A 68,577-nucleotide genomic window follows, 5' to 3' on the forward strand; every position below is an offset into this window, starting at 1 on the left:
AACATGTACAGATCTAATGACAGGAGAACCAGGGTTCAATAGTTCATTTAAGTGCTAAATGGTTTGTGGGATTATTATCTTTTTTTTCTATATATTAAATATACATTTAACCTGACTGATTCATATATAAATCAACCGGACTGTACACTACACACAAAAATTGGGTCAAACAGGTAGAAATTGCACTTTTTAGCAATTAATAATAGCAATTTCAAATTATTTTACCACAAGATTTTTTAAATATTTTCCTGTGACCTAATTCAAACTAAAAAGGTATTTGTGCGGTTTCAATCATCTTAAATTCACATTTAAAGACACATTTAATATATTAAAAACATTATGATAATGTCAGTTAACATGATATCATGTTTAATAGTTCTTTAATGTACATCCAGAAATACTGTAAAAATGGACATGCAGGACTTTTTTAGGGTATGCTAATGTAGTTGTGAGTATTCTGTCATATAAATAATTCAGTGAGTAATATTGGTTATACACTTTATTTTAACGTGCCCTTATTACAGTGTAATTACACATTTAAGTACTGAGTATTATTAATTAACTAATAGAGTTACGGTTAGGGTTAGGGTTTGGTTCAGGGTTAGTTGCATGTAATTATGTAGTTATTACTACAGTAACTACATGAAAAACAATGACAATGACACAGTAAAATAAAGTGTTCCCACAATATTTTTTTTTTGTTTTGAATAAACCCAGTATTTATTTATCTGTAAAGCATGCAACATGTTTAATGAGGTAACATATTTAACATTTTGTATTAGCCTACTCTCTATGTTTGACTGTGAAAATATGATGATCCTCGAGTCTTTTTTTCATCTCTGAGACAAAGTTTTTAAGACGTGGAGCGGCAGTCGCTGTTGCTATAGCTGCAGTCTGAAAGCATGTTGAAGCCGACACATGTCCGGAGCTTTAGTGAGGATTAGACATGGAAGACACTGTCCAGGTGAACGACGCAACACGTGAAACTGACACTGTCTCCGTCTCTGCACAGACCCATTTACCCAGCAGAACTGGGACGTGGCAGCAAATGCAACACGAAGGCAACTGATCAAAACCAGCATAAAGACGATCACTTCGATATAGACAGAAAACTGTTCGAACGGGAAGCTCAGCAAACACACAATGTAAAAGGTGTAATTGTGCAGATGTCATCCAAAGAAGCTATTTCCACTTGATTTCACCCTTAAAAACGTTGTTTGTCAGTGTCTAACATCTAGACGACGTACAGTCGTATTAAATGATATTTTGACTTCGAATAAAATAGTTTTAAACAATAAAATAATTGATTTATACCACGGTCTGTCTAAATGCTCTGATTGGCTGGAATTTGTGCACTAAAACTGAAGAAAAGTTGCTGCCTTCAATTTTTAAATACAACAACTTGGATTTTTGAGTCATTTCAACTTAAATTACATCAAACTGACTTAAGAAAAATAAGTTGAATCTTGAATAACATAAAAAAAAGTTGAAAATTGCTCAACTTATTTTGATGAGTTGTAATAACATATGTTGCAATCATAACTTATTGATCATATTATTTTTTACACTGATGTCACAGTCTATCTATCTATCTATCTATCTATCTATCTATCTATCTATCTATCTATCTATCTATCTATCTATCTATCTATCTATCCATCCATCCATCCATCCATCCATCCATCCATCCATCCATCCATCCATCCATCCATCCATCCATCCATCCATCCATCTATATGGGAACCAATGGGAATATATCGATGCTTAATGTTGATGTGTTTATATACTGTATATGTGGATATTTTCATGAATGTGTGTTTATTATCAGATATTTTCTGCCATTCTTAGCTTAGAAATTGCCATCTAGTTTGATTTTCACATATAAAGGGAGATTATAGACTAATCAAATCAAATCATCTAATCAAATTGTTAAGATACAGTTATTCATAAATGAAGACATGTTGCTACATAAATGAGGGCACCTGAAACCAAATGCAAGATGTTTTCCGTGATTGCCTGATTAGCAGTTCTGGAGCGGGGCAGTGCGTGGCCGTTCATCCTGGTGTCACGTTGATTTGTGGAGGACCCTCCCTCCCTGCAGATCCAGATAAGAGGCACACAACAACATTTGGGATTAGTGTGAGTCTAAAAAGCAAACGAGGAACTCTGACTAAAGCAAACTTTGGGTGAAAGGAGGACTTTTCTTTCCATTTTTTACCCTCATTATATGAAGGATTCTCAACAGCATTGATCAGAACACTGTGAGCTGGTTTTGGATTTGGGACAGGCGCTGGATGAAGATGAGGATGTTGTTTTTCTGCAGTCTGCTTTTCCTGATGGGAGGAGATGTTCTCCTGGCCTGCTCTCTGAAGAACTACACGCTGTATGTGGAGAGACACGAGTGCGGTCACTGCATGGCCATCAACACCACCATGTGCAGCGGAATGTGTTTCACGCAGGTAACAACACACACATCCACGGACATCTCGGATGATGTGAGAGAGAAAACCCACCGATTCCACCTGGTTTCCACCAGTTTTTAACTAGAAAGAGTGAAGTCTCAAAATATTCAGAAATCATTGTTATTTTAGAGCATATTGAATTTAATATTGAATATATTTAAAGCATTGAATCAAACAAACTAATATCTTATTCATGTCATTTCATATGAAAATAGTTCTGTTTAATGTATGCTTTTTGTGTTTACAGTGTGCGTGTAAAAGAGATAAAAATAAAAATAGATACATAGATTAGATTAGGGTCCAATTCTCACTATTAACAACGACTTTTGCCTCAATAAACTCCTAATTACTGCTTATTAATTGTAAGGTAGTTGTTAAGTTTAGGTATTGGGTGGATTAAGGGATGTAGAATATGATCATGCAGAATAAGGCATTAATATGTGCTTTATAAGTACTCATAAACAGCCTAGTAATATGCATGCTAATAAGGCAACTAGTTAATAGTGAGAATTGGACCATTTTCTCTAAAATGTTACTGAGAATATTATTCATAAATGACTTATTTTGGGGTCATAACACACACTGCATATAGCCTACATTACGTGAAATTCCATTAATAAGAAGTCTGTTATATTTTTAAATGTTGCTTGTGAAATAAACCAGGTCCTGAATCAATTTGGCCCTGAGAAATTCTCAGAAACACTACAATAATAATGTCTCGTGTATTGTGTATTGTGTATGTGACAGGACACGAACGTGAGAGGATTTGTGGGCAAGCGTTTCCTGATTCAGAGAGGATGCATGCATCGTTCTTTGGTCTATCATTCTGCCAGGATGCCCGGCTGTCCCGTCCACATCGACCCCCTCTTCTTTTATCCGGTGGCAAACCGGTGCCGCTGCATAAAGTGCAACACTGCCAACAACGAGTGCATCTACAAGCCGAGTCACATTCCCAGCAAATGCTCCGAGCACCTGCGAGCAGTCTGAGGATGAAGAACGAGGACCTTTTCTTCTCATAACCTTCTTTCTGTTATAAGTGTTTTTGAATTCAAGTATTTATATATAAATATATAAATGAATGAGTGAATATTGCAGGTGACAGAAGGTCTTTGTTCTGGTTCTCCTGCTCGCATCTTTTTCACTGTAAATCTCTGCATTAACCACTCAAGTCTCATTTACTGTAACTCCTAATATCATTCACTACTTTTTTTTTAACTCTACTATTTTTTAAACAATTAAAGGCTTCATTTTTGCTAGCCATAGAAAAACACCATCAAAGCACCAAATACATGCTTAACAAAAAATTATTAAAAATGTCCACAATGACAATAAAACATTGATCTTTTAAGTATGAGAACATTTTGAAAATTGCTAATTACTTTTTTTTTTTTTTTGGTTACATCAGAAGGGTTTGCAGAATATATTACTATGTTTGCATGTGTGTCAGGAAAAAAACAATTAAGTTTTATTATGGAATCAGCAAAGTGTTTAAATAATGTTGTGGAAACTGAAAAATAAACAAATGATAAGATTTGGTCTGATATTGCCATTTTATGAAAATTGCAAGCAAATTTGGGATTTGTGTGATTTTTGGTTATAGAATCGATGTAACTATCCCTACAGGCTATAACTATAAAGCAGAACAGATACTACTAATAAAAAAATCGAATTAAATGTATGGTCATAGTATGAAACTTACACATATAAGTGAAGTTTATTTTCAGTTAAGTGAAAACAAAGAGAAAATTAAAGCTGCAAGCAGCGATGAAAGGGCCCTCGCACCCGTGCCATCAACACTCGGTGGCTTTAGGAAGGCAGAGCATGGTTGGGAAATGTACATTTAAGGAGGGATATATAGTAAGAGTATGTCAAAGTCAGTTACAAAATGTTTTGTATAATGGTGATAATAGCATGCTTCATGACTCAGCTAAGTGTTGCTAGCATGTTTAGTCTGTTTCTAGCATGCTCAGTACACAATAATTATGTGGTTAGTACTGCATTACTGTGTTAACCATGTCAGTTTCTGTTGCCAGTAGGTGGCGTTATGACTATAACTGAATATGAGCATGGATGTGTGTTCAGGACAGAACTCTTATCAAACGTGTGAAGTTTGGTGCAAATTGGACATTGCCTTCTTGAGTAACAACAAAGTCATGTTTCATTGAATTAGCATTCTTTAGAACTTAGCTAAGCATTTAAGCATGTTTTAACATGTTTCTAGCATGTTTAGAACTCAATGGCATTTTTAACATGTTGCTAGAACGGCATCAACGTGTTAAACATGTCACTTCCTGTTGCCAGTTGGTGGCGCTATTACTATAACTGAACATTCTCATGTAGATGTGTTCAGGCCATGACTCTTATCAAAAGTGTGAAGTTTGGGGCAGATTGGACATTCCATGCCTGAGTTACAGCAAATTCCTATTTAATTGCAATAATAGCATGCTTTAGCACTTGGCTAAGAGTTTGCTAGCATGTTTTAGCATGTTTCTAGTATGTTGTTAGCATGTTTAACACTTGCTGGCACTTTTTTATATGTTATTAGGAGTCCATAACAGTGTTAAACATGTCACTTCCTGTTGCCAGCAGGTGGCGCTATGACTGTAACTGAATATAAGCATGGTCATGTGTTCAGGACAGAACGCTTATCAAAAGTGTGAAGTTTGGGGCAGATTGGACATTCCATGCCTGAGTTACAGCAAATTCATATTTAATTGCAGTAATATCATTCTTTAGCACTTAGCTAAGTGTTTGCTAGTATGTTTTAGCATGTCTCTAGTATGTTGGTAGGATGTTTAGCACCTACTGGCATTTTTTTATATGTTATTAGGAGTCAAGAACAGTGTTAAACGTCACTTCCTGTTGCCAGCAGGTGGCGCTATGACTATAACTAAATATGAGCATGGACATGTGTTCAAGAGATAACTCTTATCAAACGTGTGACGTTTGGGGTAGATTGTACATTGCCTTCTTGAGTAACAACAAAGTCCTGTTTCATTGAATTAGCATGCTTTAGCACTTAGCTAAGTATTGCTAGCATGTTTTAATATGTTTCTAGCATGTTTAGAACTCAATGGCATTTTTAACATGTTGCTAGAACGGCATCAACGTGTTAAACATGTCACTTCCTGTTGCCAGTAGGTGGCGCTATTACTATAACTGAATTTGAGCATAGACATGTGTTCAGGCCATGATTCTTATCAAACATGTGAAGTTTGGGGCAGATTGGACATTCCATGCCTGAGTTACAGCAAATTCCTATTTAATTGCAGTAATAGCATGCTTTAGCACTTAGCTAAGTGTTTGCTAGCATGTTTCTAGTATGTTGCTAACCTGTTTAGCACTTGCTGGCTCTTTTATATATGTTATTAGGAGACCACAACAGTGTTAAACATGTCACTTCCTGTTGACAGCAGGTGGCGCTATTACTATAACTGAATATTCTCATGTAGATGTGTTCAGGCCATGACTCTTATCAAACGTGTGAAGTTTGGGGCAGATTGGACATTCCATGCCTGTGTTACAGCAAATTCCTATTTAATTGCAGCAATAGCATGCTTTAACACTTAGCTAAGTGTTTGCTAGCATGTTTTAGCATGTTTCTAGTATGTTGTTAGCATGTTTAGCACTTTCTGGCACTTTTTTTATATGTTTTTATATGTCCACAACAGTGTTTAACATGTCATTTCCTGTTGCCAGCAGGTGGCACTATGACTGTAACTGAATATGAGCATGGTCATGTGTTCAGGACAGAACGTTTATTAAAAGTGTGAAGTTTGGCGCAGATTGGACATTGCCTTCTTGAGTAACAACAACATCCTGTTTCATTGAATTAGCATGCTTTAGCACTTAGCTAAGTATTGCTAGCATGTTTTAACATGTTTCTAGCATGTTTAGAAGTCAATGGCATTTTTAACATGTTGCTAGAATGGCATCAACGTGTTAAACATGACACTTCCTGTTACCAGTAGGTGGCGCTATTACTATAACTGAATATTCTCATGTAGATATGTTCAGGACAGAACGCTTATCAAAAGTGTGAAGTTTGGGGCAGATTGGACATTCCATGCCTGAGTTACAGCAAATTCCTATTTAATTGCAATAATAGCATGCTTTAGCACTTAGCTAAGAGTTTGCTAGCATGTTTTAGCATGCTTCTAGTATGTTGTTAGCATGTTTAGCACTTGCTGGCACTTTTTTATATGTTATTAGGAGTCCATAACAGTGTTAAACATGTCACTTCCTGTTGCCAGCAGGTGGCGCTATGACTATAACTGAATATGAGCATGGTCATGTGTTCAGGACAGAACTCTTATCAAATGTGTGAAGTTTGGGGCAGATTGGACATTCCATGCCTGAGTTACAGCAACTTCCTGTTTCATGGCGAAACATCAAAATTTGTCAGGCCGCCGAGGACCCGCCCTTCGACGAAAACTCAAGATCTTCGCAATTTAACGTCGCAAAGGCCTTAAGATTACACTCACCAAATTTGAAGATGATCAGATTAAAACTGTAGGAGGAGTTCGTTAAAGTACGAGGCCTGAAAATGTCAAAAACTGCACAAAAATCTGGGAGGAAGTTCAAAATGGCTGACTTCCTGTTGTGTTTAGGGCTATGCTCCAAGAGACTTTTTTGTAGGTATTAGGTCATTACATGTATGTACCGAATTTCGTGCACGTACGTGGAACGTTGCGGGAGGCGCACTCCGTTGAACTTTTATAGGTGGCGCTATCGAGCCATTTTGCCCCGTCCAATTCTGAAACCTATATCAGATGTCAATTTTCGCCAGTTTTGACGCGTGTGCAAAGTTTCGTGAGTTTTCGAGCATGTTTAGGCCCTCAAAAATGCAATTAAATGCGGAGAAGAATAATAATAATAATAATAAACAGAGCAATTCCAAGAGGGTCCTCACACCATCGGTGCTCGGGCCCTAATTAAAGCTGCAAGCAGCGATGAAAGGGCCCTCGCACCCGTGCCATCAACACTCGGTGGCTTTAGGAAGACAGAGCATGGTTGGGCAATGTACATTTAAGGAGGTATATATAGTAAGAGTATGTCAAAGTCAGTTACAAAATGTTTTGTATAATGGTGATAATAGCATGCTTCATGACTCAGCTAAGTGTTGCTAGCATGTTTAGTATGTTTCTAGCATGCTTAGTACACAATAATTATGTTGTTAGTACTGCATAACTGTGTTAACCATGTCAGTTTCTGTTGCCAGTAGTTGGGGCTATGTCTATATCTGAATATTGCTATGTAGATGTGTTCAGTGCAGGACTTTTATCAAACATGTGAAGTTTGGGGCAGATTGGACATTGTATGCTTGAGTTACAACAACTTCCTTTAGCATTTCTAGCATGTTTTATGATGTTTCTAGCATTTTACATATTAATTTTGGGGTAGATTGGACATTGCATTCCTGAGTTACAGCAAATTCATATTTAATTGCAGTAATATCATGCTTTAGCACTTAGCTAAGTGTTTGCTAGTATGTTTTAGCATGTCTCTAGTATGTTGGTAGGATATTTAGCACCTACTGGCATTTTTTTATATGTTATTAGGAGTCCAGAACAGTGTTAAACGTCACTTCCTTTTGCCAGCAGGCGGCGCTATGACTATAACTGAATATGAGCATGGACATGTGTTCAAAAGATAACTCTTATCAAATGTGTGAAGTTTGGGGTAGATTGGACATTTTATGCTTAAGTTACAACAACTTCCTTGAGCTTTTATAGCATGCTTTAGAACTTAGCTAAGTGTTGCTAGCATGTTTCTTGCATGTTACATATTAAGTTTGGGGTAGATTGAACATCCCATGCCTGTGTTACAACAAATTCCCATTTAATTGCAGTAATATCATGATTTAGCACTTATCTAAGTGATTGATAGCATGTTTTAGCATGTTTCTAGTATGTTGTTAGCATGTTTAGCACATGCTGGCACTTTTTTATATGTTATTAGGAGTCCACAACAGTGTTTAACATGTCACTTCCTGTTGCCAGCAGGTGGCGCTATGACTGTAACTGAATATGAGCATGGTCATGTGTTCAGGACAGAGCGCTTATCAAAAGTGTGAAGTTTGGGGCAGATTGGACATTGCCTTCTTGAGTAACAACAACATCCTGTTTCATTGAATTAGCATGCTTTAGCACTCAGCTAAGTTTTGCTAGCATGTTTTAACATGTTTCTAGCATGTTTAGAAGTCAATGGCATTTTTAACATCTTGCTAGAACGGCATCAACGTGTTAAACATGACACTTCCTGTTACCAGTAGGTGGCGCTATTACTATAACTGAATATTCTCATGTAGATGTGTTCAGGCCATGACTCTTATTAAACGTGTGACGTTTGGGGCAGATTGGACATTCCATGCCTGTGTTACAGCAAATTCCTATTTAATTGCAGCAATAGCATGCTTTAGCACTTAGCTAAGTGTTTGCTAGCATGTTTTAGCATGTTTCTAGTATGTTGTTAGCATGTTTAGCACTTGATGGCACTTTTTTTATATGTTTTTATATGTCCACAACAGTGTTTAACATGTCACTTCCTGTTGCCAGCAGGTGGCACTATGACTGTAACTGAATATGAGCATGGTCATGTGTTCAGGACAGAACGTTTATTAAAAGTGTGAAGTTTGGTGCAGAATGGACATTGCCTTCTTGCGTAACAACAACATCCTGTTTCATTGAATTAGCATGCTTTAGCACTTAGCTAAGTATTGCTAGCATGTTTTAACATGTTTCTAGCATGTTTAGAAGTCAATGGCATTTTTAACATGTTGCTAGAATGGCATCAACGTGTTAAACATGACACTTCCTGTTACCAGTAGGTGGCGCTATTACTATAACTGAATATTCTCATGTAGATGTGTTCAGGACAGAACGCTTATCAAAAGTGTGAAGTTTGGGGCAGATTGGACATTCCATGCCTGAGTTACAGCAAATTCCTATTTAATTGCAATAATAGCATGCTTTAGCACTTAGCTAAGAGTTTGCTAGCATGTTTTAGCATGCTTCTAGTATGTTGTTAGCATGTTTATCACTTGCTGGCACTTTTTTATATGTTATTAGGAGTCCATAACAGTGTTAAACATGTCACTTCCTGTTGCCAGCAGGTGGCGCTATGACTGTAACTGAATATGAGCATGGTCATGTGTTCAGGACAGAACGCTTATCAAAAGTGTGAAGTTTGGGGCAGATTGGACATTCCATGCCTGAGTTACAGCAACTTCCTGTTTCATGGCGAAACATCGAAATTTGTCAGGCCGCCGAGGACCCGCCCTTCGACGAAAACTCAAGATCTTCGCAATTTAACGTCGCAAAGGCCTTAAGATTACACTCACCAAATTTGAAGATGATCAGATTAAAACTGTAGGAGGAGTTCGTTAAAGTACGAGGCCTGAAAATGGCAAAAACTGCACAAAAATCTGAGAGGAAGTTCAAAATGGCTGACTTCCTGTTGTGTTTAGGGCTATGCTCCAAGAGACTTTTTTGTAGGTATTAGGTCATTACATGTATGTTCCGAATTTCGTGCACGTACGTGGAACGTTGCGGGAGGCGCACTCCGTTGAACTTTTATAGGTGGCGCTATCGAGCCATTTTGCCCCGTCCAATTCTGAAACCTATATCAGATGTAAATTTTCGCCAGTTCTGACGCGTGTGCAAAGTTTTGTGAGTTTTCGAGCATGTTTAGGCCCTCAAAAATGCAATTAAATGCGGAGAAGAATAATAATAATAATTAAAGCTGCAAGCAGCGATGAAAGGGCCCTCGCACCCGTGCCATCAACACTCGGTGGCTTTAGGAAGGCAGAGCATGGTTGGGAAATGTACATTTAAGGAGGTATATATAGTAAGAGTATGTCAAAGTCAGTTACAAAATGTTTTGTATAATGGTGATAATAGCATGCTTCATGACTCAGCTAAGTGTTGCTAGCATGTTCAGTCTGTTTCTAGCATGCTTAGTACACAATAATTATGTGGTTAGTACTGCATTACTGTGTTAACCATGTCAGTTTCTGTTGCCAGTAGGTGGCGTTATGACTATAACTGAATATGAGCATGGATGTGTGTTCAGGACAGAACTCTTATCAAACATGTGAAGTTTGGTGCAAATTGGACATTGCCTTCTTGAGTAACAACAAAGTCATGTTTCATTGAATTAGCATTCTTTAGAACTTAGCTAAGCATTGTTAGCATGTTTTAACATGTTGCTAGAACGGCATCAACGTGTTAAACATGTCACTTCCTGTTGCCAGTTGGTGGCGCTATTACTATAACTGAACATTCTCATGTAGATGTGTTCAGGCCATGACTCTTATCAAAAGTGTGAAGTTTGGGGCAGATTGGACATTCCATGCCTGAGTTACAGCAAATTCCTATTTAATTGCAATAATAGCATGCTTTAGCACTTGGCTAAGAGTTTGCTAGCATGTTTTAGCATGTTTCTAGTATGTTGTTAGCATGTTTAACACTTGCTGGCACTTTTTTATATGTTATTAGGAGTCCACAACAGTGTTAAACATGTCACTTCCTGTTGCCAGCAGGTGGCGCTATGACTGTAACTGAATATAAGCATGGTCATGTGTTCAGGACAGAACGCTTATCAAAAGTGTGAAGTTTGGGGCAGATTGGACATTCCATGCCTGAGTTACAGCAAATTCATATTTAATTGCAGTAATATCATTCTTTAGCACTTAGCTAAGTGTTTGCTATTATGTTTTAGCATGTCTCTAGTATGTTGGTAGGATGTTTAGCACCTACTGGCATTTTTTTATATGTTATTAGGAGTCAAGAACAGTGTTAAACGTCACTTCCTGTTGCCAGCAGGTGGCGCTATGACTATAACTAAATATGAGCATGGACATGTGTTCAAGAGATAACTCTTATCAAACGTGTGACGTTTGGGGTAGATTGTACATTGCCTTCTTGAGTAACAACAAAGTCCTGTTTCATTGAATTAGCATGCTTTAGCACTTAGCTAAGTATTGCTAGCATGTTTTAATATGTTTCTAGCATGTTTAGAACTCAATGGCATTTTTAACATGTTGCTAGAACGGCATCAACGTGTTAAACATGTCACTTCCTGTTGCCAGTAGGTGGCGCTATTACTATAACTGAATTTGAGCATAGGCATGCGTTCAGGCCATGATTCTTATCAAACATGTGAAGTTTGGGGCAGATTGGACGTTCCATGCCTGAGTTACAGCAAATTCCTATTTAATTGCAGTAATAGCATGCTTTATCACTTAGCTAAGTGTTTGCTAGCATGTTTCTAGTATGTTGCTAACCTGTTTAGCACTTGCTGGCTCTTTTATATATGTTATTAGGAGACCACAACAGTGTTAAACATGTCACTTCCTGTTGACAGCAGGTGGCGCTATTACTATAACTGAATATTCTCATGTAGATGTGTTCAGGCCATGACTCTTATCAAACGTGTGAAGTTTGGGGCAGATTGGACATTCCATGCCTGTGTTACAGCAAATTCCTATTTAATTGCAGCAATAGCATGCTTTAGCACTTAGCTAAGTGTTTGCTAGCATGTTTTAGCATGTTTCTAGTATGTTGTTAGCATGTTTAGCACTTGCTGGCACTTTTTTTATATGTTTTTATATGTCCACAACAGTGTTTAACATGTCACTTCCTGTTGCCAGCAGGTGGCACTATGACTGTAACTGAATATGAGCATGGTCATGTGTTCAGGACAGAACGTTTATTAAAAGTGTGAAGTTTGGCGCATATTGGACATTGCCTTCTTGAGTAACAACAACATCCTGTTTCATTGAATTAGCATGCTTTAGCACTTAGCTAAGTATTGCTAGCATGTTTTAACATGTTTCTAGCATGTTTAGACCTCAATGGCATTTTTAACATGTTGCTAGAATGGCATCAACGTGTTAAACATGACACTTCCTGTTGCCAGTAGGTGGCGCTATTACTATAACTGAATATTATCATGTAGATGTGTTCAGGACAGAACGCTTATCAAAAGTGTGAAGTTTGGGGCAGATTGGACATTCCATGCCTGAGTTACAGCAAATTCCTATTTAATTGCAATAATAGCATGCTTTAGCACTTAGCTAAGAGTTTGCTAGCATGTTTTAGCATGCTTCTAGTATGTTGTTAGCATGTTTCGCACTTGCTGGCACTTTTTTATATGTTATTAGGAGTCCATAACAGTGTTAAACATGTCACTTCCTGTTGCCAGCAGGTGGCGCTATGACTATAACTGAATATGAGCATGGCCATGTGTTCAGGACAGAACTCTTATCAAACGTGTGAAGTTTGGGGGAGATTGGACATTCCATGCCTGAGTTACAGCAACTTCCTGTTTCATGGCGAAACATCGAAATTTGTAAGGCCGCCGAGGACCCGCCCTTCGACGAAAACTCAAGATCTTCGCAATTTAACGTCGCAAAGGCCTTAAGATTACACTCACCAAATTTGAAGATGATCAGATTAAAACTGTAGGAGGAGTTCGTTAAAGTACGAGGCCTGAAAATGGCAAAAACTGCACAAAAATCTGAGAGGAAGTTCAAAATGGCTGACTTCCTGTTGTGTTTAGGGCTATGCTCCAAGAGACTTTTTTGTAGGTATTAGGTCATTACACGTATGTACCGAATTTCGTGCACGTACGTGGAACGTTGCAGGAGGCGCACTCCGTTGAACTTTTATAGGTGGCGCTATCGAGCCATTTTGCCCCGTCCAATTCTGAAACCTATATCAGATGTAAATTTTCGCCAGTTCTGACGCGTGTGCAAAGTTTCGTGAGTTTTCGCGCATGTTTAGGCCCTCAAAAATGCAATTCAATGCGGAGAAGAATAATAATAATAATAATAAACAGAGCAATTCCAAGAGGGTCCTCACACCATCGGTGCTCGGGCCCTAATAATAAACAATTCCAAGAGGGTCCTCACACCATCGGTGCTCGGGCCCTAATAAACAGAGCAATTCCAAGAGGGTCCTCACACCATCGGTGCTCGGGCCCTAATAATAAACAGAGCAATTCCAAGAGGGTCCTCACACCATCGGTGCTCGGGCCCTAATTATGAACACATTATACTGCCCTTGTTTTTGTCATACCTTTATTTTTTATATATATACTTATTTTTTTTAATTTTTTTTTTATCTAGAGTGTTTAATGTGGCACAACAAAAGAGAAAGAGGATGTTTAAAGATTCTTTGGTGAATTCATAGAAAAATCCTCACCTGAGTGTGAAGTGACAAAGGCTAATGATAACCAAAGAGGAGCAAGCTGAACTTCCCATTGTCATTTTTTTTAAATAGTCGTCTAACAAACAGCCATTTTGTGCGAAATCATTTTTGTTTGCATGTTGCAGAAAACCAGTCGGTGCATCGATTAATGGTTTGACATTTAAGTCAAGAATTCGCACATTCAAGGCAGATATATTTCTGTTAAGGAGTTTTATTTACAGTTTTGTATGTCAGTGATTGCACTTAATTTGTCAAACTTGCCATATTGATTTTAATCATCGTGATTTATAAATTGACTTAATCAACAAAATATATAATTAAACTAATATTATAATTTGGTTAAAGTATATGTTACTTCAGTCAACATTTATAAAAGTAAAAAATCTAGTTTATGCCATTATAAATTAATTCATTTATAAAGTTGCCTGTTGCTGGTTCAAGTATTTTATATTCACTGTTCCTTTAAAAGTAGTGAACTTAACTGAAACGAAAATGTTTCCCTTGTGAAAAATAAGTACTTTTATAAAGTGTACTTATTATGCAGATAATGTACTTCCGAAATCAAATGCATATCAGGCCTATTTGTAATTGAATTCACATGTATTATAGTTTAAATTAATATTAAATGCAATTAGTTGAACTTAAGAGTAATTTTTTTAACTAACTTAAGTGGGACTTTTATATGTAATTTCATAATTACTTCCATTGTCTTTGGTTAAAGTTTGGTTAAATATGGTTAAAGTGTACTTCCGAATATACTGACAAGCAATTCATGTGAACTAAAATATACTTTAATGTTGGTTCATTTACACTATTATTTAATTAAAGCTATTTGTAATATATATATATATATATAAAAATTCTAATAGTGAATTTGCAATTTAGTATATTTAAAATATATTTCAAAAATCTATTAAAGGGTATTTTAATTAAACACACTATGTATTTTTAATACACTTCTACAGCATTTATTAATCTTAGTTAATGTTTATTTCAACATTTACTAATACATTATTAAAATCAAAAGTTGTATTTGTTAACAATAGTTAATGCACTGTGAACTAACATCACTGTCAACTAAAGTTAACAAAGATTAATAAATACTGTAACAAATGTATTGTTCATTGTTAGTTCACGTTGGTTAACACATTATCAAATGTTAACAAACGAGACCTTATTGTAAAGTGTTACTAAAATGCATGACTTATAAGCTCTCAAACATTACCCAGCACAAATATTACACAGGACAGAAAGGTTTCTTGGTCACAAATCTTACTCCAGCATTACATTGAATGTAAGTTCGACAAACAAAACACTGAGCACAAACACTCCTGAGATAAGTGCATGTTTAACTAGAGAACTCCAAAGAAACAAAATTGCTTGTAACAAACTTTTTCAGCAATAAATAAGAAATTGCATGTTGTTTTTATTTAGTACTGCCCTGATAAAGCAGTTTCACATAACTGATGTTTAAATATACTCCATAAGACAAAATGATAGCTGAATTTAAAAAGTGAACCAATTCAAAATTGGACATTTACGCTTGATCGTTACCCAGAAGAGCTTTTGTTTTGTGGGCTCAATTACAACTATTACAAAGAGTGAAAGCATTCACTGTTCAGGATGACAACGGAAAGCATCAGGAGTCCATCAGTTTAATTCAGTGTGAAAAGATGGATCTCAAAATCACACAGTTTCTCTGAGAAGTATGCAGAAGATGCCGGAAAAGCTAAGAATGTGCAGGACCTGGAGGATTTTTCGGAACATTTAAAGCTTAGGATGAACAAATGACTCGTCACAAAACAAACAAACAAACAAAAAAATGATCCAGTTAACTGGCACAGCAATGCTTTGGTCTGTTACCTGGAAATATAGGATGTTTAGAGGGGGATCTGTAAATATAATTTATTTCTTGCAAATGGAAAAGGTCATCCAAAACATTTAAAAATACTTGATCACAGTGCTTTATCTTATAGTGTGTGATGGCTGGGCAAGGAATCGTCACTGCTACACTCCCTCAATCACACTCTGGACTACATTTCCCAGCATCCCTCCTGGTTCTCACCTCAGCCGCACCTGCCACTGATCATCACTTCATTAACACACACATATAAACACACACCTCGTCGTCTGGTCTAGTTTAAAGAAAAGACTATTTACCTGCTTTCCTAGCGCCAGAGTATCGCATATGCGAGTGTTTCTACTTCCTCGTGTCTCAAGCGTCTTCATTCGTGATTACCTGTTAACTTACCGCTAAGCTTACCTGCTTTTATCATCTGCTCATCTGCTGTTATTTCTGCTAACCATCTGTCTGAGACTGATAGTCCATAACAATCACCTCATCAATATGGGGTTGTGATTCCACACAGCTTGCACCGTATCTCCAATAAGTCATCTGTACTGATCTTGCAAAATGAATAAATCCAGACAAGTTCAAAATCACATATTACAAACACAGAGTCACTGAACATCACACTCTTCAAATGCAAAAAGGGGGAAAATACTTATTATTATAAACTTTATTTCTTAAAGTGGGTGATATACTGATTATTACTTATAATTATATTATTTATTATGTGGATTACATGTATAGAAATGTCTAAGAATGTCAGATTTTATAGGGTCTACTTTGCTAACCAGAGATCTGAGAAATGTGTTCTGGAACCTGGTGTCGATCAAATCCAATGAACGGCGGTTTTTCTTGGTGTCTCTGTTCATATGTTTCCGTCCCATTGCCACTACTAAGTTAAACTTAACTACAACTTTTGGTAACACTTTACAATAAGGTTCATTAGTTAACATTGGTTAACAACATTAGTGAGCATGAACTAATGATGAACTGCACTTATACAGGATTTATTCATCTTTGTTAATGTTAATTTCAACATTTACTAATACTTTATTAAAATATTGTTACCATTAGTGAATGCACTGTTAACTAACATGAACAATGAACAGCTGTATTTTTATTAACGAACATTAACAAAGATAAACATATACAGTAACAAATGTATTGCATGGTTAGTTCATGTTAGTTAATACATTAACTAGTGAACCTTATTGTAAAGTGTTACCCACGATTTGTTTTTTTAAAGTGCACTTAAGTGTGTTAAGAAATATAGTAATGAAAATGGACTTACATTTTAATATTATATTATCTGCAAGTACACTTCTTTTTAAAAAGTATACTTTTAAGATTTGAAGTATCTTTCATTAAGCACACTTCTTTTGCACACTTCAGTGCTTCCAGATAAGGCAACAACACTGAAAAGAAAATTGGAACAATTTTCACTCAGAAATTGCTAGTAGTTTCACAAAAAGTAAACCTGCCAAAGAAAAACTTACTCTTGTAAAATGTACTCTAATAATCTTTATTTACAACATTTTTTTTTTTTACAGTGAATAGTACAAATCCACAATCATGTGAACTATTAAATTTGATGTAAATCAATTTTGGATAAATTGAAGTGTAAATATAAAAATAAATCCTGCTATATATTAACACTTTTAGATTTCAGCACAATACAATTTGAAGTATATAAAATACTGTATGAACATGATTGTTCTTCATGTTACTTACACTTCTCACAAATTTCTCCAAAAAAAAAAAGTATTATGAAAGGAAATATTTTAAAAATATTTTATTAGAGTCAATCAGGTATAAAATTGTATGAGCACGTTTTGGAAGAAATCCAACGTTCTTATTTTTTTTTTCCCAGAAAGATTTTTTCTAAAACTTAAGAACACACTCAAATGTACTCACCTACAATCTTTAAATGTGTATGCAAGTGTGAGTGTCTGTTTGCATGCTTCTACTGTAAGAAGATCCTGCTCCTCTGATTGGCCGTGCAGTCAGTCCTAGCAGAGACACACAGCGAGGGAGTGGACGACGTGTTGCCTGAGGCTCCTGGGAGGGGTTTCTGTATATAACCCTTCTCTGCTGCTTTGCACACTGACTGCTCCTCTGTCTACCTCAGTCCTCAGACCAAACCACAAACCTCTCACCATGGCTCAACAACCAATCAGGTATGAAACACAACCACTGTATTCAGTAAAAACCCTTTTGGTGCTACGGTATTATTGTAAATAGTCTGAACGTGTTGTTTTGAACTCGTGTCAGTCTGACATTGCCTTGCTTCTTTGTCATTTATCTTTACCTTCAAAGCAGTGCCTTGATTTTGTATAAAATGGAAGAGTGGGAATACAATGACTATGATTTTTTTGGGGGGTATTGATTGATTTATTCACTCTCTTCTGTTGTTCGCAAGCCTCCCTGCCAAGCTCATCAATGGTGGAGTTGCTGGACTGGTGGGTGTTACCTGTGTTTTCCCCATAGATCTTGCCAAGACAAGACTCCAGAACCAAAGAGGAAGCCAACAGGTCTACAAAAACATGTACGTTTTGCACACCAGATTTGTGACATTTAGTTTATTATAATTTAGGAATTTTAGTTTTGTCTTTTCCAATCCACTTTAAACTCTACACTGAACCCTTATTGCAAGTTCACTCAACCTTAAACAAGAAAGCATTTTCTTTGAAAGAGAGTTCCTGGGAGAACGTAAGATAATTATCTGTTATGGAGGTCTGCAAACTCGTTTTTCTTTCTCAGAACTCAATGTGAGTGTAAGGTGCGAAGCTTATTCAGGCTTCACTATTGTTTCAGAATGGTGATATAGCTCAGTAGACAATAACAGATCATTATTATTGTGATTAGGATGGACTGTCTGATAAAGACTGTTCGATCTGAGGGATACTTTGGAATGTACAGAGGTAAGCAGTTTTAAGTTGATCGAATTTTTAAAAGAAAAAAAAAATCACTTGACCTTCATATTTTCCTAAAATCTAAAGCCCTATAAGGACATCTTCATAAAGCAACATTATTTGCATGTCAGCACTTTATACCTTTTACATAAACTTGCCCGAGGCACTGACTCAAAATGAATTGACTGAACTGGGTGTTGGTCTTGGCAGCATGTGTTTAAATACATGTAACTGTGACTTACTTTTAGATGTTTGATATACCGTAGTCAACAATTGAAGTGGATCAAAACTTTTCATCAAAGTTATACATGCATTTTGAACAATACCCATTCTTGTCTTGATTAACTTTTTTGATCCACTTCAAATGTTGACTACTATAGTTTGCAATGTTTTGCATTTGCAAACAACTCTTACAATATTATTTATAAGAGGATCCGAAAGCAGGAATTATATCCTTAGAACAACGAAATTAAAACATCTTTGTAGTGGTAAATATTTTTCATAGATCGACTTATACGTTTTCTTCCTACAGGTGCAGCAGTCAACCTGACACTGGTGACTCCTGAAAAGGCCATCAAACTGGCTGCCAATGATTTCTTTCGCCAGCGACTCAGTAGGGGAGAGTACGTTCCCTCCGCTTCTATCAAGAGATTGCACTGTACTTAAGAATAGTTACATGAAAAGAGGGTGAATGATTCACATCTGTGTTTCAGACTCAAGCTGAGCGTGTTTCAGGAAATGCTGGCTGGTTGCGGGGCAGGGATGTGTCAGGTCATTGTAACAACCCCCATGGAAATGCTCAAGATCCAGCTTCAGGATGCAGGACGACTTGGTGAGGCATAAATACTGACCCAGGTTCACCTTCTATCATGATGAATCTACAATTTTCAATGCCCTTAGCGTTTATGATGTAATCAGTCGTCAAATCAGAGAATATTTCATCACGTAATTATATTTAATCCCCAACACACTATATGATTTAGTAGGCTTGCAAGGTTTTCATTGGGAAGGACGATATCTGACCGGCTGTGCCGTTTTTCCCACATTCAGTGGCTCAGCAGAGGAAGTTACCCATGCTCCACACTGTGAAACTCGGAACGACCAGTCCAGTCCTGAACTGCTCCTACAGCGTGGGTCCTGTGTCTTCAACCAGGAGAGTGTCGGCCATTCAAATTACCCAGGAACTGCTTCGTACAAAGGGCATCCAGGGACTTTACAAAGGACTAGGTGCAACCCTCATGAGGTAAGACTCCATCCTGTAATGTAAATGGGCAATCCATTCCAGTTAAAACTGTGGTTGGGGCAAACAGAATTTAAACAAATCTAAGTACCACACTCTTAAATAGGAGGTACTACAGTACCACTAGCCTAAAAACCACAATCAAATATTGGTGTAACACAGGGGTGTCCAATCTTACTCCCGGAGGGCCACTTTCCTACAGAGTTTAGTAGTGATGGGGACGAGACCGCCTATGCCGAGTCCGAGTCAAGACCGAGTCTTTGAAGGGTCGAGTCCGAGTCGAGACCGAGTCCGTTGGTTTTCAAATTCAGTCGAGTCCGAGTCAAGACCGAGTCTTTGAAGGGTCGAGTCCGAGTCGAGACCGAGTCCGTTGGTTAACATGGGAGGATTTGAACTTGAAACACGGAGTGTACTGACGCCTTTCCGTGGTTAAAACAACATTGCTTCTTATGTTTGTTCATGTTTATTTGAGGCTATAAATTAACTAGAAGGAAGAGATGATCGGTTCACGAGCAGCTTTAACTGATGCTCTACAGCGATCTGTCACTACACATTTAAGAGCCACAAAACGGTATTTATTGTTTAAATTTCTTTTAAAAAATGACCAAATTTGAAAGGCGAGACTTTGTTTAATATGTTTAATATCAAAAGTAACCGAAAAGTAACCTGGTCTGTCCTGTCTGTCAGCGTGTTGTCAGTCTCCTCTCTGCTCCGCGATGTATTTTTCACTGCGTGAGAACATGGTGTGGCGTGAGAACGGTGTAGCTTGTCGGACATAGCGACAGTAACTAAGGGGGGCGGGTCTTTGCGAACAGTCAATTAAAATTTTCGAGTGGTATGTATTCTAGTGGACTAGTGATGGGACGAGACCGCCTATGCCGAGTCCGAGTCAAGACCGAGTCTTTGAAGGGTCGAGTCCGAGTCAAGACCGAGTCTTTGTAAGAACAAGTCCGAGTCGAGTCCGAGAAAGCAGAAATCGGTCTCGAGACCGGACTCGAGTACTACATCACTAGAGTTTAGCTCTAAAGCCCGGGACACACCAAGCTGATGGTTGGTCGTTGGCCAATGTCGGGCTGTTTTTGAGAGTCAGTCGGCTTCGTCTTTTTCACTGTTCCACACCATTTGCAGTCAGGGTTTTTTGGGCCGATTCAGTGTGTAGAATCGGCATCGGTCCGTTGGTGAGAGAGAGGACTCTGATTGGCTGTTCAGCTTAGCGAACGATTCAGTGCACTAGAACAGAAGCAAAAGTGATGAAAGGAACAAAGAAGTAAAGACAGTACAGGCTGTTTTAATTTGACATAATCTTACCCGAGCATTCAAATGCGCAAATATTTTCATAACAACATGAGCCAAGTGGAATGAACAAAGTGATCAGAGTGATTGATATTAAAAATGGTAAGCTAGGACTGCTTTGTTTACGAGTTGTATATCTGCAGTCCTAGTGTCAGTTTCTCTTTTTGAATGACGAATATAGACTATTGGTCCCTGCTGATGTAGAAAGATACAGTATTTACTTACACGCAGGGGCAGAACGCACATGCTAGTTGACAGTCGCCTTTAGTCCTTTCGGTGTGTTCAAGGGCAGCTTTTGGGCTGAGACAACAGCAGACGAGAATCGACAACACAGTCAGCTTCCATCGCCACTAGTTCTTTGGTGTGTCCCGGGCTTCACACATCTGTCTGGAAGTTTCTAGTGATCCTGAAGACATTGGTTATCTGGTTCAGGTGTGTTTACTTAGGGCTGGAGCTAAACTCTGAAAGGTGGCCCTCCAAAAGCAGGATTGGACATCCCTGGTCAAGTTGAACTTGTCCCTAGATCAACATACATGTTTGTCCTCGAACAACATTGCCATCAAACAATTATGGTAGAGTTAAAGCCTTCAACAACTTTCTTAGTAGCCTATCATTCCTCTCAGATTTCCGGGGTAGGTTGGGGTTAGGGCTGTAATTGTTTTGTAGGTATGTTAGGCAAATGACACTGATCAAGGAACTTCCAACAAGGTATCTCTCTAAAACAGACCTTGGGTCTTCTTCTTGCAGGGATATCCCCTTCTCTGTGATTTACTTTCCACTGTTTGCCCACATCAACCAGCTGGGCAATACATCTGAGGGTGACAATGTGCCTTTTTACTGGTCTTTTATTTCGGGCTGTGTGGCTGGATGTACAGCGGCTGTGGCAGTCAGTCCTTGTGATGGTGAGTGTTCAAGATTGTCTGAACAACGTGTTTGAGCAGAAGTTAGTGTATGTGCAAAGACTAAGGTTGATCCATCTCTATCCAGTGGTGAAAACCCGGCTCCAGTCACTCAATAAAAGTGCCAATGAAGACACCTACAATGGCGTGTTAGACTGCATCAGGTATAGTATCCAGTAACTTGGATAACGAATATTCTGGGGAAGAGAATTAGTAACCAATTTGATTCCTCTTCTGTTGTAGTAATGATGATTTCGCTCTTTCTTCCCACAGAAAGATAATGCGTAAAGAAGGACCAACTGCTTTTATGAAGGGTTCCGGCTGCAGGGCGCTAGTCATCGCTCCACTCTTTGGAATTGCTCAAGTGGTTTATTTCATCGGTGTTGGAGAGTTCCTCTTAGGACAAACCCCATTCAACCTTTACTCTGTCTAAACATCTTCACACTGTGAAACCAACTGAATTAAACTTTAAAGACCAATGCAGCTATGATGCAACTAAATGTTTGAGAACAAACCAACCTGGTCACAATTTGTAATATTTTATATGAGATGGTAATATCGTTCAAATCTGGGTCAAACAAAAACATAAACCTACCTTAGTAATCTGGAAGGTTACATGATCCAAGTTATAAGACATCTTGTGCAAATATGTTGCCATGAATGTGTGTTGAAACAAATGTTTTTTGGAGAAGACTGATAATGGCTTAAATGAGTTAAATTTCATGTCCATACAGGCTACCTTTAGCATAGTCAATATGCTTATTCAGGAAGCTATATCATTGCACATGATTAGGTTTCTTTTTCTATTGGAAATGTATGGTCAGAGACAGTCAGATTTATCCTCAGTGAGGGTTGATTTGAAAGCGTACAGTCATGATTCATGCACTCAAAGAGCCAGAAAATCGTGTAATATCTTTTTTCTATACATGTGTCCTCCTTTAACAGCTCTGCCCTACCTTTCTTGTGATGTTATAAATATGCACAATATTATGGAGGCGCTGCTGATTAATGTGGACATTAGCATGAAGACATTTCTATGAGGACATTGTTATACAATATACATGACTCTAAAGAGACACAGATATGGGAAGTTTGATTCCTGCTGAAGTGAGGTTAGAGACTTACACCAACAGAATTAAAAGACATTCTGTCCAACCTAAACTTGTTAAATTGTCATACTTAGAGCTTTAAACAGGTCTGTACACACCTTGAACCATTCCAAGCAGCTCACATGTTCAAAAAAAGGGATTTGTTTGGGATTCACACATTGAAATAGAAGAAATATGAAACTGAACAATGACACAAGGACCATAACAAACTAACATCAATGTGTGTTTTATTGTTAATTCCACAATGTTCCTAATTTTGTGGTTAGTATGTGCAAATGCATTTTTTAAAAAGTTTCTTGAACATTTTTAGCTGTTTTTAAATGTGAAATGCCACAAAATTATGAAGTTTGTTTGACTAATCGATTTGCTACTAACACTGCTGAATAATTTGGAAACTGTGTATAACGATACATTAAGCAAACCCCTTTTTAAGATGTAGTGAAGTATGTGATTCTTTTCAATTTTAAAATAATTGTAATTTTTCAATCAGTATTTTTCCAAATATTCAATCTGCTTTGTAAGTAAGTGTTATACAATATGCATGACTCTAAAGAGTCACAGATATGGGAAGTTTGATTCCTGCTGAAGTGAGGTTAGAGTTTTACATTAACAGAATTAAAAGACATTTTGTTCAACCTAAACTTGTTAAATTGTCATACTTAGAGCTTTAAACAGGTCTGTACACATCTTGAACCATTCCAAGCAGTTCACATGTTCAGAAATTGGGATTTGTTTGGGATTCACACATTGAAATAGAAGAAATATGGAATTGAACAATGACACAAGGACCATAACAAACTAAAATCAATGTGTGTTGCTTTTAAATGTGACACTAACAACTAAATCTAACAAAACTAATGATAATTTGTTAAAAAATGACATGGAAGTCCTCAATTAGTAGTGCAGTGGTTGTACTCAAGCCTGTAAACAAACTGTATCCTTAAGTCTTAGCATTACTGAAATATAACACTTGCATTTATTTTTAGCCCAAAAAAGAATAATAAATGTCTTATACTGTATGTATTATTTACATACTGTATGTATTATATGTATTATATATGTGTATTTTATATATATGTGTGTGTGCTTCAGTGAAAATTACAAGTTAAAGATTCGAATAACACATGTGTTGCAGTAGTGTAAAGGAAACTCACACATACAGACATCTAAAGTGCTTGGTGAGTGTTAACTAAAGACACATCTGAGTTGGTGAAAAGTGCACACTGTGCAGAGTAGCTGAAACTTTAGCCTGTGTGATTCTGCCCAAGAGCTTCCTGCAAAGCATTCCCTTGCAGCTGACGTGCAATTCATGTCAGAAAGACTAGACAAAGTCTTGACTTCATGTACGTGATCAATTGTAGCTAGTTTTTTTTTTTTTACATTTTTTTTCTAACTTCTGTATTTAAAGGCACATTTTTTAACACTTATAATAACTCTATAAGATAATAATGAAGAATAAACATTTCTGTTTGACCCTGGTGATCATGTGGCAAGAAATATAAATAGTGACACCACATTGTTAAATTTTTTTGTATACATTTCTGAGCTTTTCTAGGAGGTTTAGGCATTTTTAAATAATTTTATTTCCATTTATATATCAATATAATATCAAAAGCATTTACATTTGTTTAATGCCAATATTTGGTCAGAAATTAAGATTTGATGAGACATTGTAAAACTACTTGGTGGGCCTAAATAATGAGGAGAAAAAAAACGTTTTGATTTATATGTAGAATGAATGGGTAGTAAAAGCATACTTTTCACTTTATGACTGCAAGCTGGTGCCAACCTCTCTCTCTCTCTCTCTCTCTCTCTCACACACACACTCTCTCTCTCTCTCTCTCTCTCTCTCACACACACACACAAATATAAGACTCAAGCCTGTCATGTGATACAACATGGATTCAAGACTGTGCTACTAATATTTCACATCCAGTGCCTTCCATTGCAGTCAGTTAATAAGACAACCAGTGATGATGTTCTGTGATGAGTGGCCCCACTAAGGTCCTACTCGGTTTGCTTGAGAAAGCGCACCCACCCATGCTCCCATAAAAATCTGAATTTAACGGACGGCCCTGTTTACATGGGACGTCTTATCTGCGATGTCGCTGGCGATATGAAAATCTGAAAAACACAAGACTCAGAAACTTCAAACAAGTTTATTTGTTCTCGTGCTGCAATGTTCCTGAGAAACTCGAATGCTATTTTTGAACTTGTTCTCCAGAAAATAAATTAAACACACAAATTATAAACACTAACATCAAAAAAACTGCAGTGTTATGTTTACAGTACAAACAATCTCTACATCGTTTACACAAATTGTAAGAATGACACACTAAAAATTTTTTACAACACAGTCTCTACTCAAAAGCTACACGCTCCATACTATTTATTTTACAGTCTGAACAACCACAAATGGGTTGCTGTTGGGTATGAGGACAGAACTACTTCAACATTGAATGTGAACGAAACACTTGTTTCATGTGTTACTCTCTGTTAGCATCGACTATGACGTATCCTAATCGCTACTCTAATGCTACTTCAACTTGAGGAACTTCAGCAGTGATGCACCAGCAGAAATATATCTGACCAACCAAAGGCTGTCCCATTATAAATAATAAAAAAGAGAGATTTTGTCCCTTTTCTAATCCTTTCATGAAAAAAAGAATCATTCAACAAAATATTAAAGGATCAGTTCACTTCAGAATTAAAATGTTCTGATAATTTACTCACCCCCACGCCATCCAAGATGTTCACGTCTTTATTTCTTCAGTCGAAAAGAAATTAAGGTTTTTGAGGAAAAAATTCCAGGATTTTTCTTCATATTGTGGACTTCAATGGGGTCCAATGGTTTGAAGGTCCAAATTGCAGTTTCAGTGCAGCTTCAACGGGCTCTACACGATCCCAGCCGAGGAATAAAGGTCTTATCTAGCCAAACCATCTGTCATTTTCTAAAAAAAATAAACATTTATATACTTTTTAATCACAAATGCTCATCTTGCATTAGCTGTGATGCGGCACGCATTTACGTAATCACGTTGAAAGGTCAAGCGTGACGTAGGCGGAAGTACAGGCCTAGTGTTTACAAAGCGAACGTGCAAAGACTAAGTCAAACGGCATTTACCAAAAAATAAATAATAGGTAAAACAATGTTGTCGGACGATTTTGAAGTTGAAAAAATTCACGTGACCCTTATTCCTCGGCTGGGATCGTGTAGAGCCCTTTGAAGCTGCATTGAAACTGCACAATTTCGACTGAAGAACGAAAGACACGAACATCTTGGATGACGTGGGGTTGAGAAAATTATCAGTACAATTTTAATTCTGAAGTGAACTAACCCTTTAAGTTGTCTTTTCGGATAAATTAAAGAAGGCACCTTAATATTCAAATGCAAAAATCAAAAAAACACTGGCCAAAGTTGCCTCTATACACATCAACCGCACGATACAGATCTTCATGATCACAACAACTATAGTAAGAACTTATGAAACTCTCACACAGATATGTACACAGAAATGTAAGTGTTTAAAAAAAGTACAGTTCAGTTATGTGGAAAATTTGGTTCATTACAATTTGGAGATACTTCAGTGTTTATTCCAAAATGTTTAATTTGATCAGTTGAAGTTGAAGGGTAGTTGATGAAAAAAAAAAAAAAAAAAAAACTGTCCAACAACATGTTTGGGTTCAAAAGTGTGAGACGTTGAAAATCCGGAAAACAAAATCTAATTAAAACCTCAAAATACGCCATATGGTGCAGATGTACCTTGAGTGACCTGAGTTCGTGCCCTGGCTCGAGGTCCTTTCCCGATCCTATTTCCCTCTCTCATTACTTCCTGTCTTAACTCCACGGTCCTATCCAATAACTGGCAAAATCACAAAAAAAAAATCTCAATTTTATAAAAGAATGTGCGATAATGTAGAAAGGAATTCACATGGCCAATCTAATATGAGGCCACCAAATGCATGTGCATTTCATATAAATGCATGTTTAAAATAGTTTTAGATGTATCGTGTCAACCTTAAGGACGCTGCTTGGACTGCTATCAACTGGTGAATGAATCAAACAAATGATTCAAATGCTATTCATGTCTGATCCGTTTCGTCTTCACAGCACAGATGGTTGGATGCAACCACAGACAGAGAGTATGGCACCAGATAGTGTCAGCCTTGAGTCTTTACTTTATAGCTACATGCATAAAATAACCAGGCAACTCCACACCACAAGATCCACAGTGAGAATGAGTCGATTTGGCTCCATCGAGACCCAGAACACCAGGCAGTAACGTTATCAGCTGTTGCATAACAGAAACCTCGCCAGAGTTCAATCGCAAGAAAGCGGAGCTGGAAATATGTGTTGGTGTGTTTTTCCTGAAGTGGAAAGGACATGGAGAAATTCCGAAGCAATACTTAAGGAGGCTTACTGACCAATATGGACTTCAATGATGCTAAAGATCTCCAGCATGCGAGTTTAGGGTTTTCTGTGCATGTGCGTGTCGTTTTGATCATTCATAAATGTTTATCAATCTCTTGGTGACAAAGAAGACTACTTTCTTTGTGCATAAACATTAAGCGAAAGGCATCTGTGGGTCTTCTCACCGTTCCCACCAGCCGTGGGTTTGCCACAGAATCCCTGGCATCAAATTACACAATATTTTTATCTGACATCTGAAGCCACACAGCAACAGCCAAGAATAGCATGAAAACGCAGATCAGCGTGCACTAAAACTGAAGTCACAATCGAAATTACATTATTAACACAATTTTTTTTGTCGCACTTGGAAAATCCAGCTCTGGCACCTAACCAGTAGGCATTGAATAATGACAACCCAGCAATTTGAAAGGGTTAAAACAGGATTATGTGTACAGGATTATGGACATGGAGTTTGTTTTCAGCTCCTGAGTTTATAGGATGGCAGAAGAACCCCTTGAACTTGGTTGGAATGTTATTGTTGTAAATGCGTGTCAGGGCGAGGAAGACTGTGTTAGATCACCTCCCTGCTGTTTCGGATTGCACAGCATAGGACCATACTGAAGATCATGCCAATAATCTGTAAAGAGAGAAGATGTTACACATACACAAAGTTGTACATGGCACTGTTTGCTTCCTTAATAATTACCTCTAATCTTACTGTATACAGTAGGTGCACATTATTCTGAACTGATCGCAACTCAAATTTTGGCTGAGAATTTACCCTCAAAAGATAAAGTCATTATTGATTTAAATGAGAAAAGCATCAAATGGACATTACAAAAAAATTGCTTTTGAAAGAAACATTTTATGTGATTAAACAGAGAATTTATTACACATATATGTCGTTTAGGCTACAACGGCCATGATTTATTATTATTCTTTTTAAATGAAGTGATACTCTACATAAGAAAATAAAACTGCCTGTAGATGGCAGTAAATGTCTAAATTAATAAGTCATTGAATCATTCATTCATTCGATTCGTTCAACCGGCTAATTCATTCAGTAATGTAAATTATTTTCTTCATGAATTGGCAATTGAATCATTGGTCCACCCGACTGATTCGCTCAAAACGCAGATTTATTCTGAAACGAAACACAGCTGTGTGTTGCTCAGAGACACACAACAGTTCAGCTGTGGCTTTTTTGTTGTCAAAATTACGACAATAATAAAATAGACAATACTTTGTCTAAAATTTAACACAAAATTAACTTATATATTGAACCGTTGAATAACCCATTTGCACCTTTGCTATTCGGGACAAAAACACCACTCGTTTGATATTGCTTAACTATGTCATATGATAGAAATATAAAACTCATACAGGGGCATTTTTGCCCTGATATCTTGAATTTTAGGGGCATTATAACCGCATTCAATAGGCTCCATCACACAGTGAGTTGTTTCCCTGGATCATGTTCGTCACCAATCAACTGTATGAAATGACCTTCGTAGGTCTGGGTGTAACGTTTTGGTCATGTTTCATGTCTGTCATGTGATTCCCTGTCATAGTCATGTGATCCTGCCATGTGTTCCCTTGTCTGACGTGTCATGTTGTCATTGATTCATTGTTTCACAGGTGTCCCTTGTCTTGTCAATAGTCCATGTGTATTTAAGCCCTCATGTTTGCCATGTGTCTTTGTCAAGTTTTGTTGATGTAGCCATTGAGATGGTGAGCTCCATGTCCATGTCCCTGTCCCTGTTTCACTGGCTGAGGAACTTAACCATTTCTTTGCCCGCTTTGAGGTTAAGAAACTCATCACATTTCCAGCATTTCCGCCAACCTCTGACACCTGCCATCTCACCCTACAGGAAAGTGCTCAAAACAGTGAACACAAGGAAGGCTGCTGGCCCAGATGGAGTATCTGGCAAAGTACTCCAGGCATGTGCCAATCAGCTTGGTGGGATCTTTACAAAGATCTTTAACCTTTCACTGACATTAGCCATCATCCCACCCTGTTTAAAATCTGCTGCCATCATCCCTGTTCCTAAGAAAGTAACCACAAAAAACTTAAATGATTACAGACTGGTTGCAATAACAGCAATTATCATGAAGTGTTTTGAGAGAGTGATCTCACGGCACATCAAATCCAGCCTTTCCTCCACCCTGGACCCACACCAGTTTGCATATAGACAAAACCGGTCTACAGAGAAGATCAACATAGCCCTTCACACTGCACTTAACCATCTTGAGCAGCAGGGGATCTATGTAAGAATGCTCTTCGTAGACTACAGTTCAGCGTTCAATACAATTATTCCAGTCATTGCAGTACACAAATTGACTGAACTGGGTCTCTCTCCTTCCATCTGCACTTGGATTAAGGACTTCCTCACAAACTGCCCACAAACTGTTAAGATTGGCCCTCACCTCTCATCCACCATCACGCTCAGCATCGGCTCCCCACAAGGCTGTGTACTGAGCCCTCTACTCTACTCCTTGTACACACATGACTGTACTTCCATCCATTCTACCAACAAAATCATCAAATTTGCAGACAATACTACAGTGATTGGACTCATCTCAGGAGGTGATGAATCAGCCTACAGAGATGAAGTCCAGAAACTAGTGGTGTGGTGTTCTGATAATAACTCGTCTCTAAACACTTCAAAGACAAAAGAGCTCATTTTTGACTTCAGGAGGCGCAGTGTGAAACCAGCCCCACTCTACATCAATGGAGACTGTGTGGAGAGGGTCCACACTTTTCAGTTCCTGGGAGTCCAAATATCCAACGACCTATCTTGGTCTGCTAACACCTCAGAAATAATCAAGGCGGCACAGCAAAGGCTGAATTTCCTTAGAGTGCTCAGGAAACATAATAGTGCTCCCACTATCTCTCAAAAGCCAAAAACATCACCAAGGACATATCACATCCAGGGAACCACTTGTTTAAGCTTTTGCCCTCAGGCAGACGGTACAGATCCTTAAGAACAAGGACCACAAGACTAAAGGACAGATTCTTTCCAGTGGCAATTCAGACTCTAAACTCAAAAATGCACTAATGCTCTAAAGCAGGGATGGGCAACTTCGGTCCTGGAGGGCCACTGTCCTACAGAGTTTAGCTTCAACCCTAATCAAACACACCTGAACAAGCTAATCAAGGTCCTCAGGATTACTAGAAAATTACAGGCAGGTGATTTTTTCAGGGTTGGAGCTAAACTCTGTAGGACAGTGGCCCTCCAGGACCGAAGTTGCCCATCCCTACTCTAAAGGCAAAGGTCAGGGTTAAAATACTATTCCAGTCACGTTATTTAACTACATTTATTATTTTTTTATTCCAATCTCTCTTCTGTCTATACTGCTGTCTTGTGTAATGTGCAGTATGTCAATGTGCAACATCACCACTTGAACACTTTAATTATTAGGACTTAAAACAAATGCACTAAATAAGAGGTTAATGAGAATATTAAGTCTGTAACTGTAACTGTATAGTCTAGAGTTTATTTCTTGTTGTGGTTATATGGTTGTCTGGTTATAAGGTTATATGTATGTCTTTCAAACATCACTCAGGAGCAGCGCTCCTACTTTCGTTGTATGCAAATATAATGACAATAAATGCTTTCAATTCAATTCAATTCAATAGAGATGGAAATAAAAATGTATTAAATTGACTACATTGAAATATTGGAATTTACCATGGCTCCTGCGATTCCGATTCCCACATAACCGACGATGAAGAGCTTACTGTTGAAAAAATCTTCAATGGCCACGTCACATTTCTGCAGACAGCGAAACACACTGATAGTATGTTTCTTTTAGTATCTACAACATCCTTCTACACCAGTGGTTCCCAAACTTTTTCTGCCTGGCCCCCCTTTTGTAGAAAAAATATTTTCAAGTGTCAGAGCTTTGGAGTACGAAATAAAACGGGGCATCAGTTTACTGTCTGGGATTTTGTCGTGACACGCCGCATCCATGGCTTCTATTTGCTTTTGTCGAGTCGTGCTGCTCGCGTCTGGTGTAGTTGTTTAAGTAGTTTGAAGTAGATTTATAGTCTGCTTTACGTTTACCTGACACTGGCAGTTTTTTCACAAACTTGTCCATTATTATTGCAGAACCATGCATCAATCATTTATTTTTTACACGGCTCAATTCTGATTCTTAAATCGTGCTATCTAGCGGTCTATAATTGCACGACAGCAACCGCTACTACTGATAACACACTGCTCAAGTGGGTACTGTGAGACATTTTGAAATATTTTGTGTTCAATTATGTTCAATTATGTGGCAAGTAGCCGGATAATAAGCAGGATCATTTTTCAGTGGGGTCTTGTATCATCCTGAACAGGTTTCTTTTGCATAACAATTTGCCAGGGATGAACTAACGCCCAGGGCACTAGACCAGAGTGGCGGCCCGGACAAGCTGGCGGGGGGTGATGATGGGGGATGGGGCGACCTGTCAACACCACCACCCATACGCAATGAGAAATCGGAGTGCTACGCTACATCGTTAAACCCATACGCAATGGGAAATCGGAGCACTAGCGCACGACCGTTTCGTAATCCGTCCCTGCTGACTGTACACTATCCCGCGCCCCCCTTTTTATAACTCTGCACCAGCCAGTTTAGGAACCACTGTTCTACATAATTCAGTTTCCAGTAACTGAAGGTGTTTACAATTTTCAAACTATAAACATACTGGTATTTACCAAACAAACTTTCTCCTTATTGCATCAGAAATCCTCACCTTGTTTGACTCGATGCCTTGACACAAAGTGGGCTCCGTTGCAGATGAGCCACAGCAGTTCAGCTGCAGATGTGAAGCATTACAGATTTGGGCAAATATACAACCATTATATTATATTTAGTATATTAATGTTGTTAGTGTGAACTGAAACTAAAACTACTTAAAACTGATAATTGAAATAAAGCTGAACAATACAGTAAAATAAATATTAGATGAAATACTATAATTCAAAATAAATTGATATTTATAAATTATATTTATATTAATAAATACTGTATAAAAGCGTATAAAATGACATAAGCGTATGACATTTAAAAAATAACCATTGTATTCAGTAAATATTGGTTCCATTTAGAGTGTCTCAAGCACATGTAAAACTTTTATATTTATTATTCCTGATTAAATCAACAAAGAGACACACAAAATATTTAATAAAAGTGTAAACTCACAATGATGTGGTAGGACTGGACAGTTGCATTGTTGTTGTTGTTGTCTTTGGCTGAGTCGTTATAGAATTGTTTTATTTCCTCAATGATCTACATGACACATTAATAACAATGCGTTGGAAACGTCAGACTAATATCATTCCAAATGAACTCTGAATCAACACATTTCCAGTTTAGTAGTACCTTATCTTTGTTGAGAAACCCAAACACTCCTGCTGCAACTTCTGCTCCAAAGATGACCAGAAGACAGGCGAAAAACTGCCAGGCAAGAGAGACACAGCACCTGGGTTACTTCTACTTTATTTTCCATATTTTCTATTAAATAAAATATATATATATATTTTTTTACTCCTTTCTCAAATTAAAATGTTTAAAACAGCATAAGCATCAGTAAGATAATGTATTTGATAAATTATGTGATGTTTTGTGGTATTAGTTGATTTGTCTCAATCTAAAACATTCCATTCTGTTTGGAAAAATACACATTTAGTACGTGTAATTTTGATATATATTTGATACTATGATATTATCAAGATTTTAAAAATGGATAAAACATTTTTACAAAATTAATTTGAAGTTGACATCCGTGCTAAACCAGAAGAATGAGCACTATCTCACTCACCAATCCCAGCAGGCACTGAGACTCCCTCACAGCACCACAGCAGCCGAAGAAGCCCACCAGCATCACCAGACCCCCGGCCGCAATGAGGATATAAACCCCTGCGCAGGACGCAAGAATAAAGCAACGGTCAACAAATCACATGACAGGTAATATAACGACCAGAACCACATGTAACACACCAAGTCATTTTATGCTTTTTCAGCACCAACTGATGGTAATATCTGTGAAATTTTGAGAAATAAAAAGGCCTATTGTAAAACGTGTAATACTGTTAATGGTAACTAAAAACAATATTTATTTTAAAAATATTAAAAATATTTATTAAAGGGATAGTTCGGCCAAAAATGATATTAAACCCATGATTTACTCACCCTCAAGCCGTTCGAGATGCATATGTCAATCATTTTTCAGACGAACACATTTTCAGTTATTTTAGAAAATGTCTTAGATCTTTCAGTGGTTATAATGTCAAGTTATGGGGTCCACTCCTTCAAGTCCCAAAAATGTGCATGCATCCTTCACAAAAGTAATCCATCCGGCTCCAGGGGGATAAACGAAGGCCTTCTGAGGGTAATCCGTGCGGTTTTGTCGTAAAAATATACATATTTAAAACTTTATAAACGAAAATAACTGGCTTCCGGCAAGGGTCGACGCGTGTTCACGGGAGATGGATGCCGGCATATGACGTAGGACGTAGCGTTTGATTTAGCTATACTTCGTTCTACGTCACGACGCTTCCTACGCTACATCCTACGTCATACGCCGGCATCCATCTCCCGTGAACACGCGTCGACCGTTGCCGGAAGCAAGATATTTTCGTTTATAAAGTTTTAAATATGTATATTTAAATATGTATATATTGTATATGTATATATAAGGAGTGGACCCCATAACTTGACATTATAACCACTGAAAGACATTTTCTAAAATAACTAACTAACTAAATCATGGGTTAAATATCATTTTTGGCCGAACTATCCCTTTAAGCTCAAAGAGATGATGGATGTTTTGAAAGCATTTTTTAAATCTGTTGTCATTGCAATTTCCCACCAATATTAAAGCTTGAGGGTTTAAGGGATGAAATTAAGATTTAAGTATTGTAATCTTACTACTGTAGAGTAAAATAATTAATATACAGTACTTATTATTACAGTGCAGTTTTATATGATAACATAGTACTGATAGTTGTATATAATATACAGTATCCTATAAACATTAGCTAACAATTAGAAATAACAGTAAAACATACTAAACACTGACAATTTTACCTTTTAATTTGTTCACAATTGAAATATTAGCAATATTAGCATTAATGCAGATTTCAAATGATGAACACAGTCCTGTTCCATCTGAGAAACTGCCACTAATGTGAATGTGAACGCTAAAGAATAACTTTCTCCAGGTATTGGACCTGTTAGGTGGCTGTAGTGAAGCGTACAACTCAGGAGATACTCAAACAGATCTTTACTCCAATAATCAACACAAAATTAACAGGAGAATCACAATGAGATTACACAGCCACGTACACATCGACGTTAAACAATACTGTTATCATACTGAAACTGATGGCTTAAATACACAGGGCAAACAAAGGAGCTAATGCATTAATTAACAAGGTAACAGGTGAATGGGATGAGTTAATGAAAGAGGAAAACTTGGTCAAAGGAAAACAGCAACTGAACACAATGAAAACTAAGGGGCTGTTTACACGACACCGTTTTCAACTAAAAACGTAAGACTTTTTATGTGTTTTGGCTGTTCATGTAAATGACAATGGCGTTTTGGGCGCCTGAAAATGCAAACTTTTGAAAACGGGTTTCAAAGTGCACGTTTTTGAAAACGGTCTCTGTGTAAACAACGAAAACGCGAATCTGTGAAAACGATGACGTCATGCACATGTGCATTATGTGTTCAATCTATAGTGTTTCATCGCCATCTAATGGCCTGGCAGCAGAATACAGCGCTTTTAGTCATTTTCACGAATCTGAGTGAATGGGGATCGTTTTGACAATGGTGTCGTATGTACGCGGAAAACTTCTCAGTTTTAAAGACATCGTTGTCGTGTAAATGTACCCCATGGCTGGCCACACACTTGAAGATTTTAATATTTTGCACCTAATTTGCACCCCCTAGCGATCGGGGAGTGTGGCCTGATTCAAGGCTTGTCGCAAACGACTTTTTGTCCACAAAATCCTTAATTGTATGTTGCATTTACGATTATTTTACTGCTCCCGACCGCGTCGGAGCCGCAAGATCCCAAATCGTAAATATCAAACATGAGATCTCAGTGAGATCTTTTCTCACTGTGGAAATGCTACTACAATCGACAGAAGGTCTGGACGAATCTTCTAGTGTGCATTCGGAGATTATAATGCTAAAAATCGGTTGAAACGGTCTGTGATCTCCCACAGTTTTAAATCCTCTAGTGTTTCCCAGGCCTTAGAAAAAACAGAACAACCCTGACAAGACCTCTTTGTCTTGACATTGATTGTTAGTTTCAGCAAACAGCTTCATCATGCCAAAGAGGATGCTTACAGAGTTGTGGATACAATCTTATATAACCAGGCCAGAAACAGACTAACAAAGACGATCAGAGTGGCTAAAAGAAGCTACTCTGAAAAGCTGAAAAAACAGTTCTCAGCCAATGACCCGGCAACAATCAACAAATGGCTGAGGATCTGAATGTGTCTTACTGTCGATTTGAAAAGCCCAGTCTCACACCCCACACCCACTCTGACCTGCACTTCACACATTCACCAACACCTCCTGCAACCCCCCCTCCTGCTATTCAACTTAAGGTCTGTGTGGAGGACGTGAGCCGAGTTTAAAAAAAACAGAAGATCAGGAAAGTTTCAGGCCAAGACAGTGTTTCACCTGCCTGTTTATTAAAAGTCAGTGCTGACCAACTGGTCTCAATCTTGTGAAGAAGGAGCAGTGTGAAGTTCCCTTCAAACAAAATCATTACAGCTCGATACATCATTGGACTTAATGACTACAGACCTGATGCTCTCACATCAGTGGTCATAAAGTCATTTGTTGGCCAACCTGAAGGACATCACCAGACACTTGCTGGATCCTTTTCAGTTTGGCTCGAGCAAACAAGTCTGTAGATGCTGCAGTCAACATGGGACTGCATTATATCCTGCAACATCTCAACAGACCTGGGACTTACGCAAGGATCTTATTTGTGGATATCAGTTCGGCTTTCAACACCATCAAACCAGATCGTCTATCATACAAACTGTTCCAGCTTTTCGTGCCCACCTCAATCTGTCAGTGGATCACCAGCTTTCTGACAGATAGGCAGCAGCTAGTGTGTGAACGGGGAAACTCACATCCAGGACCCACACTATCAGCACTGGTGCTCCTCAGGGGTGCGTCCTCCCCACTGCTCTTCTCACTGTACACACATAACTGCACCTCTAAAGTGGAGTCATTCAGTGGAGATGATCGTGGACATCAGGAGAAACACCCCAGCACTCCCCCACTCACCATCAAGAGCAGCTCTGTGGCTGAAGTGGAGTCATTCAGGTTCATGAGCAACACTATCTCTCAGGACCTGAAGTGGAACAATCACAGAGACTCCATTGTGAAAAAGCCCAGCAGAGGTTGAACTTCCTTCGCCAGCTGAGCCACAGGAGCTGCTGACACAGTGCTACTCAGACTATATTGAGTCTGTCTTCTGCACTTCAATAACTGTCTGGTTTGGAGGCTGAACCTGTACTGGAGACATCAGAGGACGGTTCGGACTGCTGAGAGGATTATTGCTGCCCCCCAGTCCGACCTCCAGGACATGTACTCTTCCAGAGCGAGGAAAAGGGCAGGTCAAATCATCACAGACTCCACTCACCCCGGCCACAACCTATTTGAACTGTTGTCGTCCGGACAGTGCCTCAGATCACTATAGGCACAGGAACAGTTTCTTCCCGCAGGCTATTTCCCTCTTGAACAGTTAAATGCCGTCCAAGTACAATATCCTTGTAAATTCATTAAGTCCTATTTATTCATATTATTATTCACAATACTGTAAATGTTCAGTATCTGTACATTTTTATAATGACTAATCCTATCTGTGTCTAAAAATGTATTCTTAAATGTTATCATGTGTCTTGTTATATTTATATACTGGAAGCTTCAATAACAAGGTAAATACCAATACCAAGGCTCACTTGGTAATAAAGCTCTTTCTGATTTCTGATTGTTCAGCAGGAAGTAATGTAACCGGATCACCAGCAGAGGGAAGCACAAGCGTTATATGAGTCCTATTGTGAGATGACAGCATGTTTTTGAGAACAGCGAGACCGCACACAACACTTAAAGATGATGTCATTAACTTTCACTCCAGCCTCTTCCATCATCTTATTATCCTCATTAGAGAGAACAGAAAGAGGGCAAGGGGTGTATGAATTCCCATCTGCCCCAACAACAGGTTCAGCATCCTCAGACTCTAGCCTCAAAATGTAATCGAGAGACATAAGCTCTTTAGTTCATGAGGAGTTCTTCCTGAGCCATTGTAATTATGCCACAGGAGACCTGGGACAGGTGGGAAGTCTGGAAATGAGATATAAACTCTCTTGAGAGAGCGATAGAGAGGAGGATATTACCTTCCTTTTTTATTATGCAGGATAAAAAATTACAGATGTTGATGTTAAGTAATTACAGTGCTTTCAAAGTCATGCTGTAGTGTGTGTGATATTCCTCAAACATTCTGGTCAGGGACAGGGTATTAACAGTTTCAAAAGCTGAGGGTCTTTTGGACTTTTTTTGGACTCTTTTGGATATTTTTAGAGAAGTCTCGTGCTCACTAATGCTTCATTTATTAAATCAAACATCCAGAAAAACAGTAATTTTGTGATAGATTGTACATAATAACTTACATTAGCATAAACTTTGGTTTATATATAACTCCAGGCTTATGTGTACTATCAGTTTTTGGTTGTTTATGGGTCAAAGAACTGCTTTATTTTATTGAGCAGACTGTTGGATATTTAGCCAATTTCACAAGCAAGTAGGCCACAAGTACAAAGCTATAGGTAATCAGATATTTTGAAAAGTGTGATATTGATTTTAACAGAGAAGAGTCCCAGCTCTTCAATCAAACATTAGAAGCCCTTATAAAAGTAATAGCACAGCTCTCCTCAACAAGTGACATGTTTTAAGGTTTCATTCATTTCTTTAACACAAATAATCCTTAGGTTTAATGAATACCTGGTATGAGAAATGGTGATACTTGTCTTTGCGAACATCACTAAACAGAAGCATACAAAACATGTTTTTTCCCGGAAGAAATACTTCTTCTGGGCTGAGAGTGTTACTTACTCAAGCTCAAAAGCCTCTCACCAGAATCTCCAGAAAAAAAAGGAAGGCAAATTAGAGCAGAAACTAAAATAAAGTGTGACAGAAAGAGTGGAAACAACTTTTATCTTCCCTCGACTAAAAACAATCTTGTCACACGCTGATAATATTTACACCGTTGCCACAGCTGTGGAGAAGACCATACTTTGTCATTGCTAACTCTATAATCTAAAAGTCATGTAAAATGTGTGTGTGTACAGACAGAGAGGACTATGAAGCCTGAACTGTTCACTGTCAGCATTGTCAGATGGTTTATTCCAAGCGATTAAGGTTTGGCAGGTTAGGTCCCATTAACCCCTGTTGCTAGATACTGTAAAAACATCTTTCTTTATCTATGGCCATTACAAATTATTTAAGTATTCAGACAAAATATAATTAAAGCAACAGTATAATGCAAAAGTTGTAGTAAAAAATATGGTAAGTCTATAAATATAATCGTATGTGGGTTGTATTTGTATTTAAATGTGACAAACAGGTTGTAATAAGTGTGTGTGATGCCTTAAAATTATCATGTGGTTTTATGACTGTGGGTTGCAACTGATGATGAACTAAACCGATTGTTGGTTTAACTTAAAAGTAAGTTACCTGGTTGCCTTAAAATTTTGAGCTCATTGAAATTAAAATTTTGAGTTAATGCAATGAAGGAGATTGGTTTAATCAACTGAAAATCAAAATATTATGTTATCTGAACCACATTAATTATGGTTGATTTGACAAAGAAAAAAGTTGTGATAACAAATTATGAATATATATATATTTTTACAGTGTATGTGACTTTGTGACTGGGATTTAACAGAGACGTTGGGTCATGATCTTTCACATGGCTTCTCTTCACAGCTTTTAGTACTAAAAGCCATAAATGAGGGTGATGTCACTGACTAAACCAAGCTGGAGGAGGGTGTTGGAGGATAAGTATATTTTCTGACATCATGGAAGTAAATGCCCTCCTCTGCATCTAGATATAGCATTGCATGACCTCTCTCTTTCTCACTGTCCCACAAGGTTGAACAGTTGCTACAGAAAACCTGAAGTCTTGCGGTTTCCTCCACGTATGCACAATTTGAAATGTCACTTCCTGTTTTCAGAAACACCCAACCTTTGAAATGTACAAGAACTCACTCAGTCTCACGAGGGCTGGGCAGAAGGCGGTGGAAACTTTACCACCCTGAGTGGCCTCGGATGTTTCCATCCACTACCAATAAACACTAGCTCTGTCTGTCATACATTTATTTCTGTTTTACATTATGAGCTACAATGGCATCTAAAAACTCTGAAACCACTAAATAAAAATCTTTTTAATTTAATTTAATACATATTTGGCAGAAGAGTTTATATATATATATATATATATATATATATATATATATATATATATATATAATTATTATGATTTAAATTAATTAAAGGTGCTCTAAGCGATGTTGGGTGACGTCACTTCTTGTTGACGTTCGAAGTATTGTCAAACAAAACGAAGGCTAGCTCGACCCTCCCTTCTCCTCATCCCGTCCCCTCCCCCTTCATCCGTGCTTCCTGAAACAGGCTTTTCCAATGTAAATTCGGGACTTTGCGCGTTCCTTCTCCTTTTCCCTCTTCTTTGCTATTTGTTCATCGGAACGTCGTCTCTTTGGTCGTGTGTCGGCCATATCAAAATTCAAGAGAATATAATTCTAACGTTAGTCATTGTCGTTGTCTAGGACATCTCTCCTCTAGCTAACTTCCCTCTTCATGCTTCTCTCTCCTCCACTCCACACACCTCCCTTCATGTGCACGCGCACTAACCCCCACCCCCACCCCCAAATCATTCTTGTCGGTTATTGGCTGAAACACTTTTTGCTATGTTTCATGGTCCAGGCTGGGCCAGTTTGTTTTTGTTGTCGTTTGTGGAGCCTGGGGTGTCTACAGAGACCGCATTTTTTTTACAGTGTGTTCAGGGGACTGGCAGCTAGCGGACAGTGAGGAGATGTTTGCTGTATGTGACAAAAAAAAATTCAGCCTAAAAAATGCGTGACATCACTTAGATCGCCTTAAATTATAGTTATTATAATTAATATTTATATGTCATAATGATTTTTTTTTTTAACTTTTTTCAAGTGTAAGTTTTGAATCACATAATTTCAATGATCTCAGCTCCACTGCATATTTAAATAAGTCAAGGGACAGATCTCAATCAGTATTTTCACAGGTATTTGTTTGGAGAACTGGACATTGCCCTTTGTAACAATGCAAAAAAGGAGGCATCTTGATTTTTGTATGTTCATGGAGAAGTAGTCATGAAATATTATCAAGTGACTGCTTACCGATAAAGAAGGTATCAGGCCCGCCTTCTCCTAAAAGTGACACGGTATTTGGATCAAGTCTCAGCCAGAGTCCCACAGCCAGAACCAGCGAGCCCATCAGCTGCAAGACCAAGACCAACAAAAATCTTTAGAAGACATCCTTTCAAATCCAAATCTGCTTTTTTGTTCTTGGAACACACAAAAAAAAAGAGAGACATTTTTGAAGAATCATTATCAGACAAAATGAATGAGCAACATATTATGTCGATATGTGCTAAATGACGTCAGGCCAACTAAATTAAATTCCTCAGAATGAATTAATTTGACAATAAATAAATAAATAAATAAAACATTTCAGATCTTTATCTAAGGCCTTGAAAGTCTGTACTCTCTGACTTATGTTTTCTCTTAGTTACGGAGAAGTGGCACAGATATTTTTCCACTCTGGCAGGATCCTTCAGGTCTTAAATCTAGTAAGACAGACCGCAGAATTCAGCCACCATCACTCTTAAAAGGACTCTTATTACTGCTGATAAAGAAAGCAGACACTCATCAGTCAAAGCACATTCAAAAGACCATCCGTTGGTTTGAATAGAGTTTGATTCAATTTACAGTGTCCCTCCCAGTTTTACGCTCTTGGTCTCCTGCCACCACTGGGCTTCATAAATGGGTAACACATGTTAAAATGGGCTTTTGTGTAAAACCAATACCTCTGAGATGTTTCAGGTCTGAAGGGCAAAGGCTATCTAAAGCTGTGAAAATCATACTAAATATCTGATTAAATAGAAATCCATGAGAATGATGCAAGACTTTCCTCACTCTGTCCTGAGTCCTCCAGCTGTCATACAGCACACCCCCCTTCGGGAGATGCAAGCCTTCAAACACTCAGTAACCCCACTGCAGTGTAATATCATCCGGCTGACTTCAGTGCACTGCCCCACCCTGGGTCGCCCCACACCCCCCTCCCTCCAGAGATCAGGGTTTATCTGTAGGACAAAAGACCAACTGTCTGTCTGTTACACACTACGCTATACAAGACAATGAGCGAGTGTGTCTGCGCGTGTGCTTCAATAATATTCCCTAAAATCTATTCATTACACACACAAAAATGTGTATGTGTGTGTGTGTGTGTGTGTGTGTGTACATACAAACATATATACAGTATATATAATATATATATATATGTGATGCGATCTGGGAAAACCCACCACATGGTGAAATTTTACCTATTACAGGTTTTGATATCATATGGAAGCTGGTATCAAGCCCTTTCCAAATCTGTTTTTATTTTTATCATAGCTTGTTGGTAGCAACAGTTATGTTTATCTGAAGTCGGCCGATCGCTATGATTTTCTGGAACGGAATTTTGAGAAAAACAGGTTTAATTAACTGTCACCGTCGAGACGCTTCTTGTCCATCTCGCGACTGTTATAAAACTGCGTGACGTTATAGTTTAAACAGGATTGCCTGTTTAAGAGACGGACAGGTGTATGGGATATACGGCGATTGTTGTTTTTTTTCACCTCTGCCGGGCGTTAGAGAAAATGGTCGCATAGAATGCATTAGAGAAAGAGAGTATTTTCAGCTTGACTCTATAAATCGCTGTTTTTCTGCACTAAACAAGGGAATTTTGCCAAGATATTTTCAGAGATAAGAGAAAAGATGTTATAGAATAATAATTTAATGGAAAAAAAATTTGACAAAAAAAAATTACATTCAAACTATTTTGGAATTTACTGAAAACGGCCCAGCGCGACATCCGACGGGTTTTCCCAGATCGCATCACATATATATATATATATATATATATATATATATATATATATGTTTTTCACACAAACACACAAACACACTGAATGCAGAATACAAAATAATAAATATTGCAACAGAATTATACTGTATGTCTGGAAACATATTTGCATCTTATTAATTAGTGACTGTGACAATGTGGACATGCTCTGTAAACAATTATATTCTTACTCGTTATCTTTGTCTTGTTCTTTTGGCAATTTTTTTCAATACTTTTAAGTCTAAACCTCTCTAAATGTATGTTACTATTTTATTTATACAGCATTTATATTAGTTATATAAACTAGTCTAATGTTTAAAAGTTGGGGTTTGGTACTGTAAGACTTTGATATTTTTGAAAGAATACAGTAAACATTTTTAATATTGTTAACTATTATTACAATTTGAAAAGTTTAAAATGTTAAACTTAAAAATATTATTTTCTTCTAATATATATATATATATATATATATATATATATATATATATATATATATATATATATATATATATTACTGACCCCACACTTTTGAACAGTAAATAATAATGTTATACAAATAACATAATAAAATGCAAGTAATATCCAATGACTTTGCTTTAAATGTAAATACTATAATAATGCAAGAATAACAAACAAAATAATCATAAAGTCTCTCATACTGAGTCTAACAGCTTTAGGCCATGCAGTTTCCACTCTTAAAATTGTTTGTTGGGTCACTTTTTATTTTCAAGGGGGATTTTACATGTATGGAAACAAGATTTGGCTTTTTCAAGTTTATTGGGAGTTTTATGGTGTCTTTAAACAGACAATTTCTGAGCACATTTTTATGTAATTTCCATAATTTCTGCAACAAACAGAGCTTTCATTTGTAGCAAAGAAAGAAAAAAAAAAAGGCCACGGTTAAACTACCAGACATTTCTTTGATGTTTCATGTTCCAAGTGACCAGATGAACATAATATAAACTAAATATCATGAGATCATGTGTCTATATTCTCTAATGAAGAACTTGCAGCAAACACAAAAACACCAATTATATGTTGGAAAAGAAGGTGGAACATTTCAAACTGAGACATTACGAAACAAGAAAAAAAGAAAGACGGGGGAAAAAAAAAGAACGAAAGAATTGGTCAACCCAAACCCAGGAAAAGCTGATTAGATCTCCTGGTGGAAAACAGAATCCAGTCAGCTCAGAGAAGTTTCCGCATAAAAGAGTAGGCAAAAAGTCCCTGGATGACCTTCCGCTTCTGGCGAGATTCTGAAGTGTGGATACGATGGACACTATATTATCCCATGAGGCCGTGGGAGAGGATTTGTGAATGGCAGTGAAGCGACGCAACTGACACTGGTAGATCACATGATAATGACAACATGGCGAATGTAGTACGTCCAGATTTGATATATCTTTAGGTTCTGTGTTAAAAATGCCATTGTGAACACTTAGTGAATCAGGACTAGATGTAGTATTTTCTTTTTTTGATTTGGACCAAAAAAAACAATAAAATTGAACTACAAGTGTGAACACACCCAAAATAAACCTGACTACTACAACTTGACGTTACATCAACTAAAGTGCATTTTAAAGGTCTGTTTAGGTAGAAATATAACTGCACAATTTCCAATTTGGGAAATGAGGTTCTTGCAAAGTAATTATGGCAAATTAGGCAGTAATGACATGAGGGTTGTAGTATTGAGGCGTGTCAGTGGAAAGGGAGAGTGCTCTATTGTCCCACTCTGAGGGGTGTGGTCAGAGAACATCAGGGGACGCTCTCCACACACACACTACACTGTACCCGACCACCTGCTGTTGCTTCTTTGTGTAATTCAGTTTTCAGTAATCCAGTTTTCCAGTTCACAACAGACTGCGCCATCTGACCAATCAGAACAGAGCAGACCAATCACAACAGACTGGGCCATCTGACCAATCAGAACAGAGCAGACCAATCACAACAGACTGGGCCATCTGACCAATCAGAACAGAGCAGACCAATCACAACAGACTGAGCCATCTGGCCAATCAGAGCAGAGTAGACCAATCACAACAGACTGGGCCATCTGACCAATCAGAGCAGAGTAGACCAATCACAACAGACTGGACCATCTGACCAATCAGAGCAGAGTAGACCAATCACAACAGACTGGGCCATCTGACCAATCAGAGCAGAGTAGACCAATCACAACAGACTGGGCCATCTGACCAATCAGAGCAGAGTAGGTCAATCACAACAGACTGAGCCATCTGGCCAATCAGAGCAGAGTAGACCAATCACAACAGACTGGGCCATCTGACCAATCAGAGCAGAGTAGACCAATCACAACAGACTGGACCATCTGACCAATCAGAGCAGAGTAGACCAATCACAACAGACTGGACCATCTGACCAATCAGAGCAGAGTAGACCAATCACAACAGACTGGGCCATCTGACCAATCAGAGCAGAGTAGACCAATCACAACAGACTGGGCCATCTGGCCAATCAGAGCAGAGTAGACCAATCACAACAGACTGGGCCATCTGACCAATCAGAGCAGAGTAGACCAATCACAACAGACTGGACCATCTGACCAATCAGAGCAGAGTAGACCAATCACAACAGACTGAGCCATCTGACCAATCAGAGCAGAGTAGACCAATCACAACAGACTGGGCCATCTGACCAATCAGAACAAAGCAAACCAATCACAACAGACTGAGCCATCTGGCCAATCAGAGCAGAGTAGACCAATCACAACAGACTGGGCCATCTGACCAATCAGAACAGAGTAGACCAATCACAACAGACTGAGCCATCTGGCCAATCAGAGCAGAGTAGACCAAACACAACAGACTGGACCATCTGACCAATCAGAGCAGAGTAGACCAATCACAACAGACTGGGCCATCTGACCAATCAGAGCAGAGTAGACCAATCACAATGGTCTGGACCATCTGACCAATCACAGAATATGGGACATCTGACCAACTTAAGTAATTTCTTTTGAAACTTATATGCCATGTATTTAAATACATTTGTAATGAGTTTGTAATTTAGTACATTCAAAATATATGACTATATTAATTATATAACTTATTAATGTAACTTCAAATAACACACTACATTTCAAATTATAATCCAGTACTTTAAATGTGCTAGTTAACACATCAAAATAAGTGTACTTCTTTAAAGCACAACAAAAGATTATTAAAACAATGATTTAAGATGTACTTTAAAGTAAAATGTTTTACATAATCATGAGAGTGCGCTCTCTTCAATACACTCAAGTTAATATCATATTACTGTCTCTGAAAGTACAGTTTTTCAAGGTCTGAAACGTTTTTGAAAGTCTGGGTTTCTGAAAAAGGTAAAACAATAAAAAAGCATACATGAAGGGCCAAGCCATTACACCAAGACAATTGTAATGAGACCTTCATCAAAGAAAAAGAAGAGAATATAAAAGTGCCCGCACTTAAAGAAACACTCATAAACACGCACGCAACGCCCAGAGACAGCAACACACTAAGTGCACATCACACACACAGCCACAGATATCCCTACAGACATGAAGTCTTTCAAACGCCTAATGGTGTTTACCACAAAGCCACTCCTGTCCTGTTAGCATCAATTACCATAACTCATGTGCCTCTTCCTCTCCTAATGTGCTGGTCTTGTCCGGATCAAGTCTGTATGGTCAATAACAACTGGTGATTAAGAAATATAAACCACACCCGGGTCCAGTCAAGTCAAGCATGTTTAAAAACGGCAGAGTCTGACTATATGCTGTACACCTATAGTTACACTTGTAATTTTATTTATAAAAGGGATAGTGCCAGTCCTTGATTCTGATTGGTTGAGCCGCATTTGAAGCCATTGTAAATTACTCAACAAACACACACCTGTGACCGCATTACATTAGTGTTACTGCGCAACTGCCGTTTGAGATTCTTTGTTACTGCATGTGTTGCTTAGCAACCTCTTTGGAACTACATTAAAGGAGAACTTGGTAACTTTTTTAACTTAATAAAACTGTCTAGAAATCATTTGGATGGTTAAACAACCTATTCTGGTGATATTGATGACTTTCCCCGCTCCCCCCAGCGTTCCCAGGTGGAAAACCAACCTTGCAACTTGGGGACTGCCGTCCCGGTAAGACAGAAATTGGAAGTCTCGTGAGAAGCGAGAACGAGAACGAGCGCGAGCGCGAAACACAAATTGCTTTACGGCAATTCGACATAAACACACACGCATGTATGATGTATTACCAGATTACCCACCTCGGTAGACATAGCTCCACACGATACAGTTGGCTTGCTCCGATCATAACAAACGCACATGAGCAGCTGTAGAGAGGGGGAGGAGGCTGCCGCAAGTGAGTTTTTTACGACCGTGTTGTGAAATATACGCCCCCCCACAGCTGTAGGGGGAGCTCGTGGGGAAAACATGCGACAACAAAAGGGAAAATCAGCGAAGAAGTGACTAGAGTTCGCTAGAGTTGCCGAGTTCTCCTTTAATTGGCGGAGGAATACATGTGTTATAATGTTTTATTACATGGCTTGGTTGAATTCTAATGTAGAATGCGGTGTGTTATTTCTTGATAACAGACCCCTGCTAAGTATAACACACCATTGCCATGAAAAACAGAGCGTTGGTATGGACGCAGGATTCTAACCGCAGAGACGGAACGGACTATTTTCTTAAGCGGAAGGAATACAATCGTTTTTAAATCAATAAACTCCTTTTTAAATCAATATTTTGTGTCAAATTATTGATTTATTTGGTAGGTAGTAGGGCTGTTGGCACAAATTACACAATTCGATTCGATTTCGATTCACAAGCTTGCAATTCGATTCGATTTCGATTCGATTCGATTCAATTCAATATTGATTATTTTGGATATCAGGTAGGCTAAAATACATTGCAAATTTTGTCAAGGAAAACAAATCTCTTAACTATTATTGTAAACTATGGGAGTCAGTTGTAGCCTATAGGCTTCATTAGCCTACTATAATTTTGAAGGTAAAAATTAACTGAATTGTATACAAACACTTAAAATAAACTTTTATTTATTTTTATAATAATAAAGTTATATGAAATTATATAAAAATTTAAATGGTGGCTGTCATAAAAAACTTTCCAGATTTATTCAAACATGCATTAAATATTGAAGAACATTAAAAATGATAATGAATATGTAATATTGTGCATACATTTAACAAAATGCTCCTCTCTAGAGTTAATTTTTCTAGCTGACTAACGAGTTTATGGTCACTGGATATGTTTGTTCTGAGGTAAATGTGACGTGACATGACATTGTTTACTAACGTCTTTCCACGGTTGAAACACTGATTGAGCGATTCCATGTGACATGATACGGACTTCGATAAGTTGTACTCTATATTTTAACACACTTTCAGATGCTCATTTATTTCGCGCTATAACTGGTATTATTAAGGCGGAAGAAGATCACGTGCGCTCCGCGCTGCTGCTTCTCTTGAGCTGAGCTGCGCCAGAGCGATCTCACGCCACAGCGCCAAAACGGTATTGAATTTCATAAGAAAATGGACGTAATTTGAAATCTGAGACTTAATGACAAATAATAACAAAGCACAAAGATTATTGCGATTTATTGGATGGGATGCGCGCAACAATGTTCCATTCATTCATCAACTGAAGACAGGATTACTAATCGATTCTTGGGATTTAAGAATCGATATCGTTTCGTAAAAATGAGAATCGATTAAAATCGAGAAATCGATATTTTTTACCCAGCCCTAGTAGGTAGCCAAGTAATAAGCGGGATAATGTAGAGCGAGGCGGTTGTTATAGCGAATACAACCCCTTCAGGCTGATTCAAGACTCATCCGCTTTGCGTCGTCCTGATCAGCCTGTCGGGGTTGTATTCGCTATAACAACCGCCTTGCTCTACATTATCCCTTACATATTTTTAGTTGCTGGTGTTTATGAATAAAATAAATATTAAAATGAATATTTTTTATGGAGTAGCCGTGTTTTACAGTGGACTTATTGCTTAAGTTTACTTCCAGTAGTGGCTTTGTTTATCTCAACACATCAACTTGAAAATTAGTTTTAAGGCATCTAACTGGTTACCAAAAAAGGCATGGAAGCAGTACAGCCAAAAATAAAACATTTTGTTTCCTTTTTCCTCAATAACCACATTATTGCTGTCACAGTAAAGGGGAATCATATCGTTTGTTGTCCTGTCTCACTTCATTTGTCTTCAGAGACAGTTTGCAGCTCTGACCTCACTCGTTTATGTCTTCCTGTCCGCTGTGCCAATCTGACAGCATTATTAATAATTAATCAGGCTCTCCGATTCAACACACATCAGGGGAATATGATTTGCTCCCAACAGACCATCCATGATAGGACAAATTCTGTTTGGATGTATGGGTACTGAATACACTGCAAACAAACAAACAAACAAATGAATGAATCATGTCACAGATATCTTCATTTTTATTGAATCCGGATCCTAAATGAAGATGATAATCACTGGATCTTCTCTGGATAATGAGCAGAGAACAAGCTAATGTAAACAAAGCTAATGCATGCTAAATGCTGTCAGTCAGACAACATGAATGATAATATCTGTGAGATTAATGTGGCTCTAAACAGGCCAGAGATCATTATCCTCAACAATTTCCTCTCTTTGTCCTATTCTGTCTAGTCCAACTGTGCCCATTTTCCATGGCTGAGCTGCCAGGTTGTGAGCGAGAGGTTTTAGCTGGGAAAAAAAAGAGACTGTTCTGAGGCTATTTAGGTTTTTGTGTCAAACTGAACAAAGCAGAGCTCCCATGCAGAGATGTTCCTCGAATTCATCCTTTCATTTACTGTCAAGAACATTCCGGCTACATTTTAAAGAGACGCGGAGATTGTTAATCCAGGATTGTTAATCCAAGATCTTCTCAAAACAGAACTATGGGGATTTCAGCACTTCAGTTTGATAAAACAGGGATGTTGATCAAATAACTGTTGTATCTCTAAAAAGAAGAAGTTATTGAGCAAGAAGTTGTGTGTTTGCATAAATTTACTAACAATACCCCAATGCGCTTACTGGTTATCTAGGTCATGATCATACCAACTGTCTCTCTTTAGCTCTCACACATACACACACGCACACACACACGCACGTAATATTTAACCCTTTTCTATCCTATTTCCCTTGTCGGCCTCTTAATCAGGCTTGATATTCTCAAACGTCTATTCTTTACTTCTGTTTAACCACATTTTACTGTATTAAAAATAAAAGTTTCAAAAGTAAATTTTTTTTTTTTTTTTTTTTTTTGCAGTGATGCCATAGAAAAAAACATTTTTGGTTCCCTAAAGAACCTTTCAGTGAACAGTCGATAAAGGAGGCCTAATATGACCTTTTACAAAGTCTTGATGGTACTTGAATAGGTTTTTGTGCTCGAATGTTAAAAAACACATTATTTTTCATATATTCTCCATTGTTGCAGCTCCTCTCTTCCCAGTCTGTCAGTATCGCTCTGTTTAGTTCCTGTCTCTCAGAAAAGCTCAATGTGCTCTGATTGGTCGGCTGGATCAGTGTGTTGTGATTGGTCAAGCTCTTTGAGTGTGTTTGAGAAATGTCCCGCCCCTCACCATAACTGTGAGTTTCAACACACTACGAACTCAACCAGGCCCCGCCCCTTTATTTTACGTATGCAGTGGACAGGAATTATTTAAATGAGGAATATTGTGACGTGTTCGTTCCCGGGAGAAAACTCAAGAGTACAATGGAGGCGTTTCAGGGAGTTCAGAAACAGTGTTACTGATATAGAGAATAACTCCCACTGGAGGGACTTTGTAACTTTGCAGAGCTTTTTCATGCTCAAACAGCAACATTACACACTAAAGAAAGTTGTAAAAAAGCATAATAGGTCCCCTTTTTTTCTTAGTGTGAAGAACATTTAAAAAACATTTCTATTCACACTAGTCCCTTATTCTGAAAGGATCCAGAATGGAGATGGAGCTCAAAGCCCAGCAGAGCTCGTCTGGATGGCCTAGGAAAGCCACCAAAGCCTCACAGGAGCAGCAGAGATTGGAAGTTGTGCTACAGCAATGTGGTTCACAGCCTTTTTCAAAACACTGATGCACATCGCAGGAGCTGCAGTGGACTGAATACTACAGGAGCTACAGTACCTTTGACTGAAATATGGATGTTTTGGGATAACTGTTTGGAGAAGCTCAGATAAATGAATGTTCGGAATGAGTACTGCTTACTGCACTGTATAAAATTGGCATAGGATTTTATTTGAAACAATTTTCACCTGATATTTCAATTGCTTTTCAATTGCTAGTAAATGTCACTAATAATTACAAAGAAATGGCAATTAACACATTCAATTAAACATGACATTTTGAAGTAGAAATATTAAAATAAACTGTAAAAAATCCATGAAACTCACAGCAATAAAACAATTTAAGTTATATAATTTATGATTTAATTTTATTTTGGCATTCATAGGCATTCGATATACAAATATACAAAAACACATTAAGATATATTGACAATATCTGTGATATGCTATTAATTTCCTACAGAAAATCATAAAGAATTGCCAATCAGTTTATGAATGCTTAAATACAGTGTTTTTACCTAATAAATTCTATAATGTAACTTAATTTTTTACTGTAAATTTAATTGATTTTTAGTGTAATATTTCTGTTACTTTCTAATTCTTTGTAATTTTTTGTAAAATGTACTTAATTATTTGTTTAAATTTTACAGAAATATACAAAGCAACTGCAAGTAACATTGAATTAAACATGAAAATTTGAGGCAGAAATATTAACATTTCTAAAATATTATAATATTTATATAAAATTATATTAAAAAATTATATAAAATTAATATATAAAAAGAAAATTACAGTAAAAGTGGCAGCTGTGGTTGCCAGAACATTTTAGGTTTTACAGATTGAACTTAAATTTACAGTATTGTTTTTTTATTATTATTTTTCATTACTGATATAGTGTTAATATACCAATATGCTAAAATCTGTTTTGTATTTGTTTGTAAAACATACTCCAATAATCTTTGCTTTATTTACACCTTATGTTTTTGTATGCATACATCTTGAGTGTATGCAGCTTTTCAAAATGTACGATTCTACAGTGTTGTCACTGTATACAGTTATTTTGAATTTATTATATGCAGTTTTGAGTCTAAATGTTGTTGTTTTTTTTACATTTATATGCTCCATAAATAATCATTAATTTAACGTTTTTCAAATATATATATTTTTTTGCCGACTTAATACAATATGTCTTCTTTAATATGCCCAAACAAGAATATTAGTTAAATTTAGATATGTTTGCTCTTCCAACATTTTATTGACAGTGTACTTAACATTTTGGCAAATATAGTAGTAGATCATCTAAATATTCAAGATTCAAGAATCTTTATTGTCACTATACAAAGTGCAATGAAATTAGAGCAGTCTTTACAGTACAATCACATATAACTAGTGCAAGTTAAACGTCCAGTTTAAATATTTGAAATAATTCTCAGTGAAGGCATTAGTGCAAATTAAGCCAGTTATTCCATAACGATGTATAAAGTAGAAAAGCTGTGTGAGTATTGAGTATTGCAAACTTATTGCACAGTTGTGGCATACAGAAAAGCCGTAAGTGTTGCATTGTTTTGCATACTAATGGGAGTGTGCAATAGTGTGCAGTCAAGTATTGCACAGATCTTTCAGATCAAACAGTTAGGTTATTGCACAATAGGCAGTAAAATACTGCATAAGGTATTGCACACAATGGGACAGTAGAAAATGCAACAAAAAGTCAACATATACTAAGCAGTACAGAATGTAAATAATTCTATGATTATATTTGTGATTAGAATGAACACAAAAGCTTGTGAGAATGAAATTTAGCTACCAGTAACTACTATATACTATAAGACAAAGCATTTATTTAGCTTTCTATAAAAAAAAAAGCATGGAATGTCCTTATTTAGACATCAGCATCAAGTATAGGTGTGTGTGTGTGTATGTGTGTGTCAAATGGAAGGTCAAAGTGTCACTTGTTTAAAAATCTGATGATAAAATGGCTGAAATTGTGGGGGGAAAAAATGTAGGGGACATGGTAATGTAATACAAAATGCTAATAAAGTTTTACGAGAGTTCTGTTATTGTGGAAACAGAAACCGTTTCAAAATTTCAGACTTGTTTTAATGGGAATCTAGGCGTTTCTGTGCATAGATGTGCATAAACCACATTCATGTCAATTATTGATAACAGGCCAAATAAATTACACCAAACAGATACACCCAAAAGCAGAGCTCTCAAAACCTTTGACCAATGCATTTCCATGACATTGTTCACTATAGAAATACTGTGACAGAGACGTTTAAAGATTTAATTAATTTTAGTGATTTTTTCCTGTCTGTAAATTACTATTTTAAAATTCCTTGATATGTCCAGGTTTACCATGCATGCAGGTAAGACATTAACCAAGGCTTAAAAACAAACAAAGCAAAAAAACACCAAAATATAGTAAATGCTGCTGTATTTCATTTCATTCCATTTTTTTCATCCCAGATTTTCTAATCTTTTTTTCAAAGAGTAGTTATTCTAATCACTCACGTTGAGAATTTATTATAATACATGGTTACATTATTATTAATTAAAGCAAGGTTACATATTTACTCCAGAAAATGTTTTACCATGAACTATCATGTGTAAGAAAAGTTTATGGTTAATCAGATAAAAGTGTCCTCAATGAAAATTGGTCAGGCCTTCCTTAAACTGTGCTTCCCGTGCCGTAGTTAATGCTAATATATGCCGAGCAGTGTGTCATTCATGAATGAATCAGTGTTTTAACAAATCTTTTAAAACGTAGAAACCATTATCAGTTCACTAAAGCCGTTTTAAAGCACTTGACTACTGCCATCAAAGACTGGCTATTTGCATGAAATAGCATTTCAAGCGGAGTCTGTGAAGGAAAATTTTATTGGTTATGCCAAACAAACGTCGCTTCGTCTGAACGAATGAACTGGGACTTGTCAATGAACTTTAAAGTCTAGTTTAAAAGTAAATTGAATAATTGAATTAAAAAATAAATGGAATAATTCGTTGTTCATGGATGAACTGAACTGAATGAATGAGGCGTCTTTCTTCAATGAACTGACTGACCCTGCTTATTAACGAATTAGGCCTAATCGAATCTCGTTCATAAACTAGGATCTATACAGACCAACAGGGCATTAAAGCCAACATTAAACGGAAGTCTTTTCTTCTCTATTATGACGGCTTCTCGAACAAGAACAAATGTAGGGCGGGAACTGATTGGATGGTTGAGGTTTGCTATTGGTCGATCTAATGTGAGTGACAGGTTGTCCCGCCCTCAAGCTATCATCAGGGAAAAGAGGGAGGGGAAGTTACTCTGACTAAAGATTACAAGGGCACATTAATTAAAAATAATAATAATGACGTGCATGGATAAATCATTTGTAATAAATACTGCACACACACACACAAAAAAAGGTCAATTTTGATTTCATGGTGGACTGTCCAATGAGTGAATGATTCAATGATTTACTCATAATAAACAAAGCTCACTGCTCGCCTCCTACTGGCATAACGATATCCTGCAGACGGGTTTACTGAACTTATCAGCGAACGAATTTTAAACGAATCTATTCACAGAACAGATTCAAAAGATTCGAAGTCAGTGGGGAGAGTCAAAACACCCCGTCCTATAGAGCGCCAGTGTCCGGCTGCTGCCCTCCAAACAAACACACGCTGAAGGAAAAAGGGGCGGATTTTCCTCAGTGGAAAATGTGATTTGAGTCGTACGAGCAGTGACTCTCAGCCTCCCCCCGAATCAAGCTTTAAATTCCTGCAGAAGGTGTGTAAACACTCTTAACAGAACGAATATTTGACTTGAAAGTGCACGCAAAACTGGCTCTAGATAGCAAAATACAGACTACTAAAATACCACACATGATGGCATGTAAATACAACACTACTGCATTAGGCTACTTACCCAGAATATAAAGTTGAACACGAAGAGGAGATATTTCACACATTTCATTCCGCCTTCAACTTTCCCCATGGTGAAGGTACAAAGTGAGCGACTTCTCTTTCAAAAACAGTGAAATGTGAGGATGCTGTTGCACTGCACGAGCTCTGTCAACATCTGTACGAGTAGCAGCGGGTGATTTCGTCTGCGTCTCTCTCTGACTGTCCCGCCCCTCTGAATAATGTGTCGGGGGGACTCGAGGGGGGTTCGGGACGGGCAATGCTCCATCCAGGCACTGCACAGTGGCTTCTTTCATGGGACTGCGCGATCCCAGTCAAAACAGAGAAAGCCTTTAAAGGCTTTTTGTTTGGAGAGCTACTGAGCACAAGTAAATAAACATTTAGTTTTCACTCTTAAAATCAATTTGAAAAATGGAATCATGAAACAACAAAATGATGAAATCAGATGTCAAACAGTGCCAAATCAGAAAACTCTAGCGGTCTAATTTAATATTATTTTGTAGGCTATTTGCAGCTTTATAAGTGTATAGGGTAGATGTCAATTTGACATGTTAAAGTCGGCATGAAACATAATTTGCGATATCTTTTCTTCCCTATTGTGATGTTTAGCCTAGCTATATGAGTGAAACGCCTTTTCAAACAAGAAAAAACATGTAGGGCGGGACTTGATTTTTTCCATTGGGATTTGATTGGATCCTGGTGTTTGCTATTAGTCGATCTTATATGAGTGACAGGTTTATGCTGGGTACACACCAAAAGATAATCGGGCTGATTTTGGGCCGATTTCCCCCCTTCCGACAATCCTAGCTGTGTCCCGATTATCTTGATGGTTCAACAGATTATCTTATCAGATTTTCCCTTGGTGTGAGGTGTGTTAAGAGTGTCCGAACCTGCTCGGAAGAACATCGGAGCCGCCCCGATCGCGAATCGTAAATATTCAACATGTTTAATATTTACGATCAGAAATCCTGATGTGTGGGGGGAACCCCGAGGACAAACGCGCGCACGTTCTGGAGATTATCACGTGAAACGAAACAATATCCAATCAGAAAGTGAGATGATGGAAGACGGCCATTCTCACACACACACACACACACACACGCACACACGCAGGAAGCTGAGTGTTATAAGGGTTCAATGAGGGATTAAATAGGCTAACTTTTTCTAAAGAGACAATAAATACAATAAAGAATAAATAAAGACAATAAAGAATGAATATATTTCTGTATAAAAGGTTATATATAATGGTGGGTACAATGTTTTTTTTTTTTTAATTTTTTTTATGTGAAAATGAAAATCATTCCAAACACTATCATCATAATTTCTTCCTGCATATCATCCGACATGCTTATTCTGAAGTCTCGCGAGATTTTGCGAGATTTCCTGTGTTCACAGTCGAGAATCTGGTTGAAAATCTGTTTGTGTGTGGTGTGCTGTCTTTGTCACATCATGGCACACCACACACTATAGGAACAAAATGCTTAAATCTGGGATTTTTTGTCCTCATGTTTGTGGTCTATCACATTTTGAAAATCTTATAAGATGTAAAAAATCTTTTGGTGTGTACCCAGCATTAGTGGCATATCTAGAGGGTATGCATGGGGTGGCGCTGGCCCCCCGAATTATGATTGGCTCCCCCTGGTGCCCCATTGGGCTATAGCAGTGGTTCCCAATCTTTTTTTCCGGGAGACCCCTATTTTAACATTCAAAATCCTTAATGACCTGTTGTGTTTTTAATAAATGCAACAACAGCAGAAACATTAAAATAATAGCATTAACTACGGCCGGATTTGACTTACAACATAATGTTATCTATACTAACATACTACATGTTCACATAAATTATTGACCAAAATGTTTTATGTTTAATGACAAACCTGATATTTCAGCCATTAAACCATTTTTAAGGAACAGGATGAGTCAAAATAATAGGTATTTTATCAGCTAAATTAATAATTCTAGATACCTTATTATCCAAATTGTTTAGAATTTTAGAATGCACATTAGCTTATTTTCCATTGGCTGGTTAAAATTTACAACAGCACATAAAAATGTTTACACAACATCATTTTCAACTAAACACGGAAGACTTTTTATGCGTTTTGGCCCTTCATTTATACGACAACGGCGTTTTGGGCTCCTGAAAACGCAAACTTTTCAAAACGGGTTTCAAAGTGAAAAATTGTCTCCATGTAAACAACAAAAAGGTGAATATCTGAAGACGATGACGTCATGCACATGCGTATTACGTGTTCAGTCTATAGTGTTTCATCGCCATCTAACGGCCTGGCAGCAGAATACAGCGCTTTTAGTCGTTTTCGCGGATTCGTGTGAACGGGGATTGTTTTGACAATGGTGTCGTCTGTACGCAGAAAAAACTCAAAGGAAAAACTTCCCCATTTTAAACATAATGTTGTCGTGTAAACGTACCCTGCAGTTTCACAAACAAAAACTGTAGACAGGCTGAATGAAAATGTAAATCCACTCTCTGTAAGTAGGTGGCGCTTATGGAACAGCAGAAATAGAGCTGTGTCCCCGGTAACCTCCGTAAACAAAGCAGCACTGGGCTTATAAATACTACGAGTTAAACAGAGGAAAGATGAAAAGAAAAGGCCATCAAAACATTTTTTAAGGCTGTCAGTTCCTTTTAGAGATACATTCATAGAATTCATTCATTCTTTAATTCATATAATTTCCCTCAGCACTTGGTTGTAAAACCTCTCACTTCTTTCTGCCATTTTGTCAAACAAAACATCTCGGTTACGTATGGTAACCCTCGTTCCCTGAAGGAGGGAATGGAGACGCCACTTCAGAGTGATCCGACTGATAGGAATCTCGCTAGCAGTTGTGCTGTGGAGCTGTGGCTACGGAACGTGGCGTCTCTGTTCCCTCCTTCAGGGAATGAGGGTTACCATACGTAACCGGGACGTTCCCTTTCAGTCGGTCACGCTCGACGCCACGTCGGAGTGATCCGACTGATAGGAATCCCTATCAAAGCGCCGCTGGTGCCCTCTTCCAGTGCCCTGTGCAAGCCTCCTGCCCCTTCTTGCCTGGAAGGACCATAGGAGAGGGCTTACACAGAGAATATCTGTCACTGTTGTTTCATGGTAACCTATTCATTGAGATTATTGGATAACACTGGGAAAGTGTGCCCTTTCCGTTAGGAAGGAGAATGCTGCGGAAGCTACATTCTTCCCCGAAGAAGTTATGTGGAGACATACATATGGACTAACCCGAAGGTTGTACTGCATATGAGATAGTGGATGACTTAGCCCAAGGGAAAGACACGGGCTTCCGTTTAGGAGCAGCCGTGGAAGAATACACATATGGGATCCCCGCAGGGTCGCACATATGGAACCCATCCTAGACCTGGTTCTCAAGGATTCAACAGATAAAGGACTGGCGCCGGACACTCCGCCTCGTCCTGCTCCGAGGGTGGTGAAGGACTCAACAGGTTTTTCACTCTGGAGAAATTTAAGCTCACAGTAGGGCGCAGCAAGCCGACAGAGCCGGGCCTCTCAGTGCTTCTACCCGTTTAGGGTGAGAGACCGGCTCTACATGTAGGCTATTAAACCTAGCGAACGTGTTAGGTGTCGTCCAGCCCGCAGCTCTACAGATATCTGTTAGCGAGGCGCCACGTGCCAATGCCCAGGAGGATGCAACGCCTCTCAAAGAGTGAGCACGCAACCTGAGCGGACAGGGCATGCCTTGTGCTTGGTAAGCCAAGGCGATGGCATCCACTATCCAGTGGGCCATCCTCTGCTTGGAGACAGCCTTTCCCTTCTGCTGGTCTCCGTAACAGACAAAGAGCTGGTCTGAGGTCCTGAGGCTTCATGTTCTGTCCACGTACAGTTGCAGAGCGCGGACAGGACAGAGCAAAGCCAGGGCTGGGTCTGCCTCCTCCAGGGGCAGCGCTTGCAGGTTCACTATACCTTTCCCTGAATGGAGTGGTAGGAACCTTGGGCACATAGCCAGGCCGGGGTCTCAGTACCATGTGGCCGTCACTTGGCCTAAAATCTAGACATGATTCACCGACCAAAAATGCCTGCAGGTCCTACCCTCTTGATAGAGGCCAGTGCAACCAGCAGCAAAGTCTTTTTTTTGGTCAATGAAAGGCAAATAAAAGAAAGAAAAAAGAGGAAATCGACCCCGCTGACGTGCCATGACACCAACACCGATGAAATCGAGAGGTTGCAACTGTACATTGGTTAAGAATGAAATGGCTAGAATTTATTGACACCTCTACTATTAAATCCAACGTTTCATCAGCACTCAGATTCGCTTCCATGTCATAATAAGATTTCATAATTAGAATATGCAATATGTATACTGTATAATTAATCTGATTCAAAAATTTTTAATCAATTAACAGTAGGGTGACCAGATGAGATTGTCTGAAATTCATATCAATGAAACCAATGAATGAAAATGAGCTTATCAATGCATATCTAAATTCGCGCCTATGGTATCTTTGTAGAACTTCAAAATAAGAAACAAAAAAGATGCTGCAGCATGAAAACAGAATGCACATCCGTGTTACTGTACGTGCAGTGAAGGGGTTCAGATGTAGCCTATTGTGCAAGGCATTTCTTAAATTCCAGTCACATCCTGTCAGTTGTAGCAATTGTAGTGTTCTTAGCAAGTGTGCACACTTCATTTAGCCTGCTTTCAAAAATATGGCAAAACAGGTAAATTAGATTAAATCAGGATTTATCCAGTTTGAAAATCTACCTGTTTGTTGTTATCAGCACTGCTTTGGTTTCAGTCACCCTTAACTGCAAAAAAAAAAAAAAGAAAGAAAGAAAATGATTTGAAATGGAAAATAAATGCATGAGCCAGTGTATTTACACCATTTACACTCAACGACCGAACCGGTAATTTATTGAACCCGTGTGAATCTCGCTAATAAACTAAAGGGTGCCAGGACCAGGCTCACTTACAATCATGTAGCCCAGAACTAAATTAATATCAGATTTTTATTTTTCTGCCTTGACAGAAAGGGTGGGTGAAATTGTGTTCACTGTTTCAGTTACAGATGAATGGAGAATCCTTCATTAGATTATATCTCTCATTAGATTAGCATGAGACCCTTTCCGAGACACATGTCAGTGCTATTTTTGATCAAAGCAGCCAGGGGTCTGCACAGTGTCTTGGTTAATTTACCTCCATTACCAAATGAGCCGGGCAGTCTCCTAATCCAATCTCAGAGCAATTATAATTTATCTTTTTTAAAGCTCAGATGTCTCAGTTATTCAGTTTAAAACACTGAATTATATCCCTCACAGCCTTGCTATCATTCCTGCTGTCAAAAATGAAATATGGAACCTAAAGTCATAAGCATCAATATTTTCAATAATTCCATCACATTTTTTTCTGCACGATAGGCTACATCGTTAATCCAGTAGGTGGAGACAGGTGACTGTGAGTCATTTGAATCATTTAGGCTACTCAGTCAGAACGCTGATTCATTCAGTAACTGAACTGGATTTGCAGCATATTAGCTAGGCTTTTTTTATTATTATTATATTGTTAAATAATATTATCATATTTTTCTATGGCAGGAATAACAAGAGTAGTATGCAACTATAATAATAATAATAATAATTCATTACATTTATATAGCGCTTTTCTCTGCACTCAAAGCGCTTTACATAGAAGGGGGGATCTCCTCAACCACCACCAATGTGCAGCATCCACCTGGATGATGCGACGGCAGCCATATTGCGCCAGAATGCCCACCACACACCAGCTTACTGGTGGAGAGGAGACAGAGTGATGAAGCCAATCAGTATATGGGGATGATTAGGAGGCCATGATGGGCAGAGGCCACTGGGCAAATTTGGCCAGGATGCCGGGGTTACACCCCTACTCTTTCGAAAGACATCCTGGGATTTTTAATGACCACAGAGAGTCAGGACCTCGGTTTTACGTCTCATCCGAAGGACGGTGCTCTTTTGACAGTATAGTGTCCCCATCACTTTACTGGGGCGTTAGGACCCACACAGACCACAGGTTGAGCACACCCTGCTGGCCTCACTAACACCTCTTCCAGCAGCAACCTGGTTTTTCTCAGGAGTCTCCCATCCAGGTACTAACCAGGCTCAGCCCTGCTTAGCTTCAGTGGGCAACCAGTCTTGGGCTACAGGGTGACATGGCTGCTGAACTATGCTGAACTATGCTGAACTATGCGGTTATGAATTCAGCCATCGTCTTTTAAAAAGAATCATTGAATCATTTACCCACGATTTGTTCGAAAACATCCAGGAACAAAACATCACACCAGTGTGTTGCTCGCTCGGTGGTGAAACGGATGGTGTTATTACGGACAACAACGGACAAAGTTACGTTTAAAATGTAAGTTAGTCGATATTAAGTTCTTGTTTTTTGAACTGTTATTTTAAAACAATATCACATAATAACCTCAGTTATCAGAAACGGCTGAGTCCGTCATTGCTAGTTTTAAGTGGATAGCCTAATGTTATTTGTCTTCACGTGCAATCGAAATTATCGTAATAGGAGTTTCCTAGGTAAAAATTGCACATGAACACCTTCTGATGTAGTATTTACCACTCATAATTGTGAGATATAAACTCATAATTGTGAGTCCAAAATACGAGATATGACCTCACAATTGCGATAAAAAAGTCGCAATTTTTATTTTTATTCCGTGGTAGAAACTTTAATAGAAAATTCAGCAGCTCAAGGTGTTTTTCCTTTCCTATTTACATGCTCATTCACAGCCCTCCTGATAAAGGGCCACGTAACGCACACGTGTGTGATATTAATTTATTAATATGTCCTCATTCATTCTCACATGCATCCCAGCCCTCAACACAATAATCTGAAGGCCAATTTGGCATCGCTGTGATCCGAAAGCATATAAAATATTCAAAACACACGATATCCCCTAATAATGTTGACCACTGAAGGTCCCGCCATTAAACCACCAGAGTTGTTCTGTAGGTCCCACAGAAGTCTACTGGCTTCCTCTGAGAGCACTCATCCTAGAGTAGGATGGGACTGTATCCTGGCAACTGAAAAGCCATATCCTGGCAACCACAGTGAGAGAGGGGAGCAGTTGAGATCCGTCTTTTGAGATTCACAGAAGAACAGACAAGTAGCCTAAGCATTAAGAGCTCTGCCTTTATTTCTGTAACGAGTCAGAATACATTATAATGAGTGTAAATAGGGGTCATGGGAAGAAATGTGTGTCTCTGAGGTGTCGTTGAAAAAAGTGAATTTGTGCAAGATGAAGTGAATTTGAAGTAAAAAAACGTAATGCCAGTTTCCCTTGTTTCATTTCTTCCAACTGTGGGCCATTAAAGGTTTAGTTCACCCAAAAATGAAAATTATGTCAGTAATTACTCACCCTCATGTTGTTCCAACCCCAGTAGACTTTCGTTCATCTTCGGAACACTTGTAGGTCAGAACGTAGGCTCACTATTGGCCGATGCTGGTCATGTGTGTGATGCGTGTGATGCTGGCCAATAGTGAGCCTACGTTCTGACGTACAACCCAGAAGCGCTGTGCTATAATTACACGTGAACTCACTCATTAGCAATGAGTATATTAGCAATAACCCGGTCGCGCACGGCCATGTAAACACCGGCAAAAACCCAAATATGCTCATAGGCCATGTAAACACCGGCAAAAACCCGAATATGCTCATATCCCGGTTTTTAAAAACCCGGATATGATCCCTGGGGTACCCCTTGTCTAACCCGAATATTTGGTCATGTAAACGCGTATCGGCATATCCCCATCAAAAGGAACATTGATTTGTGTTCTGCGCATGTTCTATTCGCAAGGAATCTTGGTATTTTGAGTAGGGACGGCGCATACAGAAACCCACGTGCAGTATACCGGAAGTAAACAAGAAGTAGAGGTAAACATGGCGAGACGCAGCACAGCACCACACTTTTGGAGCGAGGAGGAAAGCGCAAACAAAGGCGATCGCTATCTGCCCCGAACTATTCATTATCTGCGTGCTGCTGCTGTTGTTGTTGTCTTTGGATACAGGAAGAAGAATCGGAAATGACGCATATTGCGTCTTAATGTTGTCCGTACGTACAGATGCTAACCGTGCGTCGCCGTTTACATCGGGATATTGCCAATTGATTACAAATTCCATGTATACAGGAGTAACTCTCTCTGCTCACGCATGTAAACGGGTTATTCCGAATGTTTCAGAAACCCAAATAGTGACCTTAACCCGACCATAACCCGAATATTGACAGCTTGTAAACGTAAACTTTCTGGGCCGGCAAGTTTCAATTACAGAGAAGCCTATGGAGGAGTGAGACAGCTCTCAGATTTCATCAACAATATCTTAATTTGTGTTCTGAAGATGAACAGGGTTGGAACAACATGAGGGTGAGTAATTACTGACAGAATTTTCATTTTTGGGTGAACTAACCCTTTAAGTCCTGAGACAAATATAAGGTTTGCATGTTTCTATAAAGAGGCACTTAACAGAATGATATGAGCAGATGTGCTGTTAACCCTTAGAGACTGTAAATAAGATAATCACATAATGATGTGGCGCTGAGTGTGTCTGTGATTGAGTGTGGCCTGTTAAACCCGTTATGGGGACAAAATGTCCCCACAAAGATAGCAATATCCGAAATCCTTGTTGTCCTTGTGGGGACATTTTTTGGTTCCCCTGATGAAAACAGCTTATAAATCATATAGAATTATCTTTTTTGAAAACATAAAAATGCAGAAAGGTTTTCTGTGATGGGTTGGTTTAGTGTAAGGCGATAGAATATACAGTTTGTACAGTATAAAAAAAAAAAAAATGTCTATGGAAAGTCCCCATAAAACATGAAAACACAACGTGTTTGTGTGTGCGCGTGTGTGTGGGTGTGTTATTTTGTACCAGCCTTCTTGTAGAGGAGATTTCTCAGGGGCTCAGTGACTGTCTGCTGTACTGCTCCCTTCAGAATTAGCTTCAAACTAAATTTATCACAGCAGCAGATCCTAATTCCTAAAATTATGGAAGCTAAACTTGATTAACCATAAAACATTTTCAGCAACAAAATGTTGTCTTTTCTGCATTGCCATTATCATCCCTGTGAGATTAAACAATAATAGGCTTATTTGGAGGTTCACCTGAAAACACTTTTTTTTATATTATATATATATATATATATATATATATATAAATAAATACCTTATTAATATTAATATTCTGTGGATGAAAGTGCATGAAGCATTTGAAAATAGTTTCTCATATTAATTTATTAACTAAATATATGGTTTCATTAGATTAAAGAAGGTTAATAATAACTCCTCAGTGACCGTTGAGATGTGTTATAGTTATAGTTAAGTATTGCCTATTATATTGACAATAGATATGCTCACAATACAAGCGAAATACGTTTGATTTAAATTTACAACATCATTTTGGGGATCGTGTTCTGTCTGAATTTGTTGTGTCATAAATATGTTGCTTTGCTCATACAGCCCATATGGTTTCTAATGTCATTTTATAGTCTTATTAGTCTATTTATAAGTGGTTTGCCGCCTGAAAAAAAAATATTTAGAAAAAAAAAATACTTTATTGTAATGGAAATTGGGAAAAATGTGTTTAATTGTTTTCAGCACACAGTAAACCCTAACGCTCAAAATAATCAATTGGTTTGAGTAGGACAAACTTAAATTATACTAGTAATTAACTTTTAAATTAACTTTTATGAGTATTTAGCACTTTCTTTTTCTTTCAAGTACACAGAACTGATATATTTTAAGTAAACTGAACTGTTTGGTTTTGAGTTTTAAGAAATTATTACTTTTAATTTAGAAGATCTTAAGTTTAACTGAAACTGGGCTGGGATTTCTATTTCCCAGCATGCTTTGCCCATGGCACTCGAAATGGAGAGTAAATGCTAAAGTTAAGCATGTTTTTTTTTTTTTTGTGCAAGATTAATGTTAAGTGGCAGATTTAGTAGTGATTGATGTTTTATGCTAATTTAGAAGAATTTCTGTTAATGTTGATTTTAGGAGAGTTACCGTCATGGTGACAAGTGGTGCATGCGGGCGGCTAGGTCTGAGAGCAAGTATGTTAATAGCTTTTTATGCTGCACTTATACAGCAAGTGCTATACCATGCTATTATTAACAAATTAGCAAGTTAGCATTTATTGTACTAGCTTGTTATAGCTAGCTAAGTATATATGAATTAAAATATTCACATTCAGGTTAAATGAAAATTAAATGTATGGATTAGTTTACTCAAACATTTCAAGTTAAGAACAAGTAGGCAACTGATTGCCTTACATTTTTTGAGTTTTAACTACTTATTTGGGTTTACAGTGCATAAAAAAAAATAGGTCCTGAAAAATGCTACATTTTTATTTTTGCAAAAATGTCATATTTTTCTTTTTAATTGTTGGGAGTAATAAAGCCAAGACATGCTGTTGTGAGATTCACCTGTCATCCAACATTTACAGACTGCATACATACTTCTGAGCACAAGATGGCACACTTACACTATTTACATGGAAATCATAGACTTCAAACTCTGATCAACAACACTGTCTCTGAGCAGCGACACACACAGTTTCCCTTATGATGCACTTGTTTCTGCTGACATCCGAGGAAGTGGCACTTTTGGCAGATGAAATTTGAATGATGAAAAGTCAGTCAGAGCTAATAATACGTATGCTTTGGTCGTATCGAAGGAAAGTTAAATAATAACTACATAATTGTAGCTTGTCGTTATTCATCAAACTGTTGTGCAGAAGCATTTAGAGTCTCTGATGATGGAAAACTATAGGATAATCATATTATTATGTAACTAATATGCAACCAAACTAGTATACGAGTGTAACAAACTTGTTAGTTATCCATGCTTGAGGCAATTCAAGGAATGCCTATCAGATAATTTTCTTATTTCAAAGACAAGTCTTGGCATGACATAATTCTGTTCTCACAATATTCACAGAAAAAGAAAGTAAGAGTGGCACATGTGTTTTTGGCAGCCTTTATGTTATCTAATACCTGCTATTGTTGAGCGTGACACTGAGACTTCGACAGTGTCTCTCTCATCAGCCTGTGCAGCTGCAACAGTCTTTCCAGTCCAACCACCCAGTGTGTTTCTGAACATCGCACGACACATTACCAGTTACATCTCAGCTGCACTTGGGCTTTTAATGCTTTAATCCAGTTATAATGACAGTGATACTGTAAGTAGAAGCTGTTTAGTGCTTGTGTTCACTTTCTGTTATACACACATTTATTAAATAATACTCTCTTATACATTAATATTAAAGTAACTGTCAGTTAAGTGAAACAAAAACAACACCTTATCAAGTTATGTTAACTCGTTGTTATTAGTTCATTAATGTTAGATGCGTTTTAAGGGTCATTTTATGTTCACACGACTGTTCAAAAGTTTGGGGCAGTAAGATTTAAAAATAAATACTGTTCTTTTGAACTTTTTATTCATCAAAGAAAATTAATCAGCTCAACTGTTTTCAACATTGATAATAATAAGAAATGTTTCTTGAGCATCAAATCATCATATCAGAATGATTTCTGAAGGATCATGTGACACTGAAGACTGGAGAAATGATGCTGAAAATTCAGCTTTTATCATAGAAATAAATGACATTTTATGATATATTAAGATAGAAAACAGTTATTTTAAATTGTAATAATATTTCACAATATTACCATTTTTACCGTATTTTTGATTAAAAGCCTTGGTGATCATTAGAGACTTAAAACATTAAAAACATCATACCAACCCCAAACTTAAGATAAGATAAGATAAGATAAGATAAGCCGTTAAGTGTCTCCTATTGTAGAAATTCGTCTCCAGTAACTTTTGAACAGTACCGTTGATAAAAATTATCTGACATTGAATAACATCATCAGCTGATTAATAACTAATAACCAGTGTTAGGGAAAGTTACTTTCAAAAGTAATGTTGTAATATTGCATTATGTAAATGCTTTCTATGGAACGTAATGTTACAGTACTTTTGCATTACTTTTTCTCACATGAGCTGGGCTTGCTTTTTAGTTTTTAACAACAAAAAAGTTATATATTTGGCAAATGTAAAGGCCCTTTCAAACCACAGGTGAAATGCTGCCGTTCTGGATCGCAGAATAGGATGCAGGAGAAGAAAGTTTAACATTAGTTTGGCTGAATTGGATCATCAAAGGTCAGAAGCAAAGACATTGGTTAATAAAGTGAGATTAAAAAACTCATGAAATGCATCTCTACAGCACGCATTGTGTTTATCGTGCAATTTATATGCGAAAATTAGTTTTTACGTTCATATGATACCCATATGATATGTAAACCCCTTGGGTAGGATTGGTGGTGTGGGGTACGTGGGTATTACACGCCATAAAGTGTGTATCATATGCACGTAAAAACTGCGTATCATATGCACGATAAATACAATGCGTGCAGACGCATTTCGTAAGATCAGGCTGGATTAAATACATAAAGTATGTTTGTGTTTTTTAAGATATTTAATTATTGCAGATTTGCGTAATATTCTGCGTCTGCATTTCACAGTTTTTATTCATTTTGACAGAGCCGGACAGTAACTGAGTACATTTACTTGAGTGCAGTACTTAAGTACAATTTTGAGGGATCTGTACTTTACTCGAGTATCATTTTTGGGGAGTACTCATGATGACTTTACTCAAGTACATTTGAGAGGCAAATATTGTACTCTTTACTCCACTACATTTCTATCCATAACTGAGTACCCGTTACTACTTCTAAAAAAAAAAAAAAATAGGAAAAAAGAAACATCTCGGAAACCCTCTCAAATGTGATTGGATTGTGCAGGCGCCACTGATTGGGACAGCCTATCAGCAATCACCTTCAGCTTTCCGCCAAAGTCAACTCCATGGTCAGATTTAGATAAGAGTAGAAACCATGGACGAATGGATCAATGGATAAAGACGCAGCAGGTCCATCCTGGGAGCGATATTTTTTTTCCCAGGATGGTAGGGGAAAACTCATGAATATTCATTAGGGAAGTCATCCCTGATTGGTCTTAACCCCAGTGACGGGTAGGTTTAGGGGTGGGGTTAGGGGTAGGTCATCAGACCAATCAGGGATGACTTCCCTAATGAATATTCATGAGTCTTCCCCTACCATCCTGTGAAAAAAAATATCGCATCCCGGGAATGTGCCAAGCCGTGGCCCCACCTCACCAGACTATTTCAATTTTCTGAACAAGTTAATGATAGTTTTCGCTTCAAGTGTTTGCTGTGTTTACCAATGTAAGCACTGTGGCAGTAGTAATGCAATATTTAGAAAATGTACTCTTGTACTCTTGATACTCAAGTTCTTTTAAAAACAAGTACTTTAGTACTTTTACTTAAGTAGACATCTGACTGTAGTACTTTTACTTGTACTTGAGTAAAATTTAGCAAGGGGTATCTGTACTTTTACTCAAGTAATGTAGCTGTGTACTCTGTCCGCCTCTGCATTTTGAGGAATACAGAATGTGTTTTTGTACAAGTGAGATGAGGTAATGCTCACATTAGATCTACAGAAACCATCATGTTTACACACAGCGAACATCTGCACTTACTCACGATTTCTCTCAATATGGCGACAGGAGAGCTATCGGTCAATAAATGGGAAAACTTATTTGAAAAAGTAATGTATTTTATTGTAAATTAAGTAATGCATTACTTGTTACTTGAAAAAAGCAATCTGATTACGTATGTCGAGTTACTTCTAATGCGTTACCCCCAACACTGCTAATGACAATGAATCAGCTGATTGTGTTAACATATCTCTATCTCTTTGTTTCACTTAACATAACTGACTTGACACGTCAATGAAGCAAGAATGCAACAGCATTCTTCAAAAAATTGATTTTTTTTGCTCTGCCTGCTAAAAAAAGGACTGCCTCATATAAACCGTTTGCCATTTTTAGATTTTAATTGAGACATTTTTAATCTTTTTTTATCAAGATGACCTTTGGACGGT

At 37.8% G+C, this 68,577-nt stretch overlaps 3 protein-coding genes across 3 annotated transcripts; 2 read left to right on the top strand and 1 right to left on the bottom strand.

Moving 5' to 3' along the window:
* The first annotated feature begins 2,116 nt into the window (after positions 1–2,116).
* LOC307145462 (thyrotropin subunit beta) lies at positions 2,117–3,972 on the top strand. The gene is made up of 2 exons (XM_079848636.1): positions 2,117–2,459; positions 3,210–3,972. The coding sequence occupies exons 1-2, from the start codon at positions 2,295–2,297 to the stop codon at positions 3,447–3,449; spliced, it is 405 nt and encodes a 134-aa protein (XP_079704762.1). The 5' UTR covers positions 2,117–2,294; the 3' UTR covers positions 3,450–3,972.
* Positions 3,973–17,529: 13,557 nt separating this feature from the next.
* On the top strand, positions 17,530–24,020 carry slc25a55b (solute carrier family 25 member 55b). Its single transcript, XM_079848607.1, has 9 exons — positions 17,530–17,701; positions 17,944–18,069; positions 18,390–18,445; positions 18,969–19,059; positions 19,150–19,268; positions 19,487–19,679; positions 21,717–21,871; positions 21,957–22,032; positions 22,142–24,020. Exons 1-9 carry the CDS (start codon positions 17,682–17,684, stop codon positions 22,299–22,301), a joined length of 996 nt encoding a protein of 331 aa, XP_079704733.1. The 5' UTR covers positions 17,530–17,681; the 3' UTR covers positions 22,302–24,020.
* Positions 24,021–25,907: 1,887 nt separating this feature from the next.
* Positions 25,908–54,823, bottom strand: tspan2b (tetraspanin 2b). The gene is made up of 8 exons (XM_079848610.1): positions 54,615–54,823; positions 40,853–40,952; positions 33,201–33,298; positions 32,762–32,836; positions 32,582–32,668; positions 32,133–32,195; positions 31,081–31,164; positions 25,908–28,025 (listed from the first exon to the last, which is right to left on the bottom strand). Exons 1-8 carry the CDS (start codon positions 54,681–54,683, stop codon positions 27,960–27,962), a joined length of 642 nt encoding a protein of 213 aa, XP_079704736.1. The 5' UTR covers positions 54,684–54,823; the 3' UTR covers positions 25,908–27,959.
* Positions 54,824–68,577: the final 13,754 nt, after the last annotated feature.

The sequence above is a fragment of the Squalius cephalus genome (genome assembly GCF_949319135.1).
Source record: "Squalius cephalus genome assembly, chromosome: 18".
Taxonomy (NCBI): Eukaryota; Metazoa; Chordata; class Actinopteri; order Cypriniformes; family Leuciscidae; genus Squalius; species Squalius cephalus.

Coding starts and splice junctions, on each gene's coding strand:
- LOC307145462 (XM_079848636.1), top strand. CDS start 2,295: ATGAAGATGAGGATGTTGTTTTTCTGCAGTCTGCTTTTCCTGATGGGA. Junction 2,460..3,209: donor GCGGAATGTGTTTCACGCAG/GTAACAACACAC, acceptor TGTATGTGACAG/GACACGAACGTGAGAGGATT.
- slc25a55b (XM_079848607.1), top strand. CDS start 17,682: ATGGCTCAACAACCAATCAG. Junction 18,446..18,968: donor ATACTTTGGAATGTACAGAG/GTAAGCAGTTTT, acceptor TTCTTCCTACAG/GTGCAGCAGTCAACCTGACA. Junction 19,269..19,486: donor TCAGGATGCAGGACGACTTG/GTGAGGCATAAA, acceptor TCCCACATTCAG/TGGCTCAGCAGAGGAAGTTA.
- tspan2b (XM_079848610.1), bottom strand. CDS start 54,683: ATGGGGAAAGTTGAAGGCGGAATGAAATGTGTGAAATATCTCCTCTTC. Junction 33,299..40,852: donor GCCTGATACCTTCTTTATCG/GTAAGCAGTCAC, acceptor CGTCCTGCGCAG/GGGTTTATATCCTCATTGCG. Junction 32,196..32,581: donor TCCAGTCCTACCACATCATT/GTGAGTTTACAC, acceptor TCACATCTGCAG/CTGAACTGCTGTGGCTCATC.